Genomic DNA, 72,089 nt, shown 5'->3' on the forward strand with positions numbered 1-72,089 from the left:
TGGTCCTACTCTAGGCTAGGTGAGGAAAATTGTGGGTTAACAAAGAAAGTAGGCTACACAAGGCTCAACGGGGTTAAATCCTACAAACAAATGAAATAAGGAAATATGGCAATTTGGCTATGGTGGTTACTACTAACTTCATCTTGAATATGTGTTATGCAATTCAACAACATGTTTTGAATGAAATTGGCATGAGTTCTAGTATTTGGAACTAAATGATGAAACGCCTTCTAAGTAGTAACCAAGCAAAGAAAAATGAGATCATGCAACGACTTTAGAAAACAAGAATGCACAGATTTTAACTCTCCAAATAAACGTTTAGGCTCAAGTCTCACAAGGTTGTAGCATTAGTTTGAGTTCCTTCCTTCAAGCATGTTTACAAAAATTTGATGCGTGATTTATACGCACACAAATTAAACCCTCTTTTCGTCAAATTGTAGTATATGTATAAGTAGGGATCGTTCTAGACCGGGGATTAGGAGGGATTGTTAACCACTTGGATTTGACTCAAAAACGTAAAATAACAATATGAAACACTATACTAGACTCAAAGAATGCAAAACTAAACTTTAAAACATTAAAACAAACAAAAAGACTCAAACATCACCCAAAACACTCAAAACTGCCTTAAAATCACTTTCTGGGCAGTTTTGAGCACTTTGGTGAATTTGGACGAATTTATGTAACAAATTTAATCAAAACACTTAGAAGCATAAACTAAGACACTTTCTAACTAAATTGGACAATAAAGTAAAGGGGGATTTAGATTTATACGAAAATTGAAATAACAAAACAAGTTAATAAACTAAACAGATTGTAAAACGAATTTGATGGAATGGAATGAATGGATGATAGAATGGCTAAGGGGTTCATCTCCATACATGTTATACTTGCATAATAAAATGATTTCCAATTGCATTTCAATAAACTATGATACTCAACACCCCAAGTTAACCGTGATGCACTAATTAACCTTCAAATTTTCCTAACGTTATTGAATTGGATGATGCATGCGACAATTCAAAACATTCCCCACAAGTCCTCAACATGAATGCATAGAAGAGGTACAAGCAAGAATCATTACGCTCTATGAAAATTATAAGTGTTGACGAGGCATTCGTTACTATGGATTGCATGAAACTTATGCCAAGAATTCATTTAACGCGATTGTTTATAAGCAACCTCCACTACTTGTGAATATAAGTTCATAACGATTAGGTGAAACTAACTTATATTCTAGCGTCATATTCATGCATGAAAATTAAGTGTGCACTCTCAATGAACATACATAAATAAAAGAAACACCTAAACATTCCAACAACTCAAACTTGAATTGTATGAACGTTTAAGCCCTCTTATCATCCATTCCTCATTCGTACAAAACAAAGAGCATTGAAATTAAACATTGAAATCAAAGAAACACCTAAACATTCCAACAACTCAAACTTGAATTGTATGAACGTTTAGGCACTCTTCTCTTCCTCTTCGTTGTGGCACAAGGTCTAAGGTGAGTTTGATGGTGTGAATGGTTTGGGGAGTGGTGGAAATGGAAGGATGGTGTTTGGATTGTAAGGGAGAGCACGGCACAAGGGAGTTTGATGGTCTACATTTCTGCAATGGATGAGTGTTTATGGAAGAGTGTATGAATGAGTATTTATAGGTGAAATGGGGGGAACATGACAGCTAGGTTGCATGTGCACATGTTGGTTGAATGATTATGAGTGCATGTGGCTGAAATAGCATGTGGAATGGCTGGAAATGCAAGGAGAAGGCATGTGCACGGTTTTGGGAGAGAATGGGAGTGCAAGTGGCTGAAATGTTAGAGGAACAAGTGCATGTGGCTGCATTGTGGTGCAATGATGGAGGAACAATCTGAAAATGCAAGGTATGGCTGGAATGATTGTGTTTGTTTGAATGTGCATGTGATTAAATTAAAGGATGCAAAGTAAATAAATAATGAATGCATGTGTTGAATTATGAAGATGCATGTGCAATGAAGTGGAATGACAATCTGAAATGGGATAGGTACCCACGGCAATGATGATTTCTGGTGGTGTTTGGGTGTATGTTTGAATGGTGCATGTGTTGATTAAAGGGGGAATGCAAAGGAAAAGCTAGAAATGCATGTGGAGTGGCTGCAAGGTGAATGAATAATGAAATGGGAAAGCATGTGCAAGGTTTTGGTGTGAATGATTGAATGTGCATGTGGCTGCAATGGAGGAGGAATCCTTCAATTTCGTCCGTCCTCTTGGCTCCAAGCATATGATATCCATTCCAATCTCTAATTTGCTCCAAAAGGCTCCAAAAGGCATCCTTTTGCATACTTTGCCCTTAGAACCTGAAAACACACAAAAGAAGCATAAAGGACTAAAATAACTAAAGAAACATAACGTAAATGCACGAGAACAAGCCATTTAAGTCGCATGAATATGCTCCTATCAGCGTCGTTCAGATATCGAAGAGACGTTTGTCGACAAGGGTAAAAGAACAGTACCACCACTTGCTATTGAGAAATCCCTATATATGTCCACCTTCATCTCTTATGGCAAGGCAGACCTGAAGAAAATGCCCAACTCTTCCTCACCTCTGAGGGCGCACTCCCAGCAAAGCCTTTCGAAATACTCAATTTTTTCTTCTTCCCCAAAGATGATACCAGATGCCTGGAGTATAGATGACCCAGGAGGAAACGGTAGATTGAAGCATGTGCTGATTCATTCACTGCTTCTTCAAAAGCAAAGGTATCTCATATCATCAAGGTCAAAAGCAAAAGTATCTCATATCATGCTCTTTCCCTGTCTTTTTCTTTGTCCTTGTTCTTACTCGCATGGCAAAGTGAAAGAAGCAATCAGCCGGCACTTGGAATCAGTCTTCCGATCTGGAGCCGACTGCCTGGAATCTATTCCTGGTTGCTTACCTAGCGTTGCTCTCGAGTAGTCATCTTCAGCGGTTGATACACTTCCAGAGAAGGGACCACGTCTGCAAAGATTGAACAAAGAAACAGATAAAAGGGGTAAGCTCAGACCTTCGGGGGAGAACAAAAGAATCCTGCTGCCCAGTTCAAGAGTAGCACAAAGGAAAATCAACGAGTGGAGGAGACCAAAAGAATCCTCCAGCCCAGTTCAAGAGTAGCCTGTGGAAAATCAACGATGGGAGAAAACCAGTTCAAGATTAAGCCTGTGGAATCACCAAGATCAACCCATGCAATCACCAAGGAGAAGAGGGAATTTACACTCCATAACCAGATTTGCGTCCCTAAACTCTTCTCTTTGTTAGTTACATTCTGCCATGTTTAGTATGTTTAAGTGTTGTTTGTGTGTTTACTTATGTTTTGTGTGAATCTATGCTTAAAACATTGAGGACAATGTTTGATTTAAGTGTGGGGGGGGTAACTAAGTATATTTAATACAAATTCGTGGGATTTTATCACCCATAACTTCAAATGTTGTTCCTTGCTGTTTTAAGGTGTTTTTAAGTTGTTTGAGAATGTTTTAGTTTTTTTTTTTTTTTTTTTTTTATAACTCCGAAAAGCAAATAAAAATTTGAAAAACATGTTTTGAAAAACCTAAAAAGAGTGTTTTGAGTCGTTTTTGTGTGTTTGTGTCTTAGGGTACCTTCCAACACAATGATAAGGATTTGGTTTGTAATTGCATGACTGTTAAAAAGAGTTATAAACATAGAGAAAAGTTTGATTTACTCTTGGTATATGCTTGGTTATGGTTATAACTTATGAATTCACATGTAATCAAAAGAAAAATTAGTTTTTGTAACATGCTTGAAGGAAGAAACTCAAACTAACGCTACAACCCTGAGAGAGTGGTTTTTAGGCAGATTTGAGTGTGTTTGTGTTGTTTTGAGTCTTTTGGTTTGTCTTAGTGTTTTAAAGTTTAGTTTTGCATTCTTTGAGTCTAGTATAGTGTTTCATATTGTTATTTTACGTTTTTGAGTCAAATCCAAGTGGTTAACAATCCCTCCTAATCCCCGGTCTAGAACGATCCCTACTTATACATATACTACAATTTGACGAAAAGAGGGTTTAATTTGTGTGCGTATAAATCTCGCATCAGGCACACGGCTATTTGGTTTTTATGGTGGTCACTACACAACTTCATCTTGAATATGTGTTATGCAATTCAATAACATGCTTTGAATGAAATGGGCATGAGTTCTAGCATTTGGAACTAAGTGATGAAACGCCTTCTAAGTAGTAACCAAGCAAAGAATAATGAGATCATGCAACGACTTTAGAAAACAATAACGCACAGATTTTAACTCTCCAAATAACGTTTAGGCTCAAGTCTCACAGGGATGTAGCGTTTGTTAAGTTTCTTCCTTCAAGCATGTTACAAAAACTAATTTTTTCTTTTGTGATTACATGTGAATTCGTAAACTATAACTACAAACAAGCATAAACCAAAGAGTATATCAAACGTCCATCCATGTTTGTAACTTTCTTTAACCATCATGCAATTAAAACCAAATCCTCATCATTGTGTTGGAAGGTGACCTACGACACAAACAAACACACAAAACAACTCTTTTTGGGTTTTTCAAAACAAATTTTCAAATTTTTAGGGGATTTTCGGATTTTTAAGTCCACACACACTAAAACACTCTAAAATGGCTTAAAAACACTTAAAAACAGCAAGGAACAACATTGGAAGTTATGGGTGATAAAATCCCACGAATTTGCATCAACAACATTAGTTACCCCCCACACTTAAATCAAACATTGTCCTCAATGTTTCAAGCATAGACTCACACAATTAACAAACAAACAAACAAAACAACAACTAAACAACCTAACATGGCAGAAACGAAATAGCAACAAAGAGAAGAGTTTAGAAACGCAAATCTGGAATTGGAGTGCTTTCTAGGTCTTCCTTTGTTGAATGCATGGGTTGCCTCCCAAGTAGCGCTTGCTTTAACGTCGTACAGCCGGATGAAGAACCCAATCACTCCAGATTGGAGCCCACGGCACCCAAGGGGGTGTCATCCACGATGTGCTCCACAAAGTTCTCATAATAGGGCTTCAAACGATGCCCGTTCACCTTAAATTCCTGTCCCGTTTTCAAGCTTTGGATTTGGACTGCACCATGAACAAAAACATTAGTAATAACAAACGGTCCAATCCAGTTGGAACGTAACTTACCGGGAAACAAACGTAAACGGGAATTGAACAATAGCACTTTCTGCCCAATGGAGAAGGATTTCCCACGGATCATGTTGTCATGGAAAGCTTTGGTTTTTTGCTTGTAAATGCTTGCATTCTCGTACGCCTCGTGCCGTATTTCATCAAGCTCATTCAATTGGAATTTCCTATGACTTCCCGCTTCATCTAAGTGCATGTTGAACTTCTTGACGGCCCAAAGAGCTTTATACTCCAACTCCACAGGAAGATGGCACGTCTTGCCATAGACAAGTCGAAAAGGGGACATCCCAATGGGGGTTATGTATGCCGTACGATACGCCCAAAGTGCATCATCCAACCGTAAACTCCAATCCTTTCTTGTTGGCCCAACGGTCTTTTCTAGGATTTGCTTGATCTCTCGGTTGAAAACCTCGGCTTGGCCATTTGTTTGAGGATGGTAAGGTGTAGAAACCTTATGGTTGACACTGTATTTCCTCAATAATGCCTCAATGGTCCGGTTGCAAAAATGGGACCCTCCATCACTAATGATCAATCGTGGCATGCCAAACCTTGCAAAAATGTTAGTTCTAATAAAATCTGCAACCACTTTAGAATCATTAGTCCGGGTGGCTTTTGCTTCCACCCACTTCGACACATAATCAACTGCAAGCAAAATATACATAAAACCATATGATGACGGAAATGGACCCATGAAGTCAATACCCCAAACATCAAAAATTTCAACATTTAGGATAGAAACCTGCGGCATTTGGTCCTTTGCACTAATACCACCCATTCTTTGGCATTTATCACATGTTAAGCAAAACGTTCTAGCATCCTTAAAAATACTAGGCCAATAAAATCCACATTGTAACACTTTGAGGGCCGTGCGTTGTGTGCCAAAGTGCCCTCCACATGCATATGTATGACAAAAACTCAAAATTGAATGACATTCAGAATCATGCACACAACGACGTATAATCTGATCGGGACAAAATTTCCATAAGTATGGATCATCCCACACATAAAACCGTGCATCATGCCTAAGTTTGTCACGTTGGTGCCTATTGAACTCACTTGGAATACGTTTTGACACCAAAAAATTAACTATATCGGCATACCAAGGTGTACTAACCTTTATGGACAGCAATTGTTCATCGGGGAATGTCTTTGCAATGGGTAGGGACTCCTCATTATGCACCATTCGGCTTAGGTGGTCAGCCACCATGTTCTCCACGCCCTTCTTATCCCGAATCTCAATGTCAAACTCTTGTAGAAGCAACATCCATCGAATTAGTCTAGGCTTGGCCTCCTTTTTTTGTGAGCAAATACTTGAGAGCTGCATGATCAGTAAAAATAATAACTTTAGTACCAAGTAAGTAGGATCGGAACTTATCTAATGCAAATACCACAGCAAGTAATTCTTTTTCAGTGGTTGAGTAATTTAATTGAGCAGCATTTTGTGTCCTGGATGCATAATAAATAACATGAGGTTGTTTGTTCTTTCACTGCCCCAAAACAGCACCAAGTGCATAGTCCAAAGCATTGCACATCAACTCGAATGGAAGGCTCCAATCCGGAGGTGTGATAATGGGAGCCGAAGTGAGAGCCTCCTTGAGGTGGTTGAATGCTTTCTCACACGCCTCGTTGAACTCGAAAACCACCTCCTTTTGAAGCAATCGGCATAGTGGCTGCGCAATCTTGGAGAAATCCTTTATGAAGCGCCTATAAAAACCTGCATGACCAAGAAACGAACGAACCTCTCTAACCGAAGTTGGAGAGGGTAAGTGACGAACAAGGTCTACCTTAGATTTATCTACTTCAATACCTTTTTCAGAAATAATATGTCCTAAAACAATACCTTGCTTAACCATGAAGTGACATTTCTCCCAATTTAACACAAGGTTTGTTTCAACACAACGATTCAAAATCACACTAAGATTATTCAAACAACCATCAAATGAGTTACCAAAAACACTGAAATCATCCATAAAAACCTCAATAATTTTCTCAACATAATCTGAAAATATGCTCATCATGCATCTTTGAAATGTGGCAGGCGCATTACATAAACCAAATGGCATGCGACGATAAGCAAATGTACCAAAGGGGCATGTAAAAGTAGTCTTTTCTTGATCATCCGGGGCAATAACAATTTGATTATAACCCGAATATCCATCAAGAAAACAATAAAATGAATGACCCGTTAACCTCTCAAGCATTTGATCTAGGAATGGTAATGGAAAGTGGTCCTTCCTCGTGGTGGCGTTTATCGTCCTATAATCAGTGCGTACGCACCAACCGGTTTGGATTCGGGTGGGCACAAGCTCATTCTCCGCATTTTCTACCACCGTCACTCCAGATTTCTTGGGCACACATTGGATAGGTGAAACCCAACGACTATCGGAGATGGGGTAAATCACTCCACAATCAAGGAGTTTGATTATCTCCTTCTTCACTACTTCCATCATCAGAGGGTTAAGACGGCGTTGAGCTTCTCTAGTTGGTTTGGCCCCCTCCTCAAGAAATATGTGATGCATACATGTGGCTGATAGGAGTATTTTTATGCGACTTAATTGGCTTGTTCTCATGCATTTATGTTGTTTTTCCTTAGTTAGTTTAAGTGTTTAAAGTCATTTTCGTGCACTTTCGGGTTTTAGTGTCAAAGTATGCAAAAAGAAGCAATTTGGAGCATTCTAGAGCATTTTTGGGCCAAGATTGGATAGTGCAAGCATGGAGGCATGAGGATGGACGAATTTGAAGGCTTGAATTCAGTTAGGGAGCTGCAAGGGGGCCTAAAAAAACCTTATTTCTAGAAGGCTTTATCTATTCACACATGGTGCCTAATTTCTAGCTTGTCTCCTAGCCGTCCTAGCTTGTCTCCTAGCCGTCCTAGCTTGTCACTAGCCGTCCTAGCTTGTCTCCTAGCCGTCCTAGCTTGTCACTAGTCGTCCTACCTTGTCTACTAGCCGTCCTAGCCGTCACTAGCCGTCCTACCTTGTCTCCTAGCCGTCCTAACTTGTCTCCTAGCCGTCCTAGCTTGTCACTAGCCGTCCTACCTTGTCTACTAGCCGTCCTAGCTTGTCACTAGCCATCCTACCTTGTCTCCTAGCCGTCACTAGCCGTCCTACCTTGTCTCCTAGCCGTCACTAGCCGTCCTACTGATAGGAGCATATTCATGCGACTTAAATGGCTTGTTCTCGTGTATTTACGTTATGTTTCTTTAGTTATTTTAGTCCTTTAAGCTATTTTCGTGTGTTTGTAGGTCCAAAGGGCTAAATGAGCAAAAAGATGCATTTTGGAGACTTTTGGAGCACTTTTGGGCTAAGGATGGATAGCTTATGCTTGGCGCCAAAGTGTTGGACGAAATTGAAGACCTAATTGAAGACCAAAGTGTTGGAACTTTGTTCCCTTTAGTTTTAGGACATTTAAACCTTTCCAATTCCCTTATGTCGTGCATCTCCACCTTTCTCCCAAAACCATACACATGCATTCATTATTCATTCCCTCACATGCTCCCATTACTTATCATAATCACATATCATATCACTTATCATTCACCACTTATCATTCATCACTTATCATTCACCACTTATCACTTATCATATCATTCACCACTTATCATTCATCAAACACATGCATTCACATGTTTTCACAATCTGCCATCATTCCAACCAAAACCGTGCACATGCTATCACCATGCATTCACATGCACTTGTTCCTCCATCATTCCATCCTTTAAAACATTGCACATGCACTTTAATCATTCAACACATGCATTCACTTCATCATTGCAGCCACACATTCACCCACATGCTATCCCATTTCAGATTGCATTTCATTCATTTCACATGCATTCCATCCTTTAATTCACTCACACACACTCATAATCATTCACATTTTGCAATCACATGCACTTCCTTTAATTAATTCATCCTAGCTGTCAAAGCACATGTACACTCACCCTAATCATTCACATAGCTTTAATTCACATGCAAACACATTGCATTACCATTCACCACAGAAAAACACCATCATTGCCGAGCCTAATTCCCTTTGCATCCATTCCACATGCATTCACTTCATCATTGCAGCCACATTTCCACTCACATCCATTTAATTCACACACTTTCACATGCATCTTGGCAGATTTCACATGCACACACAAGCATTAGCACATGCAACCTAGCTGTCATGTTCCCCCCATTTCACCTATAAATACTCATTCATTCATTCTCATTGAAGCACAATTCATTTCACAACAGAAATTGGTCCCTTGGGGCCGTGCCCTTCACAAAGTCCATCCATTCCATTCATACACTTCATCCATTGCAGAAATGTAGACCATCAAACCACCCCCTTTGTGCCGTGAGTCTCCCTTAGAATCCAAACACCATCCTTCCATTTCCACCACACTCTTCCATATCTCCACCACTCCCCAAACCATTCACACCATCAAACTCACCTTAGACCTTGTGCCACAACGAAGAGGAAGAGAAGAGTGCCTAAACGTTCATACAATTCAAGTTTGAGTTGTGGGAATGTTTAGGTGTTTCTTTGATTTCAATGTTTAATTTCAATGCTCTTTGTTTTGTACGAATGAGGAATGGATGATAAGAGGGCCTAAACGTTCATACAATTCAAGTTTGAGTTGTTGGAATGTTTAGGTGTTTCTTTGATTCTCTTTGTTTTGTACCATGAGGAACTAAACCCCCCTTGGTTAGGGGGTGATTCGAATATATGTTTATGCTTGCATTTTGATTTGAATACTTCTAATTGCGTTTCATAAGTTGTGGATTCAATTCATTTAACTGTTTGATTGATAACTTATTTATGTATGTTCATTGAGAGTGCACACTTAATTTTCAGGCATGAATATGACGCTAGAATATAAGTGAGTTTCACCTAATCGTTATGAACTTATATTCACAACTAGTGGAGGTTGCTTATAAACAATCGCGTTAAATGAATTCTTGGCATAAGTTTCATGCAATCCATAGTAACGAATGCCTCGTCAACACTTATAATTTTCATAGAGCGTAATGATTCTTGCTTGTACCTCTTCTATGCATTCATGTTGAGGACTTGTGGGGAATGTTTTGAATTGTCGCATGCATCATCCAATTCAATAACGTTAGGAAGATTTGAAGGTTAATTAGTGCATCACGGTTAACTTGGGGTGTTGAGTATCATAGTTTATTGAAATGCAATTGGAAATCGTTTTATTATGCAAGTATAACATGTATGGAGATGAACCCCTTAGCTAGCCTTCATTCCATTCATTCTATCACGTTCACATTTACATTTTGCTTTAATTTACAATCTGTACATTTTAGTTTAATTTCGTATAAACCTAAATCCCCCTTTACTTTAATGTCAAATTAGTTAGAAATACATTTAGTTTGTGTTTATAAGTGTTTTGTTTCATTTTGTTTCCCAAATTCGTCCAAAGTACTCAAGGTGCTCAAAACTGCCCAGAAAGTGTTTTTAAGGCAGTTTCGAGTGCTTTGGGTACTGTTTGAGTCTTTTGGTTTGTTTTAGTGTTTTAAAGTTTAGTTTTACATTCTTTGGGTCTAGTTTAGTGTTTTATATTACGTTTTTACGTTTGTGATTCAATTTGTTACATAAATTCGTCCAAAGTGCTCTCGCATCACCTACCTTGTCTCCTAGCCGTCCTATCTTGTCTCCTATCTTGTCGAAGCTACACACATATATCCTTTAAGTGTTTCATGTATAGAATTTCTGGTACAAAAAACCTTTTGGTTTCAACTAAGTTCAAAACCTTTCCTAGCCCTATAAATAAGGCTTTGCAGCAAGGCACTTGGGGGATCACTCATTCACCCAATTTTCGTCCATTCATCTAGCCACACCACTCTACACATCCTAAAATCCTAGAAACACAATTCCAGCCAAACACTACACCTTGCTGTGCCTATCCTCCATCCAATTCCATAATCCCTGATCCTAAAACACATCCCAACCATCCCATCCACCTTTGTGCCGTAGCAAGGAGAAAGAAGGAAAGACTCTTGGATGCTCAAGCTTCGTCGTTGGTGCATTCTAGGTGTAATTCGTTTTATGATTTCAATGTTTAATTTATTTTCCTTTCATTTTGCTATGAACATGAGTGGCTAAACCCCTATTGGTTAGGGGTGATTTCGAAGCCATAACTATGTGTGCAAGTTGATTTGATAAATTCCAGTTATGAGTTCTTGAATCGTGAATGCAATTGGCTTAACTGTGCGAGTAATAACGTATTTGTGTATGTTAATTAGGGGTCGACACTTAATTGGCTTGCATGAATATGATGCTAGAATATAAGTTTGTTTCACATAATTGTCACACACTTATATTCACAAGTAGTGAAGGTTGCTAGTCACAATCGCGTTAAGTTCAATTCCTAGCATAAGTGTCATGATGTCATAGTCACAAGTGCTTTGTCAATGCTTATAGTTTTCATTGAACGTAATGATCTTTGATTGTATCTTTATTATGATGTCATGTAAGGAACTTTTGAAGAATACTTTGGGTTGTCGTATGATGTCATCCAATTCAATAACACAAGGAAAACTTGAGAATTAACTAGTGATGTCACGGTTAATTTGGGGCATTGTCATTCATAATTCTATGAAGGAATAACTGGAAATCGAGTCATTTGCATACTTGTCATGTGTGGAGAAAGAACCCCTAACTAGTCCATCATCCATTAAAAACCCCAAAAACGTTTCAAAATCAGTTTTACTTTGCAATCTGTTTTCTCAACTTTAATTTCGTCCAAATCAAATCCCCCTTTACTTTGAAGTCTCAATTTAGTTAGAAATTGTTTTGGTTCATGTTTTTAAGTGTTTTGAGTCAAGTTTTCAACCAATTTCGTCCAAATTAGTGTAGGTGCTCAAAACTGCCCAGAAAGTGGTTTTTAGGCAGTTTTGAGTCTTCTAGTTGCTGTTTTGAGTTTTTGTTTTGTTTTAGTGTTTTAACTTTGGTTTTTCATTCTTTGAGTCCAAATTAGTGTTTTTAACTTTGTTTTGGAGTTCTTAGGTCAGTTTTCAAGAGTTTAGCAATCCCTCCTAATCCCCGGTTTTGAACGATCCCTACTTACATACTTTGCTACAATTGTCAGAAGAGGGTTTAATTTGTGTGCTTAATATATTTTGCATCAGTGGCAGGACTAATACCTTTTATATCGGCCAAGGTCCAACCTAGGGCAGATTTGAACTCCTTCAAAACACGCACTAGTTTATCTTCTTCTTGTGCCGTGAGTGATGAAGAAATAATGGCCGGTAAGGTCTCCTCTTCCCCCAATAAAATGTACTTCAAATGGCTTGGTAATGGTTTGAGATCAAGGGTGGGTGCCTGAACTATAGATGGAAGCAACTTATTAGTCGAAATGGGAATTGACTCAAATTTAGAAAACTTACCCTCGTGCTTAGGTAATGACTCAAGGGCAGCAACCAACTCAAGGCATTCCTCACTAGGAGGCACGGCATGAAGTAGAGAGTGTGTGTCGTGGGCTAGCATCAATCCCCCTTTCACGGTTTTGAGTTCCCTGCTTCGTGTAATGACATTTTCTAGTGCATCGACGTTCAAATCTTCAAAGTGTCCCTGCGCCAACGAGTCAACTATATCAATGGAGAAACATGAATGATCCTCACTAGGATACTTAATAGAATCAGAAAGACTAAAATTAACAACTTCCCCATCAAATTCCATGGACAACGTTCCATTAAACACGTCAATCTTTGTCCGAGCCGTCTTCATGAATGGCCGTCCAAGTAGGATTGGCAACGTAGGGGCATGGTCAGATTCATCCATCTCAAGCACATAGAAATCCGCTGGAAAGATTAAATGATTAACCTGCACTAACACATCTTCCAAAACTCCCTTTGGATAAGCATTAGATCTATCGGCCAATTGTATAATTACACCATCATTTTTCAATACTCCTAAGTTCATAGATGCATAAATTGAATATGGCATGACATTTATAGAAGCACCTAGATCTAGCATGGCAGATTCAAAACGAGTATTACCTATCACACAAGGAATTGTAAAACTACCCGGATCTTTGCATTTGGGGGGTAGTTTGCGTTGCAAGATGGCGGAGACATTTTGATAGGAGCATATTCATGCGACTTAAATGGCTTGTTCTCGTGCATTTACGTTATGTTTCTTTAGTTATTTTAGTCCTTTATGCTTCTTTTGTGTGTTTTCAGGTTCTAAGGGCAAAGTATGCAAAAGGATGCCTTTTGGAGCCTTTTGGAGCAAATTAGAGATTGGAATGGATATCATATGCTTGGAGCCAAGAGGATGGACGAAATTGAAGGATTCCTCCTCCATTGCAGCCACATGCACATTCAATCATTCACACCAAAACCTTGCACATGCTTTCCCATTTCATTATTCATTCACCTTGCAGCCACTCCACATGCATTTCTAGCTTTTCCTTTGCATTCCCCCTTTAATCAACACATGCATCCACTCACCAAGAAATCATTCATTCCACATGCACCCAAAACACCACCAGAAATCATCATTGCCGTGGGTACCTATCCCATTTCAGATTGTCATTCCACTTCATTGCACATGCATCTTCATAATTCAACACATGCATTCATTATTTATTTACTTTGCATCCTTTAATTTAATCACATGCACATTCAAACAAACACAATCATTCCAGCCATACCTTGCATTTTCAGATTGTTCCTCCATCATTGCACCACAATGCAGCCACATGCACTTGTTCCACTAACATTTCAGCCACTTGCACTCCCATTCTCTCCCAAAACCGTGCACATGCCTTCTCCTTGCATTTCCAGCCATTCCACATGCTATTTCAGCCACATGCACTCATAATCATTCAACCAACATGTGCACATGCAACCTAGCTGTCATGTTCCCCCCATTTCACCTATAAATACTCATTCATTCACACTCATTCAGACACAATTCATTTCACAACAGAAATTGGTCCCTTGGGGCCGTGCCCTTCACAAAGTCCATCCATTCCATTCATAAATCCTTCCACATTTCAGAATGTAGACATCAAAACTCTTTTGTGCCGTGCCCTCCCTTAGAATCCAAACACCATCCTTCCATATTCCACCACTCCTCTTCCATTCCTCCACCACTCCCCAAACCATTCACACCATCAAACTATCCCTAGACCTTGTGCTACAACGAAGAGGAAGAGAAGAGTGCCTAAACGTTCATACAATTCAAGTTTGAGTTGTTGGAATGTTTAGGTGTTTCTTTGATTTCAATGTTTAATTTCAATGCTCTTTGTTTTGTACGAATGAGGAATGGAAGATAAGAGGGCCTAAACGTTCATACAATTCAAGTTTGAGTTGTTGGAATGTTTAGGTGTTTCTTTGATTCTCTTTGTTTTGTACCATGAGGAACTAAACCCCCCTTGGTTAGGGGGTGATTCGAATATATGTTTATGCTTGCATTTTGATTTGAATACTTCTAATTGCGTTTCATAAGTTGTGGATTCAATTTGTTTAACCGTTTGATTGATAACTTATTTATGTATGTTTATTGAGAATGCGCGCTTAATTTTCATGCATGAATATGACGCTAGAATATAAGTAAGTTTCACCTAATCGTTATGAACTTATATTCACAAGTAGTGGAGGTTGCTTATAAACAATCGCGTTAAACAAATTCTTGGCATAAGTTTCATGCAATCCATAGTAACGAATGCCTCGTCAACACTTATAATTTTCATAGAGCGTAATGATTCTTGCTTGTATCTCTTCTATGCATTCATGTTGAGGACTTGTGGGGAATGTTTTGATTGTTGTATGCGCTAACCCATCCAATTCAATAACGTTAGGAAGATTTGAAGGTTAATTAGTGCATCACGGTTAACCCGGGGTGTTGAGTTTCATGGTTTATTGAAATGCAATTGGAAATCATTTTATTATGCAAGTATAACATGTATGGAGATGAACCCCTTAGCCATTCTATCATCCATTCATTCCATTCCATCAAATTCGTTTTACAATCTGTTTAGTTTATTAACTTGTTTTGTTATTTCAATTTTCGTATAAATCTAAATCCCCCTTTACTTTAATGTCCAATTTAGTTAGAAATCAATTTAGTTTGTGCTTTTAAGTGTTTTGATTCATTTTATTTCCCAATTTCGTCCAGATTCACCAAAGTGCTCAAAACTGCCCAGAAAGTGATTTTAAGGCAGTTTTGAGTGTTTTGGGTGATGTTTGAGTCTTTTGGTTTGTTTTAATGTTTTAAGTGTTTAGTTTTACATTCTTTGAGTTAGTTTAGTGTTTTATATTGTGTTTTTACGTTCTTGAGTCAAGTTATTACTTAATTTCGTCCAAATTTGTGTTTGTGCTCAAATCTGCCCAGAAAGTGGTTTTTAGGCAGATTTGAGTGTTTTGGGTGATGTTTGAGTCTTTTGGTTTGTTTTAATGTTTTAAAGTTTAGCTTTGCATTCTTTGAGTCTAGTATAGTGTTTCATATTGTTATTTTACGTTTTTGAGTCAAATCCAAGTGGTTAACAATCCCTCCTAATCCCCGGTCTAGAACGATCCCTACTTATACATATACTACAATTTGACGAAAAGAGGGTTTAATTTGTGTGGAGTCACTATGATCAAAGCCTCAATGCAATTACCAAGGAGAAGAGGGAATTTACACTCCATAACCAGATTTGCGTCCCTAAACTCTTCTCTTTGTTAATTACATTCTGCCATGTTTAGTATGTTTAAATTGCTTTTTGTGTGTTTACTTATGCTTAAAACATTGAGGACAATGTTTGATTTAAGTGTGGGGGGGGGTAACTAAGTATATTTAATGCAAATTCGTGGGATTTTATCACCCATAACTTCAAATGTTGTTCCTTGCTGTTTTAAGGTGTTTTTAAGTTGTTTTAGAGTGTTTTAGTATGTTTTGTTTTTATAACTCCGAAAATCACATAAAAATTTGAAAAACATGTTTTAAAAAGCCTAAAAAGAGTGTTTTGAGTCGTTTTTGTGTGTTTGTGTCTTAGGGTACCTTCCAACACAATGATAAGGATTTGGTTTGTAATTGCATGACGGTTAAAAAGAGTTATAAACATAGAGAAAAGTTTGATTTACTCTTGGTATATGCTTGGATATGGTTATAATGTATGACTTCACATGCAATCATAAAAGAAAAATTCGTTTTTGTAACATGCTTGAAGGAAGGAACTCAAACAAACGCTACATCCTTGTGAGACTCGAGCCATTACTTTCTTTGGAGAGTTATTTTCTGTGATTCTTTGTTTTCTAAAGTTGTTGCATGATCTCATTATTTCTTGCTTGGTTGCTACTTAGAATGCAATTGTATCATGATAGAACTAAATGCTAGAACTTATATCCGTTTCATTCAAAGCATGACATTGAGTTGCATAACATATATCAAGATGAAGTTGTGTAGTTGCCACCATAGCCAAATAGCCTTACTTCCCATATTTCGTATATATTAGTTTTAACCTCGTTGAGCCTCGTTTAGCCTATTTTCTTTGCTAACCACATCACCCCTTACCTAGCCTAGAGTAGGACTTTCCTATACCCTTGTTCTTGAAGTATAGTGAGCATGACTTAAATGAATTCCTTTTGATTAATATGTTGCAGAAAATAAGTGTGGGGGAAGGGATTTTTGTGTGTATGTATGTGCCTAAGTCTTAAAGGAGGCGCGGGAAAAAGAAAAAAAATGTGAGAAAAAGAAGAAGAAAAGAAAGAAAAAGAGTGAGAATAAGTGAGAATGGACTCACAAGTGTGATTGTTGAAGAAAGGGCCCAAAAAGTTTGAATATGGCCCTAAGTTTTGTGTGATTTCCCCTTGGGTGTTCAAAGTTGACTTCTGCGTTCTAAAGGGAATTCTAAGTGCCTAATTCAATACTTTGCTCACTATTGCTTAAAGAACATTTGTTTTCCCTATCCTTTCTTTGTTAGCCAAACACCTTTAGCCCCGTTTCAACCCTTATGCTTCTATCTTGATCGTTATGTGTTCAATAATGTGGAGTTTGGAATTGATATGAGCTTATGGAATCACTGGTTCTCGTTCTAAGTAGTAGCATTTCATTCATGAGATCATATATATACATGTTAATAATTCCAGAAAATGCTTTCCTTGTTATAACATATGTGAGTGTTCGTCTACATGTTTACATCAATCTTCTCACATATACCTAGTGTAGGGTGTGTAGTCAGAAAATCTGTGTGAAAAACGAGTGCATATCTTGTAAGGATTTGAGCAAATTCTCTAAGGCATGTTACTACATTCAAAACATAGTTTTAAATGCTTAATTGTGAAATAATATGTGGTGACTATGAGTAAGAATGTACTTAAGTGTGAAGATGACAAAAATCTATGGGACTAATGATTTTTAACTTGTCATGTGCATTGGAAATCCGTGAGACGATTGTTGGAATGTGTAGGTTGTGTTTTGTTCGTTTTGTCTAGTTTCGTGTTCTTTTGTTGTTTTGTTTTGCTCGAGGACTAGCAAAAGATAAGTGTGGGGGTATTTGATAGGAGCATATTCATGCGACTTAAATGGCTTGTTCTCGTGCATTTACGTTATGTTTCTTTAGTTATTTTAGTCCTTTATGCTTCTTTTGTGTGTTTTCAGGTTCTAAGGGCAAAGTATGCAAAAGGATGCCTTTTGGAGCAAATTAGAGATTGGAATGGATATCATATGCTTGGAGCCAAGAGGATGGACGAAATTGAAGGATTCCTCCTCCATTGCAGCCACATGCACATTCAATCATTCACACCAAAACCTTGCACATGCTTTCCCATTTCATTATTCATTCACCTTGCAGCCACTCCACATGCATTTCTAGCTTTTCCTTTGCATTCCCCCTTTAATCAACACATGCATCCACTCACCAAGAAATCATTCATTCCACATGCACCCAAAACACCACCAGAAATCATCATTGCCGTGGGTACCTGATGCGTAAATTATACGCACACAAATTAAACCCTCTTTTTGTCAAATTGTAGTATAAGTATAAGTAGGGATCGTTCTGGACCGGGGATTAGGAGGGATTGTTAATCACTTGGATTTGACTCAAAAACGTAAAAACACAATATAAAACACTATACTAGACTCAAAGAATGCAAAACTAAACTTTAAAACACTAAAACAAACCAAAAGACTCAAACATCACCCAAAACACTCAAAACTGCCTTAAAAACACTTTCTGGGCAGTTTTGAGCACTTTGGTGAATTTGGACGAATTTGTGTAACAAATTGAATCAAAACTCTTATAAACACAAACTAAGACACTTTCTAACTAAATTGGACAATAAAGTAAAGGGGGATTGAGTTTTGGACGAAAATAAACTAAATGCACAGATTGTAAGTAAAAGCAAAATGTAAATGTGAAAGTGTGATAGAATTGAATGGAATGAAGGCTAGCTAAGGGGTTCATCTCCATACATGTTATACTTGCATAATAAAACGATTTCCAATTGCATTTCAATAAATCATTAATTCTCAACACTCCAAGTTAACCGTGATGCACTAATTAACCTTCAAATCTTCCTAACGTTATTGAATTGGATGATTGCATACGACAACCCAAAACATTCCCCACAAGTCCCCTACATGATTGCATAATAGAGATACAAGCAAGAATCATTACGCTCTATGAAAATTATAAGTGTTGACGGGGCATTCGTTACTATGATTGCATGAAACTTATGCCAAGAATTCGTTTAACGCGATTGTTTATAAGCAACCTCCACTACTTGTGAATATAAGTTCGTAACTATTAGGTGAAACTCACTTATATTCTAGCGTCATATTCATGCATGAAAATTAAGCGCGCATTCTCAATAAACATACATAAATAAGTTATCAATCAAACGGTTAAACAAATTGAATCCACAACTTATGAAACGCAATTAGAAGTAATCAAATCAAAATGCAAGCATAAACATATATTTCGAATTCCCCCCTAGCCAAGGGGGGTTTAGTTGAATTTAAACATTGGAATCAAAGAAACACCTAAACATTCCAACAACTCAAACTTGAATTGTATGAACGTTTAGGCACTCTTCTCTTCCATTCCTCATACGTACAAAACAAAGAGTATTGAAATTAAACATTGAAATCAAAGAAACACCTAAACATTCCAACAACTCAAACTTGAATTGTATGAACGTTTAGGCACTCTTCTCTTCCTCTTCGTTGTAGCACAAGGTCTAAGGATAGTTTGATGGTGTGAATGGTTTGGGGAGTGGTTGGAGTGGCTGCAATGGAGGAGAAAAGTGTTTTGGTGGCTGCAATGAGGGTGTGGAGAGGTTTTGACGAATTTCTGGAATATGGAAGAGTGTATGAATGAAATGTGTATGCAATGGATGCTTATTTATAGGTGAAATGGGGGGAACATGACAGCTAGGAGGGAATGTGGCTGCATGTTTGAATGATTAAAGGATGCATGTGGGTTGGAATTGCATGTGCAATGAATATGTGGCTGCATGTGCAAGGGGACAATCTGAAAATGCATGTGAAAGCATGTGTTGGCTGCAATGATGAAATGGATGGGAGTGCATGTGGCTTAATTAATTAAAGGGAGTGCATGTGCAATGTTTTAAAGGATGGAATGCATGTGAATATGATGGAAATCTGATGGTAGATGGAATGGGATGTTTTGCATGTGAATTAAAGAGTAAATGCATGTGAATTAAAGAGTGAATGCATGTGCAATGACAGCTAGGTTGAATATGCATGTGGAATGGCTGATTTATTTGAAGATGCATGTGCAATGAAGTGGAATGACAGCTAGGTTATGATGATGAATGCATGTGGCTGATTTAATTGAATAGGAAAGCATGTGGATTTAATGGTTTAAAGGGTGAATGCATGTGGATGCATGTGTTGATGAATGGGATTAGGAAAGGTTTAAATGTCCTAAAACTAAAGGGAACAAGGTTCCAACACTTTGGTCTTCAATTAGGTCTTCAATTTCGTCCAACACTTTGGCTCCAAGCATAAGCTATCCATCCTTAGTCCAAAAGTGCTCCAAAAGTCTCCAAAATGCATCTTTTTGCTCCTTTAGCCCTTTGGACCTACAAACACACGAAAATAGCTTAAAGTACTAAAATAACTAAAGAAACATAACGTAAATGCACGAGAACAAGCCATTTAAGTCGCATGAATATGCTCCTATCAAATACCCCCACACTTATCTTTTGCTAGTCCTCGAGCAAAACAAAACAAAAGAAACCAAAAACAAAACAAAACGAACAAAACACAACCTATACCTTCCAACAATCGTCTCAGGGATTTCCAATGCACATGACAAGTTAAAAATCATTATTCCCACAGATTTTAGCCATCTTTACACTTAAGTACATTTTTAATCATAGTCACCACATACTAGTTCACAATTAAGCATTTAAAACCATGTTTTGAATGTAGTAACATGCCTTAGAGAATTCCCTCAATTCCTTACTAGATGTACTCTCGTTTTTCACACAGATTTTCTAACTTCACACCCTACACTAGTTATATGTGAGAAGATTGATGTAAACATGAAAACGAACACTCACATATATGTATCATAAAGAGAGCAATTTCTGGAGTTAATAAGCATGTTTAGGTATGATCTCATGAATGGAATGCTACTACTTAGAAGCGAGAACCAGTGACACCATAAGCTTATACCAAGTTCAAACTCCACAAATTGAAACACATAACAATCAAGATAGAAGTCAAAGGGTTGTAACGAGGCTAGGCTATTGGCTAACAATGAAAGGTGAAGGATAAGCAAACATTCTTAAAGCAATAGTGAGCAAAGTATTGAATTAGGTACTTAGAATTCCCTTTAGAACGCAGAAGTCAACTTTGAACACCCAAGGGGAAGTCACAAAACTTAGGGCCATATTCAACTTTTTGGGCCCTTTCTTCAACAATCACACTTGTGAGTCCATTCTCACTTATTTTCACTCTTTTTCTTTCTTTTCTTCTTCTTTTTCTCACATTTTTTTTTCTTTTTCCCGTGCCTCCTTTAAGACTTAGGCACATACATACACACAAAAATCCCTTCCCCCACACTTATTTTCTGCAACATATTAATCAAAAGGAATTCATTATCCGTCATGCTTACTATGCTTCAAGAACAAGGGTACAGATGGTCCTAATCTAGGCTAGGTGAGGATGATATGGGTTAACAAAGAACATGGGCTAAACAAGGCTCAACGGGGTTAAAACTTACAACATATACGAAATATGGGAAGTAAGGCTATTTGGCTATGGTGGCAACTACACAACTTCATCTTGATATATGTTATGCAATTCAATGTCATGCTTTGAATGAAACGGATATAAGTTCTAGCATTTAGTTCTATCATGATACAATTGCATTCTAAGTAGCAACCAAGCAAGGATAATGAGATCATGCAACAACTTTAGAAAACAAAGAATCATAGAAAATAACTCTCCAAAGAAAGTAATGGCTCGAGTCTCACAGGGATGTAGCGTTATTATGAGTTTCTTCCTTCAAGCATGTTACAAAAACAAATTTTTCTTTTATAATTGCATGTGAAGTCATACATTATAACCATAACCAAGCATATACCAAGAGTAAATCAAACTTTCATCCATGTTTATAACTCTCTTTAACAGTCATGCAATTACAAACCAAATCCTTATCATTGTGTTGGAAGGTACCCTAAGACACAAACACACAAAAACGACTCAAAACACTCTTTTTAGGCTTTTCGAAACATGTTTTTCAAATTTTTATGTGATTTTCGGAGTTATAAAACAAAACATACTAAAAAACTCTAAAACAACTTAAAAACACCTTAAAACAGCAAGGAACAACATTTGAAGTAATGGGTGATAAAATCCCACGAATTTGCATTAACAACATTAGTTACCCCCCCACACTTAAATCAAACATTGTCCTCAATGTTTTAAGCATAGATTTAAACAAAGCATAAGTAAACACACAAAAAGCATTTAAACATACTAAACATGGCAGAATGTAATTAACAAAGAGAAGAGTTTAGGGACGCAAATCTGGTTATGGAGTGTAAATTCCCTCTTCTCCTTGGTAATTGCATTGAGGCTTTGATCATAGTGACTCCACAGGCTTACTCTTGAACTGGTTTCCGCCCATCATTGATTTTCCTTTGTGCTACTGTTGAACTGGGCAGCAGGATTCTTTTGGTCTCCTCCACTTGTTGATTTTCCTTTGTGCTACTGGGCTGGAGGATTCTTTTGGTCTTCCCCGAAGGTCTGAGCTTACCCCTTTGGTCTGTTTCTTTGTTCAATCTTTCCAATTCGTATTGAAAAGGGTTGGAGGATAACTCAGCCTAAGTTTGTCTCCACATGCTTCAATGTATCATTTTCACTTGCCTTACTCGCTCCCCTTTGCAGAAGTGGTCCCTTCTCTGGAAGTGTATCAACCGTTGAAGATGACTACTCGAGAGCAACGCTAGGTAAGCAACCAGGAATATATTCCAGGCAGTTGGCTCCAGATCGAAAGACTGACTCCAAGTGCCGGCTGATTGCTTCTTTCACTTTGCCATGCGAGTAAGAACAAGGACAAAGAAAAAGACAGGGAAAGAGCATGATATGAGATACTTTTGCTTTTGACCTTGATGATATGAGATACCTTTGCTTTTGAAGAAGCGGTGAATGAATCAGCACATGTATTTGTTGTGCTGCTTCCTCCTGGGTCATCTGTACTCCAGGCATCTGGTATCATCTTTGGGGAAGAAGAAAGAATAGAGTATTTCGAAAGGCTTTGCTGGGAGTGCGCCCTCAGAGGTGAGGAAAAGTTGGGCATTTTCTTCAGGTCTGCCTTGCCATAAAAGATGAAGGTCGACATATATAAAGATAATAACAAGTGGTGGTACCATTCTTTTACCCTTGTCGACAGACGTTTTGATCCCGCAAATCCGGCTTTTTGAAATAGTGGCGCCTCTTCGATCTTTGAAGACGCCTCTTCGATTTCTGAGCAGGCGCCCCTTCGATTTCTGAACGACGCCCCTTCGCTTTCTGAATGACACGTGGTAGTGCAGATGCGGCTCCTTTTGACAAAGCTGCACGCGTTTTCTGAAAAGCAGAGAAAGCGTCACCGAACTTTGCGCTTGTCGGCTAAAGAGGTGTAGTTGCGATGATGGCCTCCACGTGTTTTCAGCTTTGTCAGATATCTTTTGACAAAGTTGAACGCGTCTTCTGAAAAGTCGAGAAAGCGTCGCCTAAATTACGCCGGAAAATCCGGCTCTTTGAATCGGTGGACGCGTCGCCTTGGCTTTTTATAGAGCTATCAATCACCCCAACACACACACTCTGAAGATTTCCCATTCTTGAAACTCGACTCCGGCCCTTTGTGATTTAACTCCATTCACCCCTTCTCTTTGAACACCTTAGAAAAATGACTAACCCATCGAACCTTAGCTTAGATTTGAGTCTCAGCAGCGATCCGGTTGCGCCCCGTCCAGGTAATGTATGGCGCCCTTCTTTTTTATCTTCTAACGGTCCTCTTACAGGTGAAGACTCCGTGATTCAGGACGCCAAAACAGCTACGATAGTAGCTAGGAACCTCCTCACTCCAAAGGATAGTAGGCTGCTTTCTGGACGGTCCGATGAGTTGGCCGTTCAAGAATCCCTCGCTCTTAGTGTTCAGTGTGCGAGCTCTGTGTCCAACATGGGCCAACGCCTGCTTGCCCGCTCCCGTCAGGTGGAATCATTGATGGCAGAGGTGGAAAGTCTTAAGCAAGAGATCCAGCAGCTTAAGTACGAGAATAGAAGTTTGCATGTGCTTGCAAATAACTATTCGTCGAGCATGAAGAGGAAGCTTGATGAGCTGCAAGAATCTGAGGGTCGAATTCAAAGTGACCGTCAAAGGTTTGCGGCTTATCTCCAGAGGCACCTTTTTCCTGGGTCATCCAGCGCTTGGCCAAGTATTGAGGCCTGGAATGCTCTAGCTCCGATGCCTCCCGCTCCGATGCCTTCCGCTCCTATGTCTTCCGCTCCTACGCCTTCCGCTTCAAGAGTATTGCCACGTAGTGGGGCTTCAAGCAAACAACCTTTGTGAAAGTTACATTCTTTTATTTTTCTTTTTTCTTTTTTCTTTTTTTTTTTTTTTTTTTTTCTTTTTTTTTTTTTTTTTCTGAATCAATCGGCATGGAATTTATCTTTGAATGGGCGGTGATACTTGAAATGATCCGGTAATAGTTTAAATTCAAGATTGGGTGCCTGAATCATTAACAACATGTTAGTATAAAAGAAAATTGAAATTCGGGGAGGCGGCTTACCTGTGTGCTCCGAAATGAACTCCAGAATAAACACCCCTTCGAAAGTTATGACCTGTCCCGTGTCATAAAATCCAACTTCTTTGGGACTTGTGGTTTCAAATATGTCCTCTTTGATGCCTTCTACATCTTCTCCAGCCACTACCTTCTCTTGAATCATTCTTCTTGGTGTACAAAGTCCTTTGAAGAATTCAACACCATCTAAAACTTGCTGTGTTGCACCAAGAATTGGAATAGCATTTTGCACCTTTGGGAAGGCTTCCACGATGTCCTTTTTACTCTCTTCTTGGTTGGGAATCAAAAACCTGCTAGGAAAAGGGACATTGGGTGGAATAACATCAGAATAACATGGAATTTGGACGTCCTTACTTGTGGTGGGTGGTTTAGAGGGCTTAGGGGGCTGCGGCAAGGGTTGGTCTACCCTTTCCGTGTGCATGTCTTCTTCCTCCTCCTCAATTAGCAGCTCCTCATCCACTTCTAGGCTATGTTTGGACATTTTTAGGTCAGCTCCAACCTCCATAGCACTTCCCAAAGTGATAGCATTATGGATTTCAAAATCTTCCTTCGAGTTTTCAATAGTTGAGTTGGAGAGTTCACTTTGCTCTTGAATTTGTTTCATGAACTCCATAATCTGCCCAAATTGCTTGTCCAATTTACCCAACTTCTTGTCTTGATTTTGTTCGTCCTGGGTCAAAGAGGTTAGTAATTGAAAATTTTTATCATTATCCATGGACATACTTGAACTTGATTGGAATTGTTGTGGGGGAGGTTGTGGTGGCTGCATAGGTGTTGTATTGAACTCCTCATATGGTTGCCAATATGCTTCTTGTTGAGCCTCCTTGGCTTGATTTTGTGACCCCTGCACCAAAGAATTTATTTCATTAAGAATTTGATTATAATCTATTGGCGAACTTGAATTTAATTGAGCATATTGCATATGAAGTTGTGGTGGCTGCATAGGTCTTGAATAGAACTCCTCATATGGTTGCCAATATGCTTCACGTTGAACTTGTTGATCTTCCCACCATATAGAGTTTGAATGATCCCTCCAATCTCTTTGTGGACATTGATTGGCTTGAAATCCTTGCCTATATGAAGCACCAAATGTAGGGACACTCTGCATTGTGGTCCTTTCGGCATACGGCGACAATTGAGAAGTAAGATTTGCCAATTGAGCTTGAATGCTAGCAAAATCCATATCTTACTTCTCTAGTACCTAAAATCAAAGAAAGAGAACTAAATCAAATATCAAAAGTAACAACAAACAAAGAAAACAACACTAAGTTAGAAACTAAAACGAAAACAACTAAACCAAAAAAAAAAAAAGAACCAAGGGATTAGCAAAGTTGCTAATCCCCGGCAACGGCGCCAAAATTTGATGCGTAAATTATACGCACACAAATTAAACCCTCTTTTTGTCAAATTGTAGTATAAGTATAAGTAGGGATCGTTCTGGACCGGGGATTAGGAGGGATTGTTAATCACTTGGATTTGACTCAAAAACGTAAAAACACAATATAAAACACTATACTAGACTCAAAGAATGCAAAACTAAACTTTAAAACACTAAAACAAACCAAAAGACTCAAACATCACCCAAAACACTCAAAACTGCCTTAAAAACACTTTCTGGGCAGTTTTGAGCACTTTGGTGAATTTGGACGAATTTGTGTAACAAATTGAATCAAAACTCTTATAAACACAAACTAAGACACTTTCTAACTAAATTGGACAATAAAGTAAAGGGGGATTGAGTTTTGGACGAAAATAAACTAAATGCACAGATTGTAAGTAAAAGCAAAATGTAAATGTGAAAGTGTGATAGAATTGAATGGAATGAAGGCTAGCTAAGGGGTTCATCTCCATACATGTTATACTTGCATAATAAAACGATTTCCAATTGCATTTCAATAAATCATTAATTCTCAACACTCCAAGTTAACCGTGATGCACTAATTAACCTTCAAATCTTCCTAACGTTATTGAATTGGATGATTGCATACGACAACCCAAAACATTCCCCACAAGTCCCCTACATGATTGCATAATAGAGATACAAGCAAGAATCATTACGCTCTATGAAAATTATAAGTGTTGACGGGGCATTCGTTACTATGATTGCATGAAACTTATGCCAAGAATTCGTTTAACGCGATTGTTTATAAGCAACCTCCACTACTTGTGAATATAAGTTCGTAACTATTAGGTGAAACTCACTTATATTCTAGCGTCATATTCATGCATGAAAATTAAGCGCGCATTCTCAATAAACATACATAAATAAGTTATCAATCAAACGGTTAAACAAATTGAATCCACAACTTATGAAACGCAATTAGAAGTAATCAAATCAAAATGCAAGCATAAACATATATTTCGAATTCCCCCCTAGCCAAGGGGGGTTTAGTTGAATTTAAACATTGGAATCAAAGAAACACCTAAACATTCCAACAACTCAAACTTGAATTGTATGAACGTTTAGGCACTCTTCTCTTCCATTCCTCATACGTACAAAACAAAGAGTATTGAAATTAAACATTGAAATCAAAGAAACACCTAAACATTCCAACAACTCAAACTTGAATTGTATGAACGTTTAGGCACTCTTCTCTTCCTCTTCGTTGTAGCACAAGGTCTAAGGATAGTTTGATGGTGTGAATGGTTTGGGGAGTGGTTGGAGTGGCTGCAATGGAGGAGAAAAGTGTTTTGGTGGCTGCAATGAGGGTGTGGAGAGGTTTTGACGAATTTCTGGAATATGGAAGAGTGTATGAATGAAATGTGTATGCAATGGATGCTTATTTATAGGTGAAATGGGGGGAACATGACAGCTAGGAGGGAATGTGGCTGCATGTTTGAATGATTAAAGGATGCATGTGGGTTGGAATTGCATGTGCAATGAATATGTGGCTGCATGTGCAAGGGGACAATCTGAAAATGCATGTGAAAGCATGTGTTGGCTGCAATGATGAAATGGATGGGAGTGCATGTGGCTTAATTAATTAAAGGGAGTGCATGTGCAATGTTTTAAAGGATGGAATGCATGTGAATATGATGGAAATCTGATGGTAGATGGAATGGGATGTTTTGCATGTGAATTAAAGAGTAAATGCATGTGAATTAAAGAGTGAATGCATGTGCAATGACAGCTAGGTTGAATATGCATGTGGAATGGCTGATTTATTTGAAGATGCATGTGCAATGAAGTGGAATGACAGCTAGGTTATGATGATGAATGCATGTGGCTGATTTAATTGAATAGGAAAGCATGTGGATTTAATGGTTTAAAGGGTGAATGCATGTGGATGCATGTGTTGATGAATGGGATTAGGAAAGGTTTAAATGTCCTAAAACTAAAGGGAACAAGGTTCCAACACTTTGGTCTTCAATTAGGTCTTCAATTTCGTCCAACACTTTGGCTCCAAGCATAAGCTATCCATCCTTAGTCCAAAAGTGCTCCAAAAGTCTCCAAAATGCATCTTTTTGCTCCTTTAGCCCTTTGGACCTACAAACACACGAAAATAGCTTAAAGTACTAAAATAACTAAAGAAACATAACGTAAATGCACGAGAACAAGCCATTTAAGTCGCATGAATATGCTCCTATCAGTACCTATCCCATTTCAGATTGTCATTCCACTTCATTGCACATGCATCTTCATAATTCAACACATGCATTCATTATTTATTTACTTTGCATCCTTTAATTTAATCACATGCACATTCAAACAAACACAATCATTCCAGCCATACCTTGCATTTTCAGATTGTTCCTCCATCATTGCACCACAATGCAGCCACATGCACTTGTTCCTCTAACATTTCAGCCACTTGCACTCCCATTCTCTCCCAAAACCGTGCACATGCCTTCTCCTTGCATTTCCAGCCATTCCACATGCTATTTCAGCCACATGCACTCATAATCATTCAACCAACATGTGCACATGCAACCTAGCTGTCATGTTCCCCCCATTTCACCTATAAATACTCATTCATTCACACTCATTCAGACACAATTCATTTCACAACAGAAATTGGTCCCTTGGGGCCGTGCCCTTCACAAAGTCCATCCATTCCATTCATAAATCCTTCCACATTTCAGAATGTAGACATCAAAACTCTTTTGTGCCGTGCCCTCCCTTAGAATCCAAACACCATCCTTCCATATTCCACCACTCCTCTTCCATTCCTCCACCACTCCCCAAACCATTCACACCATCAAACTATCCCTAGACCTTGTGCTACAACGAAGAGGAAGAGAAGAGTGCCTAAACGTTCATACAATTCAAGTTTGAGTTGTTGGAATGTTTAGGTGTTTCTTTGATTTCAATGTTTAATTTCAATGCTCTTTGTTTTGTACGAATGAGGAATGGAAGATAAGAGGGCCTAAACGTTCATACAATTCAAGTTTGAGTTGTTGGAATGTTTAGGTGTTTCTTTGATTCTCTTTGTTTTGTACCATGAGGAACTAAACCCCCCTTGGTTAGGGGGTGATTCGAATATATGTTTATGCTTGCATTTTGATTTGAATACTTCTAATTGCGTTTCATAAGTTGTGGATTCAATTTGTTTAACCGTTTGATTGATAACTTATTTATGTATGTTTATTGAGAATGCGCGCTTAATTTTCATGCATGAATATGACGCTAGAATATAAGTAAGTTTCACCTAATCGTTATGAACTTATATTCACAAGTAGTGGAGGTTGCTTATAAACAATCGCGTTAAACAAATTCTTGGCATAAGTTTCATGCAATCCATAGTAACGAATGCCTCGTCAACACTTATAATTTTCTAGAGCGTAATGATTCATTTTATTTCTAGAGCGTAATAATTTTCTAGAGCGTAATGATTTTCTAGAGCGTAATGATTCATTTTATTCCCCCTTTACTTTAATGTCCAATTTAGTTAGAAATCAATTTAGTTTGTGCTTTTAAGTGTTTTGATTCATTTTATTTCCCAATTTCGTCCAGATTCACCAAAGTGCTCAAAACTGCCCAGAAAGTGATTTTAAGGCAGTTTTGAGTGTTTTGGGTGATGTTTGAGTCTTTTGGTTTGTTTTAATGTTTTAAGTGTTTAGTTTTACATTCTTTGAGTTAGTTTAGTGTTTTATATTGTGTTTTTACGTTCTTGAGTCAAGTTATTACTTAATTTCGTCCAAATTTGTGTTTGTGCTCAAATCTGCCCAGAAAGTGGTTTTTAGGCAGATTTGAGTGTTTTGGGTGATGTTTGAGTCTTTTGGTTTGTTTTAATGTTTTAAAGTTTAGCTTTGCATTCTTTGAGTCTAGTATAGTGTTTCATATTGTTATTTTACGTTTTTGAGTCAAATCCAAGTGGTTAACAATCCCTCCTAATCCCCGGTCTAGAACGATCCCTACTTATACATATACTACAATTTGACGAAAAGAGGGTTTAATTTGTGTGCGTATAAATCTCGCATCACATTTTCACCTACCTTTACCACCTCCTTGGTCGACATCCTCTTCCATGTGGTGTAAAGCTCCTTGAGAAACTTGGCGTACCTCGGGACTTGTTTGATTGCATCCAAAAGGGGTATGTTCACTTGAACTTTCTGAAACGTCTCAAGGATGTCCTTCTCGGCTTCTTCTTTCTTCGTTTGCATGAACCTACTAGGAAAAGGCACATTCAAAGGAAAAACATTAGTAGGAACCGAATTTGACACATTCTTACCCTTTTTGGCCGAATTAGACACTTTGAAGTCACTTGAAGCTTGCGGCAAAGGTGTTTCCACCTTTGCCGTGGGTTGGCCTATGTCCTCCTCTTCAATTCTCAGTTTTTCGTCCTCGTTAAGACCTGATGGTGATGGTGTAGGACCTGCCCCGACTTCTTTTCCACTTCTCAAGAGTGTGGCCTTTGCACTTTCGAAGCCTCCTTTGGGGTTTGGAATGGTAGAACTAGGAAGTTGGCCTTGCTCACGAAACTTCCCTACAAAATCTGCAATCTGCCCAATTTGTTTCTCCAATTGCTCCACCCTCTTATCTTGGTTTTGCATGGCTTTGGCTTGGTTTTCTTGCCCTTGAGACAAATTCGTTAGTAACTTAAGAAGTGTATCATTGTCTAAAGTGTTACCTGAACTTGTTTGGGCAGATTGTGGAGGTGGTTGTGTGGGTGCGTATGGCTTGTTGTAGAAGCCCGGGGGTTGTTGCCTAAAGCCTCCTTGTTGTGGTGGTTGTTGGGGCTCCCTCCACTTGAAATTCGGGTGGTCTCTCCAACCGGGATTGTAGGTGTTAGAATACGGATCGTTCCTCGGTTGGTTTTGGCCTTGAAACCCAATTGCATTTGCACTTTCCCATCCACCATTTTCAATGAGTTGTGGGCACTTCTCAGAAGCATGTCCTTGGATAGAACACACTCCGCATACAGTTGGTCCTTGCACCCTCATTCCTTCGGCCATCTGAGACACAATGGAAGTAAGATTAGCTAATTGTGAATGAATGTCGGGTGTGGAACTTACCTCATGTACTTGCTGCCGTGGGGGTCCTCTTTGGCCTACTCCTTCGTATTGTTGAGCGTTCAACGCTCGGTTAGCAATCAAAACCTTGGCATCCCTGGGTGTCTTGTCCACCAATGCTCCACCCGCTGAGGCATCAAGCATTTGACGTTCGATTGGTAGGAGCCCCTCGTAGAAGTATTGTAGAAGCAACTCCTCCTTCATCTGATGCTGTGGACATGAAGCAACAAGAGATTTAAAACGTTCATAATACGTAGGAAATGACTCACCTTCTTCTTGTTGGATTCCACTTATCCTTTTTCGTAAAAGGATGATTCAAGAAGTTGGGAAAAACTTCTCCAGATATGCCCTCTTCATGCTCTCCCATGATGTGACGGTTCCGGGAGCTAAGTCGTACAACCAATCCTTGGCTTTGTCCATTAAAGAGAATGGAAAAGCCTTCATCTTCAATATACTTCCATCGACATTGATGGGAGTCATGCTTGAACATACCACCTCGAATTCCTTCAGGTGCTTGTTCGGATCCTCCATGGACAACCCATGGTACTTCGGAATATGGTGAAGCAAACTTGACTTCAACTCGAACTCATCGGTCTTCCCTTCGGCAAGTGGGGGATATTGGATACACAAGGGTGCGGCATTATCCAATCCCGAGGCCGAAAGCTCCTTGAGTGTCTGGGTGTCCACGGCCATGACTTGTGGTTCTTCAAAGATCCTTGCCATGGGTTCCTCCTCTTCCTCTAGGACTTGTTCTTCGAGGTCAGGTTCCGGGCTTGGAGGATTTGGTTCGTGTTGCTTCCTCTTCCGTCTCAAAGTCCTCTCAAAATCGCTGTCAAAGTCCGAGATATGCTCACGAATCGGTTGAGAACTCCGAGTCATGCACTAGTACCTAAAACAAGAAAAAGAACACAGGGTCAGAATCTTTAACAAAATAACTAAATAAACAGAAAGTAAACAATCCAAGGCATTAGCAAAGTTGCTAATCCCCGGCAACGGCGCCAAAAATTTGATGCGAACTAATTAAGCACACAAATTAAAACCCTCTTGTGACAATTGTAGTAAAGATGCAAGTAGGGATCGTTCTAGACCGGGGATTAGGAGGGATTACTAAATCACTTGGAAACTGACTCAAAAACGTAAAACAAACGTTAAAAACACTAAACTAGACTCAAAGAATGCAAAACTAAACAATAAAACACTAAAACAAATCAAACAACTCAAAACAGCCCCAAAACACTCAAAACTGCCTTAAAAACACTTGCTGGGCAGTTTTGAGCACTTTAACTACTTTGGATGAATTTGTGAAATAAATTGATTCAAAACACTTATAAACACAAACTAAGACACTTTCTAACTAAATTGGACACTAAAGTAAAGGGGGATTGAGGTTTTGACGAAATTAAACTAAATGCACAGATTGTAATTAAGGGCAGAATGTAAATATGAATGTGATGAAAATATGGATGGACTGCTAGCTAGAAGGTTCTTCTCCACACATGTCACACTTGCATACAAGATGATTTTCGGTTGGTCTTTCGATGAATTATGAAACTCAACACTCCGGGTTAATTAGGTCCGCTTAAATTAACCTTCAGATTTCCCTAGAATCATTGAATTGGATGAATATGCATCGCAAACAAATTATTCCTAACAAGTTCTCTATATGAACAGCATGATAAAGATACAAGTTAGAATCATTACGTTCTTTGGAAATCATAAGTGTTGACGAGGCATTCGTTACTATGATAAGCATGAAACTAGTGCCAAGAATTCATTTAACGCGATTGTTTATAAGCAACCTCCACTACTTGTGAATATAAGTTCATAACTATTAGGTGAAATTCACTTATATTCTAGCGTCATATTCATGCATGAAAATTAAGCATGCATTCTCAATAAACATACACAAATAAGTTATCAATCAACTAGTTAAACAAATTGAATCCACAATACATGAAATTCCAACCAAAGGTAATCAAATCATATTACAAGCATAAACATAGTTTCGAATCACCCCCTAGCTAATTAGGGATTTAGCCTCTCATGTTCACAGAAAGAGAAATAAAATTGAGTTTAAACATAACGAACAAAAGATTGATTACACCTAGAACGCACAACGAATCCACTTGAATTTCTGCGCGTCCAAGCTCCTCTTTCTCCTTTCCTTGCTACAGCAGAGATGGTTTAGGGAATTTCTGGATGTTATTTTGGGTTGGGGATGGATTTAGGGAAGTTTGGTGGTGTGGCAAGGGTGGTGGAAGGTGTATGGAGATGTGGAAGGTGGCTGGAATTGATGTGGTGGCTGCGGCAATGGTGGGAAGTGGCTGGAATTGGATGGTTCTTGCGGACTGAAGGTGGGAGAAAAGATGGTGGCTGTGGCAAGATGTGTTTTTTTTGCTGATGGGAGTCACGGCTTAGGGGAAATTAGGGTGAATGATTAGAGAATGAGAAGTGAATGAATAATGCCCTAGGGTTAGGAAAAAGGTGCGGCTGATATGGTTTTGTGAATGAATGGAAAGTTTAAACCTAGGGTGCGGCTGATATGGATTTGGTGGCTGAAAAAAAATATGAAAAGTAATAATGAGAGGTCCCTAAGGCGCGGCTAGGTGGTGGAAAACCTAGGGTTTAAGAAAATCAAACCCTAATTTATTTTGGTTAATTAGAAATAAGTTAAAAGCTTCTAGAATTAAGAAATAAAATCAGAAATTAAAAGGGATGGCTGCAAGGTGCGGCTAGGGTTAGGTTAGGAGAGGGAAATAAGGTTTAAGTGAATGACATTGGACCTAAATGCCCCCCCTTGCACGGCAAGGGAAGGGAAGAAGGATTAAGGCACGGCAAGGGCTATGCAATTGGCCTAGGGCCTTGGTTTTATGTCCTCAAGTGCATACAAGGCCTTCAAAGTGGCTAGAAAATACGGACATTTAAGATTAGGAAAGGTTACCAAAACGGGAAACCTAGGATTAACTTTCCTACTTCAAGTAGGAATCCTTGTTTGAGTAGGAATCCTCGTTTTGGTAGGAATTCATCGTTGGAGTAGGAATTCATCGTTTCTTCAATTCTTCAACTCATTCCTTCCTCTTTTGCTCCAAAAGGCTCCAATTTGCATCTTCTTGCACACTTTGGCCTTATAATCTGAAAATACACAAAAGTGGCCTTAAACACTAAAATAACTAAGTAAACACAACATAAATGCACGAGAACAAGCTAATTAAGTCGCATGAATATGCTCCTATCAGAAGGAACTCAAACTAAAGCTACATCCTTGTGAGACTTGAGCCTATAACGTTCTTTGGAGAGTATAAATCTGTGATTTCTTGTTTTCTAAAGTCGTTGCATGATCTCATCATTCTTTGCTTGGAATGCATTTCATTATAGTTCCAAATACTAGAACTCATGCCCATTTCATTCAAAGCATGATATTGATTGCATAACATACAATAAGATGAAGTTGTTAGTCAAGCCAAAACCAAAAAGCCTATCCCTTTTCACATGTATTGTAGGATTAACCCTTTTGAGCCTTTTCAAGCCTATTTTCTTTGTTAGCCACATTATCCTTACCTAGCCTAGATTAGGACTTCCCATACCCTTGTTCTTAAAGGATAGTGAAGCATGATTTAGAATGAACTCCTTTTGATCAATATATTGCAGAAAATGAGTGTGGGGGAAGATAATAGGGCACGGCCAAAGAAGAAAATAAAAGAAAAAAAAATTCGTGGAAAAATAAAAAGAAAATAGAAAAGTGTAGAAAAGAAAGAAAAAGAGTTGAAAAATAAGTGAGAATGATCTCACAAGTGTTGGTTATTGAAGGAAGGGTCCAAAAGAGTGAATTTGACCCTAATTGTTGCATGAATCTTCCCTTGTGTTTAAAAGTTGATTTCTGCCATTAAAAGTGAGTTTAAGTGTCAATTTCATTACTTTGCTTCCTATTGCTTTAAGAACCTTTGTTTATCCCTTGCCTTTCCTTGTTAGCCATTACCCTTAGCCCCGTTACAACCCTCAACTTCTATCTTGATGTTATGTGTTCAATATGTGGAGTTTGAATTTGGTATGAGCATATGGAATCACTGGTTCTCATTCTAAGTAGTAGCATTCCATCCATGAGATCATATTCATGTCATTGTCGTAAATCCAGAAAATGCTTTCTTTGATATACCATATGTGAGTATTAGAATTCATATTTACATCAATCTTCTCACATATACCTAGTGTAGGGTGTGGAGTTAGAAAATCTGTGTGAAAATTGAGTGCATTCTAGTAAGGAATTGAGGGAATTCTCTAAGGCATGTTACTACATTCAAAATGTTGTTTTAATTGATTAAATGTGAACTAATAAGTGGTAACTATGATTAAGTGTTTGTTGAAGTGTAAAGTAAGCTAAATGTCGTGGGAATGACTTTCTATATTGTGTCATGTTCGTTTGAAATCCCTGAGATACATGTTGGAAGGTTTAGAATGTGTTTTGGTTTGTTTTTAGTTTCTTTCGTTTTGTTTTGCTCGAGGACTAGTAAAAGCTAAGTGTGGGGGAATTTGATAGGAGCATATTTAGGCGACTTACTTAGCTTGTTTTCGTGCATTTATATTGTTAATTCATAGTTGTTTTAGTAGTTTAAGCCATTTTCGTGTGCTTTTAGGTTCATATGGCTAAGGAAGCAAAAAGATGCATTTTGGAGCATTTTGGAGCAAAATTGGAATTGGAATGGATAGCTTATGTTTGGAGCAAAAGGAATGGACGAAATTGAAGACCTAATGAAGTTAGGATTCCTAATCACAAGGGGATTCCTAATCAAATGAGGAATCCTAGTCAAAGAAGGTTTCCTACTTGAAGTAGGAAAGTTAAGCCAAGGTTTCCTATTTTGGTTTAATCTTTCCTAATCCTTAAAGACTCCATATTTCAGCAAGATCAAAGGATCCTATCTATTCTAGGTCACAAAATCAACATTCCTTGCAACCTTAGGACAATGCCGTGTGTTTCCTTGTGACTCCCTTCCTTGCCGTGCAAAGAAGGGCTTTGTTCCCCATTTTGAACACTTAAATACCTTCCTTTCTCATACCTATTTCAGCCATAACTCACATACCCTTTTATATTCCTAAATCCTTGCCTAAATTCAGAAATAAAAGACATTCCCTTTCTCTCTAACCTTGGCCGCAAGTCACATTCCTATTTCTTTCAATTTCTGATTTTGTGTTTCCTATTCTTCAAAGATTTAGAATTAATTCCTTTCCTAAACCAAGTAATAAAGCCTTTAGGTCTTTTCTTCCTTATATATATATTCTTGTGCCGCACCCTTAGGAAGCTAATCCCCCCTTCTAGACAACCAACCTTTATTCACAAACACATCCAACTTTGCCGCAGCTTTCCATCCAAATTTCCACCATCCCTCGACTTCCAAACCTTCGTCCAAACCACCCTAGACCACCACTAAGCCTTGCCGCACCACCATACGTCCATAAACCCACCTTAAACCCAGAAACTCATCCAAAAACTCACCTTAGCACTTGTGCCGTGACCTAGCTAGGAAGAGGAGAAAGAAGACGAAGCCTTGGACGTTTATGCATTCGAGTTGGAGTGTTGGAACGCTTCTAGGTGTAATCTATCTTTTGTTTTCAATGTTTAATTCTAATTGCCTTTGTTTCGTTATGAACATGAGAGGCTAAACTCGTTTTAGCCTAGGGATGCTTTAAAGCCATGATTATATTTATAATATGAGTTGATAAATTCCAGTTGTGATTTCATAAATTGTGAATGCAATTTACTTAACCGTTTGATGGATAACTTATTCTTGTATGTTGATTAGGGAGGCCTACTTAATTCGCATGTGATAGGAGCATATTTAGGCGACTTACTTAGCTTGTTTTCGTGCATCTATGTTGTTAATTCATAGTTGTTATAGTAGTTTAAGCCATTTTCGTGTGTTTTTAGGTTCATATGGCTAAGGAAGCAAAAAGATGCATTTTGGAGCATTTTGGAGCAAAATTGGGCTTGGAATGGATAGCATATGCTTGGAGCCAAAGTGTTGGACGAATTTGAAAGCCTTGTATGCACTTTGGACATAAAACAAAGGGCCTAGCCCAATCAAACAATCCTTTGAGCCATGCAAAACCTCTAGCCCAATCAACAACCCTTAGCCACATGCATTTCCACCTTCCTACTTCATCATTTCATCATTGCACCACCATTCACACACACATGCACTTACTCTTTCATCATTGCACCACCATTCACACACACATGCACTTACTCTTTCATCATTGCACCACCAATTCAACACATGCATTTCCACCTTCCTACTTCATCATTTCATCATTGCACCACCATTCACACACACATGCACTTACTCTTTCATCATTGCACCACAAATTCAACACATGCATTCACACACCAACAACCTAGCTCTTTTTCCATCATTATTTCATTCACATGCACTCTCAATCATAACAACCACATTCACTCTTAAACAATCACCCACATATTCTCCCATTCCCCCTATAAAAACCCATGCATTCATACACAAAAATCACATCTCATTTTCATACACAACACATCACAAACACATCCAATCTTCCCTCATTGTCGTGAGCTACCATTCCCTTATAATCCAAACACCACTCCTCATCCATTTCCATAATTCCCCAATCCATTCAACACACCAACAACATCCCTTAGACCTTGTGCTACGACGAAGAGGAAGATAAGAGGGCCTAAACGTTCTTACAATTCAAGTTTGAGTTGTTGGAATGTTTAGGTGTTTCTTTGATTCTCCTTGTTTTGTACCATGAGGAACTTCCTCTCGGCTTCATTCCATTAGATACACTCTCCCATTTCTTAAAGGATTTCGACATCAGTTTTGCTTCAAGGGTTCTTTCTTCTTAATCCTATGTTCACTCATGTTATATATTTTTATGTCAAACCTTTTGTAAACATGAAGTGTAACTAATCTCTCTCTAGGGATTCGATGTAGCCTTGCAAGATTGCCATGTAGTTAATTCGGAATTCTCATTTAATCTATCTATTTCTTGTTTCATTCTCCGATTTAATTGTGACTTAGTGTGTTGATTTTAATGCTTGATCATCATTTGAATTAACCACAGGTTGTTTAGCCAAGATTAAAGCACACATCATGCATAATCTTGGTAGATATGTGAATGAATGAAGGGAATGTTTTGCAAACATCCTGCCGAGTGTTCCCTTTGGTTTTGTGAAAGTTTCTTGTGCACTACATAGTCTTGATTAGGAACCAAAGTTGCACATCACAATTAGGCTCATGATTAGAGACATTTGATCAAATCCACACATCATATGGCTGATCATATCTAAGTGAAACAAACCCAAGAAATAAGTAGAGGGATGAGTATAATCTGACTTAACAAGCATGGACTTGGCTTAGTGATAGAAGCATATTTAGGCGACTTACTTAGCTTGTTTTCGTGCATTTATATTGTTAATTCATAGTTGTTTTAGTCGTTTAAGCCATTTTCGTGTGTTTTTAGGTTCATATGGCTAAGGAAGCAAAAAGATGCATTTTGGAGCATTTTGGAGCAAAATTGGACTTGGAATGGATAGCTTATGTTTGGAGCAAAAGGAATGGACGAAATTGAAGGATTCCTAATCCATTGCAGCCACATGCATTCACATGCATAAATCAGCCACATGCATCTCCCATCACCATATCAGATTTCCATCATATTCACATGCATTCCATCCTTTAAAACATTGCACATGCACTCCCTTTAATTAATTAAGCCACATGCACTCCCATCCATTTCATCATTGCAGCCAACACATGCTTTCACATGCATTTTCAGATTGTCCCCTTGCACATGCAGCCACATATTCATTGCACATGCATTTCCAACCCACATGCATCCTTTAATCATTCAAACATGCAGCCACATTCCCTCCTAGCTGTCATGGTCCCCCCATTTCACCTATAAATAAGCATTCATTCTCATTCATTCTAATACACTCTTCCATATTCCAGAAATTCGTCAAAACCTCTCCACACCCTCATTGCAGCCACCAAAACACTTTTCTCCTCCATTGCAGCCACTCCAACCACTCCCCAAACCATTCACACCATCAAACTATCCTTAGACCTTGTGCTACAACGAAGAGGAAGAGAAGAGTGCCTAAACGTTCATACAATTCAAGTTTGAGTTGTTGGAATGTTTAGGTGTTTCTTTGATTTCAATGTTTAATTTCAATGCTCTTTGTTTTGTACGTATGAGGAATGGAAGAGAAGAGTGCCTAAACGTTCATACAATTCAAGTTTGAGTTGTTGGAATGTTTAGGTGTTTCTTTGATTCCAATGTTTAAATTCAACTAAACCCCCCTTGGCTAGGGGGGGATTCGAAATATATGTTTATGCTTGCATTTTGATTTGATTACTTCTAATTGCGTTTCATAAGTTGTGGATTCAATTCGTTTAACCGTTTGATTGATAACTTATTTATGTATGTTTATTGAGAATGCGCGCTTAATTTTCATGCATGAATATGACGCTAGAATATAAGTGAGTTTCACCTAATAGTTACGAACTTATATTCGCAAGTAGTGGAGGTTGCTTATAAACAATCGCGTTAAACAAATTCTTGGCATAAGTTTCATGCAATCATAGTAACGAATGCCTCGTCAACACTTATAATTTTCATAGAGCGTAATGATTCTTGCTTGTACCTCTTCTATGCATTCATGTTGAGGACTTGTGGGGAATGTTTTGAATTGTCGCATGCATCATCCAATTCAATAACGTTAGGAAGATTTGAAGGTTAATTAGTGCATCACGGTTAACTTGGGGTGTTGAGTTTCATGGTTTATTGAAATGCAATTGGAAATCATTTTATTATGCAAGTATAACATGTATGGAGATGAACCCCTTAGCCATTCTATCATCCATTCATTCCATTCCATCAAATTCGTTTTACAATCTGTTTAGTTTATTAACTTGTTTTGTTATTTCAATTTTCGTATAAATCTAAATCCCCCTTTACTTTAATGTCCAATTTAGTTAGAAATCAATTTAGTTTGTGCTTTTAAGTGTTTTGATTCATTTTATTTCCCAATTTTGTCCAGATTCACCAAAGTGCTCAAAACTGCCCAGAAAGTGATTTTAAGGCAGTTTTGAGTGTTTTGGGTGATGTTTGAGTCTTTTGGTTTGTTTTAATGTTTTAAGTGTTTAGTTTTACATTCTTTGAGTTAGTTTAGTGTTTTATATTGTGTTTTTACGTTCTTGAGTCAAGTTATTCCTTAATTTCGTCCAAATTTGTGTTTGTGCTCAAATCTGCCCAGAAAGTGGTTTTTAGGCAGATTTGAGTGTGTTTGTGTTGTTTTGAGTCTTTTGGTTTGTCTTAGTGTTTTAAAGTTTAGCTTTGCATTCTTTGAGTCTAGTATAGTGTTTCATATTGTTATTTTACGTTTTTGAGTCAAATCCAAGTGGTTAACAATCCCTCCTAATCCCCGGTCTAGAACGATCCTTACTTATACATATACTACAATTGATAAAAAGAGGGTTTAATTTGTGTGCGTATAAATCACGCATCAAATTTTGGCGCCGTTGCCGGGGATTAGCAAATTTGCTAATCTCTTGGATTGTTCGTTTCTGTTATGTATTTTAGTTTTAGTTTTTGATTTGTGTTTTGTTTGTTAAAATCAAGTACTAGAGAAGAACAACATGGCACTTGATAATGCTTCTCTTTTGTCACAGCTCATGGAAAGGTCCCAAATGCAACGCGTTGATATATTTGATCTTCAATCAAGGAATAATGTGTTTTCCAATACTTACAATTCGGATTGGAGTGATCATTCAACTTCTATGTGGTGGGAACCTCAACATGTTCAACAAGAAGGATATTGGCAGCCACCTCATATTCAATATGCCCAACCAAACTCAAGTTCGTCAATAGATTATAATCAAAAGCTTAATGAATTAATTTGTTTGGTGCAGGGATCACAAAATCAAGTCAAGGAGGGCCAAAATCAAGACAAAAGGTTGGACCACTTGGAAGAGCAAATAGGGCAGATCGCGGAGTTCGTAGGACAGTTTCAAGACCAAGGCGAACTCCCTAGTTCAACCATTGCAAATCCGAAGGGAGAATTTGAACTTGCCAAGGAAATCATATTGAGCAGTGACGAGGAGGTTGGAACGGACCCTCAACCATCAAAATCAAATCACAAGGAAGAGGAATACACCCAAACCACGGCAAGAGTGGAAACACCTTTGCCGGAGGCACCTATTGCTCCTACGCCATCTAATTCAAGTAAGGTTGTTCCAATTAGTTCTAACCCCGTTCCAACTAATAATCCTATTCCTTGCAGGTTCATGAATTCCAAGGAAGAAGAAAGTGAAAAAGACACCTCGGAAGCCCTTCCAAAGGTGAAAAGTAGAGAATGTCATGAATTCATCAAAGAGGACGTTCTTGAAACCATCACATGCAATCTGGCCAAGTCCAATATCCCTGAAACTTTCAAAGGAGTGGTGTTTGTCATTGAGTTCTTGTCGGACAAAACAAGTAAGTTATCTTTTCCAAATTCCATTACATTTTATACTAACTTACTGTTTTTTATGAATCAGGCACCTACACTAGAATTCAAACCAATGCCGGTTCACTTCAAGTATCACCCTCCATTCAAGGACAAATTCCATGCCGTTTGATTTTATTTATGTCATAAAAAAAAAAAAAAAAAAAAAAAAAAAAAGATACTAAACATGGAGAAAGGTGGAGCTTCACAAAGGTTGTTTACGTGAAGCCCCACTACGAGGCGTCGAAGCGGAAGGCATCGAAGCGGAAGGCATCGGAGCGGAAGGCATCGGAGCGGAAGGCATCGGAGCGGAAGGCATCGGAGCGGAAGGCATCGGAGCGGAAGGCATTGGAGCGGAAGGCATCGGAGCGGGAGGCATCGGAGCTAGAGCATTCCAGGCCTCAATACTTGGCCAAGCGCTGGATGAGCCAGGAAAAAGGTGCCTCTGGAGGAAAGACGAAAACCTTTGACGGTCACTGTGAATCCGACCTTCAGACTCTTGCAGCTCATCAAGCTTCCTCTTCATGCCCGTCGAATAGTTGTTTGCAAGCACATGCAAACTTCTATTCTCGTACTTAAGCTGCTGGATCTCTTGCTTAAGACTTTCCACTTCTGCCATCAATGATTCCACCTGACGGGAGCGGGCAAGCAGGCGTTGGCCCATGTTGGACACAGAACTCGCACACTGAACACTAAGTGCGAGGGACTCTTGAACGGCCAACTCATCGGACCGTCCTGACAGCAGCCTACTATCTTTTGGAGTGAGGAGGTTCCTAGCTACTATTGTAGCTGTTGTGGCGTCCTGCATCACGGAGTCTTCACCTGTGAGAGGACCGTTAGAAGAAAAGAAAGAAGGGCGCCATACGTTACCTTGACGCGGTGCGCCCGTATCACTGCTAAGGCTCAATTCCAAGCTAAGGTTCGATGAGTTTGCCATTTTTTTTAAAGGTGTTCAAAGAGAATGGATGGAGTTAAATTTCAAAGGGCCGGAGCCGATTTTCAAGAATGGGAAGTCTTCAGAGTGTGTTTGTTGTGGTGATCGATAGCTCAATAAAAAGCCAAGGCGACGCGTCCATCGATTCAAAAAGCCGGAATTTCCGGCGTAATTTTGGCGACGCTTTCTCGGCTTTTCAGAAGGCGCGTTCAACTTTGTCAAAAGATTTCTTCTTTTCAGACAACACGTGGAGGCCATCACCGCAACTACACATCTTTAGCCGACAAGCGCAAAGTTCGGCAACGCTTTCTCTGCTTTTCAGAAAACGCGTGCAGCTTTGTCAAAAGGAGCCGCATCCGCACTACCACGTGTCGTTCAGAAAGCAAAGGGGCGTCGTTCAGAAATCGAAGGGGCGCCTGCTCAGAAATCGAAGAGGCGTCGTTCTGATATCGAAGAGACATTTGTCGACAAGGGTAAAAGAATAGTACCACCATTTGATATTATCTCTATATATGTCGACCTTCGTCTTTTATGGCAAGGTAAACCTGAAGAACCATGCCCAACTCTCTCTCACCTCTGAGGGCGCACTCCCAGCAAAGCCTTTCGAAATACTCAATTTTTTCTTCTTCCCCAAAGATGATACCAAATGCCTGGAGTACAGATGACCCAGGAGGAAACGGCGGATTGAAGTGTGCTGATTCATTCACCACTTCTTCAAAAGCAAAGGTATCTCATATCATCAAGGTCAAAAGCAAAAGTATCTCATATCATGCTCTTTCCCTGTCTTTTTCTTTGTCCTTGTTCTTACTCGCATGGCAAAGTAAAAGAAGCAATCAGCCGGCACTTGGAGTCAGTCTTCCGATCTGGAGCCAACTGCCTAGAATCTATTCCTGATTGCTTACCTAGCTTGCTCTCGAGTAGTCATCTTCAACGGAGCAAGTAAGGCAAGTGAAAATGATACATTGAAGCATGTGGAGACAAGCAACAACTGCATATGCTGAGCTATCCTCTAACCCTCTTCAATACGAATTGGAAAGATTGAACAAAGAAACAGATAAAAGGAGGAAGCTCAGACCTAGCTCAGACCTTCGGGGGAGACCCAAAAGAATCATGCTGCCCAGTTCAAGAGTAGCACAAAGGAAAATCAATGATGGGCGGAAACCAGTTCAAGAGTAAGCCTGTGGAATCATAAAGATCAAAGCCTCAATGCAATCACCAAGGAGAAGAGGGAATTTACACTCCATAACCAGATTTGCGTCCCTAAACTCTTCTCTTTGTTAATTACATTCTGCCATGTTTAGTATGTTTAGTTGCTTTTTGTGTGTTTACTTATGTTTTGTGTGAATCTATGCTTAAAACATTGAGGACAATGTTTGATTTAAGTGTGGGGGGGGTAACTAAGTATTTTTGATGCAAATTCGTGGGATTTTATCACCCATAACTTCAAATGTTGTTCCTTGCTGTTTTAAGGTGTTTTTAAGTTATTTTAGAGTGTTTTAGTATGTTTTGTTTTTATAACTCCGAAAATCACATAAAAATTTGAAAAACATGTTTTAAAAAAAGCCTAAAAAGAGTGTTTTGAGTCGTTTTTGTGTGTTTGTGTCTTAGGGTACCTTCCAACACAATGATAAGGATTTGGTTTGTAATTGCATGACGGTTAAAAAGAGTTATAAACATAGAGAAAAGTTTGATTTAGTCTTGGTATATGCTTGGTTATGGTTATAATGTATGACTTCACATGCAATCATAAAAGAAAAATTCGTTTTTGTAACATGCTTGAAGGAAGGAACTCAAACAAACGCTACAACCCTGTGAAACTCGAGCCATTACCTTCTTTGGAGAGTTATAATCTGTGATTCTTTGTTTTCTAAAGTTGTTGCATGATCTCATTATTCCTTGCTTGGTTGCTACTTAGAATGCAATTGTATCATGATAGAACTAAATGCTAGAACTTATATCCGTTTCATTCAAAGCATGATATTGAATTGCTTAACATATATCAAGATGAAGTTGTGTAGTTGCCACCATAGCCAAATAGCCTTACTTCCCATATTTCGTATATGTTGTAAGTTTTACCCCCGTTGAGCCTTGTTTAGCCTTTATTCTTTGTTTACCCACATTATCCTCACCTAGCCTAGTGTAGGACAGTCCACACCCTTGTTCTTAAATGATAGTGAGCATGACTAAAATGAATTCCTTTTGAGTACATTATGAAAGAAAATGAGTGTGGGGGAGAGAATGTTTTGTTCTTAAGTGTCTATGTATGTTTTGAGAGGCAAAAGAAAAGAAAAAATTGTGAAAAACATATAAAAAAAAAGAAAAACAGAAAAGAAAAGAAAGAAAGAAAGAAAAAGGAAAAAAGAGCTTGTTCCCCCTTGTTGTTCAAAAGTTGAGTTTTCATTCAAAAGTGAATTCTAAGTTAATTCAAATGCTTTGCTCGCTATTTCTTTAAGAACCTTTGTTTTCCATATCCCTTCTTTGTTAGCCAAACACCTTCAGCCCCATTTCAACCCTTATGCTTCTATCTTGATCGTTATGTGTTCAATAATGTGGAGTTTGGAATTGATATGAGCTTATGGAATCACTGGTTCTCATCCTAAGTAGTAGCATTCCATTCATGAGATCATATTCATGTCATTATCATAAATCCAGAAAATGCTTTCCTTGTTAAAACATATGTGAGTGTTCGTCTACATGTTTACATCAATCTTCTCACATATACCTAGTGTAGGGAGTGTAGTCAGAAAATCTGTGTGAAAAACGAGAGTACATCTAGTGAGGAATTGAGGGAATTCTCTAAAGGCATGTTACTACATTCAAATCATGGTTTTAAATGCTTAATTGTGAACTAGTATGTGGTGACTATGAGTAAGAATGTACTTAAGTGTAAAGATGGCTAAAATCTGTGGGAATAATGATTTTTAACTTGTCATGTGCATTGGAAATCCCTGAGACGATTGTTGGAAGATATAGATTGTGTTTTGTTCGTTTTGTTTTGTTTTTGGTTTCTTTTGTTTTGTTTTGCTCGAGGACTAGCAAAAGCTAAGTGTGGGGGAATTTGATAGAAGCATATTTAGGCGACTTACTTAGCTTGTTTTCGTGCATTTATATTGTTAATTCATAGTTGTTTTAGTCGTTTAAGCCATTTTCGTGTGTTTTTAGGTTCATATGGCTAAGGAAGCAAAAAGATGCATTTTGGAGCATTTTGGAGCAAAATTGGACTTGGAATGGATAGCTTATGTTTGGAGCAAAAGGAATGGACGAAATTGAAGGATTCCTAATCCATTGCAGCCACATGCATTCACATGCATAAATCAGCCACATGCATCTCCCATCACCATATCAGATTTCCATCATATTCACATGCATTCCATCCTTTAAAACATTGCACATGCACTCCCTTTAATTAATTAAGCCACATGCACTCCCATCCATTTCATCATTGCAGCCAACACATGCTTTCACATGCATTTTCAGATTGTCCCCTTGCACATGCAGCCACATATTCATTGCACATGCATTTCCAACCCACATGCATCCTTTAATCATTCAAACATGCAGCCACATTCCCTCCTAGCTGTCATGGTCCCCCCATTTCACCTATAAATAAGCATTCATTCTCATTCATTCTAATACACTCTTCCATATTCCAGAAATTCGTCAAAACCTCTCCACACCCTCATTGCAGCCACCAAAACACTTTTCTCCTCCATTGCAGCCACTCCAACCACTCCCCAAACCATTCACACCATCAAACTATCCTTAGACCTTGTGCTACAACGAAGAGGAAGAGAAGAGTGCCTAAACGTTCATACAATTCAAGTTTGAGTTGTTGGAATGTTTAGGTGTTTCTTTGATTTCAATGTTTAATTTCAATGCTCTTTGTTTTGTACGTATGAGGAATGGAAGAGAAGAGTGCCTAAACGTTCATACAATTCAAGTTTGAGTTGTTGGAATGTTTAGGTGTTTCTTTGATTCCAATGTTTAAATTCAACTAAACCCCCCTTGGCTAGGGGGGGATTCGAAATATATGTTTATGCTTGCATTTTGATTTGATTACTTCTAATTGCGTTTCATAAGTTGTGGATTCAATTCGTTTAACCGTTTGATTGATAACTTATTTATGTATGTTTATTGAGAATGCGCGCTTAATTTTCATGCATGAATATGACGCTAGAATATAAGTGAGTTTCACCTAATAGTTACGAACTTATATTCGCAAGTAGTGGAGGTTGCTTATAAACAATCGCGTTAAACAAATTCTTGGCATAAGTTTCATGCAATCATAGTAACGAATGCCTCGTCAACACTTATAATTTTCATAGAGCGTAATGATTCTTGCTTGTACCTCTTCTATGCATTCATGTTGAGGACTTGTGGGGAATGTTTTGAATTGTCGCATGCATCATCCAATTCAATAACGTTAGGAAGATTTGAAGGTTAATTAGTGCATCACGGTTAACTTGGGGTGTTGAGTTTCATGGTTTATTGAAATGCAATTGGAAATCATTTTATTATGCAAGTATAACATGTATGGAGATGAACCCCTTAGCCATTCTATCATCCATTCATTCCATTCCATCAAATTCGTTTTACAATCTGTTTAGTTTATTAACTTGTTTTGTTATTTCAATTTTCGTATAAATCTAAATCCCCCTTTACTTTAATGTCCAATTTAGTTAGAAATCAATTTAGTTTGTGCTTTTAAGTGTTTTGATTCATTTTATTTCCCAATTTTGTCCAGATTCACCAAAGTGCTCAAAACTGCCCAGAAAGTGATTTTAAGGCAGTTTTGAGTGTTTTGGGTGATGTTTGAGTCTTTTGGTTTGTTTTAATGTTTTAAGTGTTTAGTTTTACATTCTTTGAGTTAGTTTAGTGTTTTATATTGTGTTTTTACGTTCTTGAGTCAAGTTATTCCTTAATTTCGTCCAAATTTGTGTTTGTGCTCAAATCTGCCCAGAAAGTGGTTTTTAGGCAGATTTGAGTGTGTTTGTGTTGTTTTGAGTCTTTTGGTTTGTCTTAGTGTTTTAAAGTTTAGCTTTGCATTCTTTGAGTCTAGTATAGTGTTTCATATTGTTATTTTACGTTTTTGAGTCAAATCCAAGTGGTTAACAATCCCTCCTAATCCCCGGTCTAGAACGATCCTTACTTATACATATACTACAATTGATAAAAAGAGGGTTTAATTTGTGTGCGTATAAATCACGCATCACTTAGCAATGGTGAAATCGAATCTCTAGCTTCATCTCCATTTGTGCTATCTCTTTTTATTAGCTGTTGATTCATTCATTTTGTGTTTACTTCATTTCCTTATGCTTTAATTTACAATCTGTCATTTAGTTTAATCAAAACCTAAATCCCCCTTTACCTTATTTTTCAATTTAGTTAGAAATCAATTTAGTTTACCCTTTAAAGCATTTTGAGTCTTTGGTTTGTCTTAGTGTTTTAAAGTTTAGTTTTGCATTCTTTGAGTCTAGTATAGTGTTTTAGATTGTGTTTTTAGCGTTTTTGAGTCAAATCCAAGTGATTAACAATCCCTCCTAATCCCCGGTCCAGAACGATCCCTACTTACATACTTACTACAATTGTCAAAAAGAGGGTTTAATTTGCGTGCGTATAATTCTCGCATCAAATTTTGGCGCCGTTGCCGGGGATTAGAAAATTTGCTAATCCCTTGGATTGTTTTATTTTCGTTTGATCTTTTTATTTTATTCCAGATTCTTAATCTTGTTTTGTTTCTTGTTTTAGGTACTAGTTTATGACTCGGATTTTTCATCCGATTCGTGAACATATCCTGGAGTGATTGGGTTCTTCGTCCGGCTGCAAGACGTAAAAGAAAGCGCTACTTTGGAGGCAACCCAATGCACTGAATAAAGCAAAGCATGTTCATAATAAAATAAAAAATAAAAAAAAATAAAAAAAATATATATATAGAATAAAAATAAACATGGCAAAAAGATGGAGCCTTCACAAAGGATGTTTACGTGAAGCCCCACAACGAGGCGTCAAAGCAGAAGGCGTCGGATCAGAAGGCGTCGGAGCAGAAGGCATCGAAGCGGGAGGCATCGAAGCAGGAGGCATCGAAGCGGGAGGCATCGGAGCTAGAGCATTCCAGGCCTCAATACTTGGCCAAACGCTGGATGACCCAGGAAAAAGGTGCCTCTGGAGATAAGCCGCAAGCCTTTGACAGTCACTGTGAATTCGACCCTCAAATTCTTGCAGCTCATCAAGCTTCCTCTTCATGCCCGACGAATAGTTATTTGCAAGCACATGCAAACTTCTATTCTCGTACTTAAGCTGCTGGATCTCTTGTTTAAGACTTTCCACCTCTGCCATCAATGATTCCACCTGACGGGAGCGGGCAAGCAGGCGTTGGCCCATGTTGGACACAGAACTCGCACACTGAACACTAAGTGCGAGGGACTCTTGAACGACCAACTCATCGGACCGTCCTGACAGCAGCCTACTATCTTTTGGAGTGAGGAGGTTCCTAGCTACTATTGTAGCTGTTGTGGCGTCCTGCATCACGGAGTCTTCACCTGTAAGAAGACCGTTAGAAGATAAGAAAGAAGGGCGCCATACGTTACCTTGACGCGGCGCGCCCGTATCACTGCTAAGGCTCAATTCCAAGCTAAGGTTCGATGGGTTTGCCGTTTTTCAAAAGTGTTCAAAGAGAAGGGATGGAGTTAAATTTCAAAGGGCCGGAGTCGATTTTCAAGAATGGGAAATCTTCAGTGTGTGTTTGTTGGCGGTGATCGATACCTCTATAAAAAGCCAAGGCGACGCGTCCACTGATGCGAGATTTATACGCACACAAATTAAACCCTCTTTTTGTCGATTTGTAGTATAAGTATAAGTAGGGATCGTTCTGGACCGGGGATTAGGAGGGATTGTTAATCACTTGGATTTGACTCAAAAACGTAAAATAACAATATGAAACACTATACTAGACTCAAAGAATGCAAAACTAAACTTTAAAACACTAAGACAAACCAAAAGACTCAAACATCACCCAAAACACTCAAAACTGCCTTAAAATCACTTTCTGGGCAGTTTTGAGCACTTTGGTGAATTTGGACGAAATTATGTAACAAAATGAATCAAAACACTTATAAACATAAACTAAAACACTTTCTACTAAATTAGACAATAAAGTAAAGGGGGATTGAGTTTTATACGAAATTAAATAAAATGTACAGATTCGAATTAAGACAGATAGTATATATGAATGTGATGAAATGGAATGAATGGATGGATGCTAGCCAAGGGGTTCATCTCCATACATGTTATACTTGCATACTAAATGATTTCCAATTGCATTTCAATAAACCATGAATTCTCAACACCCCAAGTTAACCGTGATGCACTAATTAACCTTCAAATCTTCCTAACGTTATTGAATTGGATGATGCATGCGACAATTCAAAACATTCCCCACAAGTCCTCAACATGAATGCATAGAAGAGGTACAAGCAAGAATCATTACGCTCTATAAAAATTATAAGTGTTGACGAGGCATTCGTTACTATGAATGCATGAAACTCTTGCCAAGAATTCGTTTAACGCGATTGTTTATAAGCAACCTCCACTACTTATGAATATAAGTTCGTAACTATTAGGTGAAACTCACTTATATTCTAGCGTCATATTCATGCATGAAAATTAAGCGTGCACTCTCAATAAACATACATAAATAAGTTATCAATAAAACGGTTAAACAAATTGAATCACAACTTATGAAACGCAATTAGAAGTAATCAAATCAAAATGCAAGCATAAACATATATTTCAAATTACCCCCTAGCCAAGGGGGGTTTAGTTCCTTATGATACAAAACAAAGAGAATCAAAGAAACACCTAAACATTCCAACAACTCAAACTTGAATTGTATGAACGTTTAGGCACTCTTCTCTTCCATTCCTCATACGTACAAAACAAAGAGAATTAAAATGAAACATTGAAATCAAAGAAACACCTAAACATTCCAACAACTCAAACTTGAATTGTATGAACGTTTAGGCACTCTTATCTTCCTCTTCGTTGTAGCACAAGGTCTAAGGATAGTTTGATGGTGTGAATGGTTTGGGTAGTAGTGGAGGAATGGAAGGATGGTGTTTGGATTTGTAGGGAAGACTCACGGCACAAAGGGGGTGGTTTGATGGTCTACATTTCTGCAATGGATGAGTTTATGGAAGAGTGTTTGGAATGGGTGAATTTCTGGCACAAAGGCCTTATTTCTGTGGTGAATGGATTGTGTATGAATGAGAATGAATGAATGAGTATTTATAGGTGAAATGGGGGGAACATGACAGCTAGGAACTTGGTGGAAATCTGAAATGGTGATGGGAGATGCATGTGGCTGTTTGTGCATGTGATTAAAGGGTGGAAATGCATGTGCTTTGACAGAAATGAAAGGGAATGCACGGTTTTGGTTGATTTCTGGTGGTTGTGAGGTGGAAATCTAGGTGGAAATGCATGTGGATTAAAGCTATGTGAATGATTAAGGTGAATGTGCATGAGTGCATGTGAAATCTGCCAAGATGCATGTGTTATGAAGTGGATTTTCTGCAAATGCAAGGTGAATGTGCATGTGATTAAATTAAAAGATGGAATGCATGTGAATGACAGCTAGATATGTTGATGAATGCATGTGACTTGTTTGTGGTGAGTGAATGCATGTGCAAAGCTTTTTGGGAGAAAGGTGGATGAATGTACATGTGACTTAGGTTGTGAAATCTGATGGAATGATGAAGTGGCTGAAATGATGAAAGAATGAGGGTATGCACGGCACAAGGGAAGTGTTGGGTGATGGATGCATGTGGGTTAATTAATTAAGTGTATGATATGATAAGTGATTGATAAGATAAGTGAATGATATGATAAGTGGTTGATAAGATAAGTGGTGAATGATATGTGGTGAATGATATGTGATAAGTGATAAGTGATAAGTGATAAGTGATGATGATAAGTGGTTATGATAAGTGATAAGTGGTGATGATAAGTAATGGAAGCATGTGAGGGAATGAATAATGAATGCATGTGATAAGGGAATTGGAAAGGTTTAAATGTCCTAAAACTAAAGGGAACAAGGTTCCAACACTTTGGTCTTCAATTTCGTCCAACATTTTGGCGCCAAGCATAAGCTATCCATCCTTAGCCCAAAAGTGCTCCAAAAGTCTCCAAAATGCATCTTTTTGCTCCTTTAGCCCTTTGGACCTACAAACACACGAAAATAGCTTAAAGGACTAAAATAACTAAAGAAACATAACGTAAATGCACGAGAACAAGCCATTTAAGTCGCATAAATATGCTCCTATCAAATACCCCCACACTTATCTTTTGCTAGTCCTCGAGCAAAACAAAACAACAAAAGAACACGAAACTAGACAAAACGAACAAAACACAACCTACACCTTCCAACAATCGTCTCACGGATTTCCAATGCTCATGACAAGTTAAAAATCATTATTCCCACAGATTTTAGCCATCTTTACACTTAAGTACATTCTTAATCATAGTCACCATATACAAGTTCACAATTAAGCATTTAAAACACATTTCGAATGTAGTAACATGCCTTAGAGAATTTCCTCAATTCTTTACTAGAATGCACTCTATTTTCACACAGATTTTCTGACTACACACCCTACACTAGTTATATGTGAGAGATTGATGTAAACATGAAAGACTAGCATCTCACATATGTTATAACAAAGAAAGCATTTTCTGGAGTTAATAAGTATGTTTAGATATGATCTCAAGAATGGAATGCTCCTACTTAGATGCGAGAACCAGTGACACCATAAGCTCATATCAATTCCAAACTCCACATTATTGAACACATAACGATCAAGATAGAAGCATACGGGTTGAAACGGTGCTAAAGGTGTTTGGCTAACAAAGAAAGGATAGGGAAAACAAACGTTCTTTAAGTAATAGTGAGCAAAGTATTGAATTAGGCACTTAGAATTCCCTTTAGAACGCAGAAGTCAACTTTGAACACCCAAGGGGAAGTCACACAAAACTTAGGGCCATATTCAGACTTTTTGGGCCCTTTCTTCAACAATCACACTTGTGAGTCCATTCTCACTTATTTTCACTCTTTTTCTTTCTTTTCTTCTTCTTTTTCTCACATTTTTTTTTTCTTTTTCCCGTGCCTCCTTTAAGACTTAGGCACATACATACACACAAAAATCCCGTCCCCCACACTTATTTTCTTTCATAATGTACTCAAAAGGAATTCATTTAAGTCATGCTCACTATCTTTTAAGAACAAGGGTGTGGACAGTCCTAAACTAGGCTAGGTTAGGATAATGTGGGTTTACAAAGAAAATAGGCTAAACGAGGCTCAACGGGGTTAAAACTAATATATACGAAATATGGGAAGTAAGGCTATTTGGCTAGGTGGCAACAACACAACTTCATCTTGATATATATTATGCAATTCAATGTCATGCTTTGAATGAAACGGATATAAGTTCTAGCATTTAGTTCTATCATGATACAATTGCATTCTAAGTAGCAACCAAGCAAGGAATAATGAGATCATGCAACAACTTTAGAAAACAAAGAATCACAGAAAATAACTCTCCAAAGAAGGTAATGGCTCGAGTCTCACAGGGTTGTAGCGTTTGTTTGAGTTCCTTCCTTCAAGCATGTTACAAAAACGAATTTTTCTTTTATGATTGCATGTGAAGTCATACATTATAACCATATCCAAGCATATACCAAGAGTAAATCAAACTTTTCTCTATGTTTATAACTCTTTCTAACCGTCATGCAATTATAAACCAAATCCTTATCATTGTGTTGGAAGGTACCCTAAGACACAAACACACAAAAACAACTCAAAACACTCTTTTTAGGCTTTTTTAAAACATGTTTTTCAAATTTTTATGGTATTTTCGGAGTTATAAAAACAAAACATACTAAAACACTCTAAAACAACTTAAAAACACCTTAAAACGGCAAGGAACAACATTTGAAGTTATGGGTGATAAAATCGCACGAATTTGCATTAACAACATTAGTTACCCCCCCCCCACACTTAAATCAAACATTGTCCTCAATGTTTTAAGCATATGGTTCACACAAAACATAAGTAAACACACAAAAAGCAATTTAAACATACTAAACATGGCAGAATGTAATTAACAAAGAGAAGAGTTTAGGGACGCAAATCTGGTTATGGAGTGTAAATTCCATCTTCTCCTTGGTAATTGCATTGAGGCTTTGATCATAGTGACTCCACAGGCTTACTCTTGAACTGGTTTCCGCCCATCATTGATTTTCCTTTGTGCTACTCTTGAACTGGGCAGCAGGATTCTTTTGGTCTTCCCCGAAGGTCTGAGCTTACTCCTTTGGTCTGTTTCTTTGTTCAATCTGTCCAATTCGTATTGAAAAGGGTTGGAGGATAACTCAGCCTATGTTTGTCTCCACATGCTTCAATGTATCATTTTCACTTGCCTTACTCGCTCCCCTTTGCAGAAGTGGTCCCTTCTCCGGAAGTGTATCAACCGTTGAAGATGACTACTCGAGAGCAACGCTAGGTAAGCAATCAGGAATAGATTCCAGGCAGTTGGCTCCAGATCGGAAGACTGACTCCAAGTGCCGGCTGATTGCTTCTTTTACTTTGCCATGCGAGTAAGAACAAGGACAAAGAAAAAGACAGGGAAAGAGCATGATATGAGATACTTTTGCTTTTGACCTTGATGATATGAGATACCTTTGCTTTTTGAAGAAGCGGTGAATGAATCAGCACACTTCAATCCGCCGTTTCCTCCTGGGTCATCTGTACTCCAGGCATCTGGTATCATCTTTGGGGAAGACGAAAGAATTGAGTATTTCGAAAGGCTTTGCTGGGAGTGCGCCCTCAGAGGTGAGGGAGAGTTGGGCATTTTATTCAGGTTTGCCTTGCCATAAAAGACGAAAGTCGACATATATAGAGATAATATCAAGTGGTGGTACTGTTCTTTTACCCTTGTCGACAAATGTCTCTTCGATATCAGAACGACGCCTCTTCGATTTCTGAGCAGGCGCCCCTTCAATTTCTGAACGACGCCCCTTCGCTTTCTGAACGACACGTGGTAGTGCAGATGCGGCTCCTCTTGACAAAGCTGCACACGTTTTCTGAAAAGCAGAGAAAGCGTCGCCGAACTTTGCGCTTGTCGGCTAAAGACGTGTAGTTGCGATGATGGCCTCCACGTGTTTTCAGCTTTGTCAGAAATCTTTTGACAAAGTTGAACGCGTTTTCTGAAAAGCCGAGAAAGCGTCGCCAAAATTACGCCGGAAATTCCGGCTTTTTGAATCGGTGGACGCAAAAAGATGCATTTTGGAGCATTTTCGTGTGTTTTTAGGTTCATATGGCTAAGGAAGCAAAAAGATGCATTTTGGAGCATTTTGGAGCAAAATTGGGCTTGGAATGGATAGCATATGCTTGGAGCCAAAGTGTTGGACGAATTTGAAAGCCTTGTATGCACTTTGGACATAAAACAAAGGGCCTAGCCCAATCAAACAATCCTTTGAGCCATGCAAAACCTCTAGCCCAATCAACAACCCTTAGCCACATGCATTCACATGCATCACAACCCCAAAACCATCAAGAAACACCATTCACACACACATGCACTTACTCTTTCATCATTGCACCACCATTCACACACACATGCACTTAATCCTTCATCATTACACCACCTTCTCCATCTTTATTCCACATGCATTCATCATAATTCACCCTAGCTACCACCATTCACACACACATGCACTTACTCTTTCATCATTGCACCACCAATTCAACACATGCATTTCCACCTTCCTACTTCATCATTTCATCCACATGCACTCTCAATCATAACAACCACATTCACTCTTAAACAATCACCCACATATTCTCCCATTCCCCCTATAAAAACCCATGCATTCATACACAAAAATATCATCTCATTTTCATACACAGCACATCACAAACACATCCAATCTTCCCTCATTGTCGTGAGCTACCATTCCCTTATAATCCAAACACCACTCCTCATCCATTTCCATAATTCCCCAATCCATTCAACACACCAACAACATCCCTTAGACCTTGTGCTACGACGAAGAGGAAGATAAGAGGGCCTAAACGTTCATACAATTCAAGTTTGAGTTGTTGGAATGTTTAGGTGTTTCTTTGATTCTCTTTGTTTTGTACCATGAGGAACTTCCTCTCGGCTTCATTCCATTAGATACACTCTCCCATTTCTTAAAGGATTTCGACATCAGTTTTGCTTCAAGGGTTCTTTCTTCTTAATCCTATGTTCACTCATGTTATATATTTTTATGTCAAACCTTTTGTAAACATGAAGTGTAACTAATCTCTCTCTAGGGATTCGATGTAGCCTTGCAAGATTGCCATGTAGTTAATTCGGAATTCTCATTTAATCTATCTATTTCTTGTTTCATTCTCCGATTTAATTGTGACTTAGTGTGTTGATTTTAATGCTTGATCATCATTTGAATTAACCACAGGTTGTTTAGCCAAGATTAAAGCACACATCATGCATAATCTTGGTAGATATGTGAATGAATGAAGGGAATGTTTTGCAAACATCCTGCCGAGTGTTCCCTTTGGTTTTGTGAAAGTTTCTTGTGCACTACATAGTCTTGATTAGGAACCAAAGTTGCACATCACAATTAGGCTCATGATTAGAGACATTTGATCAAATCCACACATCATATGGCTGATCATATCTAAGTGAAACAAACCCAAGAAATAAGTAGAGGGATGAGTATAATCTGACTTAACAAGCATGGACTTGGCTTAGCAATGGTGAAATCGAATCTCTAGCTTCATCTCCATTTGTGCTATCTCTTTTTATTAGCTGTTGATTCATTCATTTTGTGTTTACTTCATTTCCTTATGCTTTAATTTACAATCTGTCATTTAGTTTAATCAAAACCTAAATCCCCCTTTACCTTATTGTTCAATTTAGTTAGAAATCAATTTAGTTTATGCTTTAAAGCATTTTGAGTCTTTGGTTTGTCTTAGTGTTTTAAAGTTTAGTTTTGCATTCTTTGAGTCTAGTATAGTGTTTTAGATTGTGTTTTTAGCGTTTTTGAGTCAAATCCAAGTGATTAACAATCCCTCCTAATCCCCGGTCCAGAACGATCCCTACTTACATACTTACTACAATTGTCAAAAAGAGGGTTTAATTTGTGTGCGTATAATTCTCGCATCAAATTTTGGCGCCGTTGCCGGGGATTAGAAAATTTGCTAATCCCTTGGATTGTTTTATTTTCGTTTGATCTTTTTATTTTTTTTTTATTCCAGATTCTTAATCTTGTTTTGTTTCTTGTTTTAGGTACTAGTTTATGACTCGGAGTTTTCATCCGATTCGTGAACATATCCTGGAGTGATTGGGTTCTTCGTCCGGCTGCAAGACGTAAAAGAAAGCGCTACTTGGGAGGCAACCCAATGCACTGAATAAAGCAAAGCATGTTCATAATAAAAAAAAAAAAAAAATATAGAATAAAAATAAACATGGCAAAAAGATGGAGCCTTCACAAAGGATGTTTACGTGAAGCCCCACTGCGAGGCGTCGGAGCAGAAGGCGTCGGATCAGAAGGCGTCGGAGCAGAAGGCATCGAAGCGGGAGGCATCGAAGCAGGAGGCATCGAAGCGGGAGGCATCGGAGCTAGAGCATTCCAGGCCTCAATACTTGGCCAAACGCTGGATGACCCAGGAAAAAGGTGCCTCTGGAGATAAGCCGCAAGCCTTTGACGGTCACTGTGAATTCGACCCTCAGATTCTTGCAGCTCATCAAGCTTCCTCTTCATGCCCGACGAATAGTTATTTGCAAGCACATGCAAACTTCTATTCTCGTACTTAAGCTGCTGGATCTCTTGCTTAAGACTTTCCACCTCTGCCATCAATGATTCCACCTGACGGGAGCGGGCAAGCAGGCGTTGGCCCATGTTGGACACAGAACTCGCACAATGAACACTAAGTGCGAGGGACTCTTGAACGGCCAACTCATCGGACCGTCCTGACAGCAGCCTACTATCTTTTGGAGTGAGGAGGTTCCTAGCTACTATTGTAGCTGTTGTGGCGTCCTGCATCACGGAGTCTTCACCTGTAAGAAGACCGTTAGAAGATAAGAAAGAAGGGTGCCATACGTTACCTTGACGCGGCGCGCCCGTATCACTGCTAAGGCTCAATTCCAAGCTAAGGTTCGATGGGTTTGCCATTTTTCAAAAGTGTTCAAAGAGAGTGGATGGAGTTAAATTTCGAAGGGCCGGAGACGATTTTCAAGAATGGGAAATCTTCAGAGTGTGTATGTTGGCGGTGATCGATAGCTCTATAAAAAGCCAAGGCGACGCGTCCACCGATTCAAAGAGCCGGATTTTCCGGCGTAAGTTAGGCGACGCTCCCTCGGCTTTTCAGCAAACGCGTTCAGCTTTGTCAAAAGATTTCTGACAAAGCTGAAAACACGTGGAGGCCATCATCGCAACTACACATCTTTAGCCGACAAGCGCAAAGTTCGGCGACGCGTGCAGCTTTGTCAAAAGGAGCCGCATCTGCACTACCACGTGTCATTCAGAAAGTGAAGGGGCGTCGTTCAGAAATCGAAGGGGCGCCTGCTCAGAAATCGAAGAGGCGGCTTCAAAGATCGAAGAGGCGCCACTATTTCAAAAAGCCGGATTTGCGGGATCAAAACGTCTGTCGACAAGGGTAAAAGAATAGTACCACCACTTGTTATTATCTATATATATGTCGACATTCATCTTTTATGGCAAGGCAGACCTGAAGAAAATGCCCAACTCTTCCTCACCTCTGAGGGCGCACTCCCAGCAAAGCCTTTCGAAATACTCAATTCTTTCTTCTTCCCCAAAGATGGTACCAGATGCCTGGAGTACAGATGACCCAGGAGGAAACAGCACAACAAATACATGTGCTGATTCATTCACCGCTTCTTCAAAAGCAAAGGTATCTCATATCATCAAGGTCAAAAGCAAAAGTATCTCATATCATGCTCTTTCCCTGTCTTTTTCTTTGTCCTTGTTCTTACTCGCATGGCAAAGTGAAAGAAGCAATCAGCCGGCACTTGGAGTCAGTCTTCCGATCTGGTTCCGACTGCCTGGAATCTATTCCTGGTTGCTGATAGGAGCATATTCATGCGACTTAAATGGCTTGTTCTCGTGCATTTACGTTATGTTTCTTTAGTTATTTTAGTACTTTAAGCTATTTTCGTGTGTTTGTAGGTCCAAAGGGCTAAAGGAGCAAAAAGATGCATTTTGGAGACTTTTGGAGCACTTTTGGGCTAAGGATGGATAGCTTATGCTTGGAGCCAAAGTGTTGGACGAAATTGAAGACGTAATTGAAGACCAAAGTGTTGGAACCTTGTTCTCTTTAGTTTTAGGACATTTAAACCTTTCCTAATCCCAATCATGCCATGCATAACACACATCCATTCTAACACATTGTCGTTGCACATGCATTTCCTTCATTAGTTAACCCACATGCTCTCATTACTTATCACCACATATCATATCACTTATCACTTATCACTTATCATCATCACTTATCACTTATCACTTATCATCACCACTTACCACTTATCACTTAACATGCACCCATCACCTAACACAACACCTTTAATTCACATGCATACCTATTCTTTAAATCAGCCACATGCATTCATATTCACCATCATTGCCGTGCACATTCCTTCTCATTTCCACCTTTCATTTCAGCCGCATGTCTTCATCATTGCAGCCACCATTCACTCTTTAATCCACATGCATTCACACACACTTCACACAAACAGCAATCACATGCAAACACATGCATTTCCAACCCCAAACACTCATTGCCGTGAGTTCCCATTGCATTTCCAGCTTTGCACATGCATTCACTCACCACAAACAAGTCACATGCATTCATCAACATATCTAGCTGTCATTCACATGCATTTCATTCATCATTTCCACCCCCACATGTCCCTTTAATCATTCAAACATACACCCATTCACCATCAGAAAATCCACTTCATTGCACATGCATTTCCTTCATCATTTCACAACCTAATTCACATGCAAACACAATCTGCCATCATTCACAGAAAACACCATCATTGCCGTGACTTTCCCATCCAAATGCACCACAAATCAGCACATGCACCACCAATTCAATCAACACATGCTTTCACATACATTTTCAGATTGCATTCCCTTGCATTCCAACCAAAACCGTGCACATGCACTTGTTCCTCCATTAAATCAGCCACATGCATCTTCCATCACCATTTCAGCTTTCCACCTAGTTCCTAGCTGTCATGTTCCCCCATTTCACCTATAAATAAGCATGCATTGCATTCATAATTCATTCATTCATTCTTCCATTTCAGAAATTCACCCATTTCCCACATCAAAACTGCCCTTTGGCCGTGAGTTCCCTATAATCCAAACACCACCAGAAATTCATCCATTCACACCATCAAACTCACCTTAGACCTTGTGCCACAACGAAGAGGAAGAGAAGAGTGCCTAAACGTTCATACAATTCAAGTTTGAGTTGTTGGAATGTTTAGGTGTTTCTTTGATTTTCTTTGTTTAATTTCAATGCTCTTTGTTTTGTACGAATGAGGAATGGATGATAAGAGGGCTTAAACGTTCATACAATTCAAGTTTGAGTTGTTGGAATGTTTAGGTGTTTCTTTGATTCTCTTTGTTTTGTACCATGAGGAACTAAACCCCCCTTGGTTAGGGGGTGATTCGAATATATGTTTATGCTTGCATTTTGATTTGAATACTTCTAATTGCGTTTCATAAGTTGTGGATTCAATTCGTTTAACTGTTTGATTGATAACTTATTTATGTATGTTCATTGAGAGTGCACACTTAATTTTCATGCATGAATATGACGCTAGAATATAAGTGAGTTTCACCTAATCGTTATGAACTTATATTCACAAGTAGTGGAGGTTGCTTATAAACAATCGCGTTAAATGAATTCTTGGCATAAGTTTCATGCAATCCATAGTAACGAATGCCTCGTCAACACTTATAATTTTCATAGAGCGTAATGATTCTTGCTTGTACCTCTTCTATGCATTCATGTTGAGGACTTGTGGGGAATGTTTTGAATTGTCGCATGCATCATCCAATTCAATAACGTTAGGAAGATTTGAAGGTTAATTAGTGCATCACGGTTAACTTGGGGTGTTGAGTATCATAGTTTATTGAAATGCAATTGGAAATCATTTTATTATGAAAGTATAACATGTATGGAGATGAACCCCTTAGCCATTCTATCATCCATTCATTCCATTCCATCAAATTCGTTTTACAATCTGTTTAGTTTATTAACTTGTTTTGTTATTTCAATTCTCGTCAATTTAAAACCCCCCTTTACTTTCTTGTTCTTTAGTGTTTAGAATTTGTTTAGTTTATGTTTTAAAGTGTTTTGATTCAATTTTATTTCCCAATTTCGTCCAAATTCACCAAAGTGCTCAAAACTGCCCAGAAAGTGATTTTAAGGCAGTTTTGAGTGTTTTGGGTGATGTTTGAGTCTTTTGGTTTGTTTTAATGTTTTAAAGTTTAGCTTTGCATTCTTTTAGTCTAGTATAGTGTTTCATATTGTTATTTTACATTTTTGAGTCAAATCCAAGTGGTTAACAATCCCTCCTAATCCCCGGTCTAGAACGATCCCTACTTATACATATACTACAATTTGACGAAAAGAGGGTTTAATTTGTGTGCGTATAAATCACGCATCAAATTTTGGCGCCGTTGCCGGGGATTAGCAAATTTGCTAATCTCTTGGATTGTTCGTTTCTGTTATGTATTTTAGTTTTTGTTTTTGATTTGTGTTTTGTTTGTTGAATTCAAATACTAGAAAAGAACAACATGGCACTTGACAATGCTTCTCTTTTGTCACAGCTCATGGAAAGGTCCCAATTGCAACGCGTTGATATATTTGATCTTCAATCAAGGAATAACGTGTTTTCCAATACTTACAATTCGGATTGGAGTGATCATTCAACTTCTATGTGGTGGGAACCTCAACATGTTCAACAAGAAGGATATTGGCAGCCACCTCATATTCAATATGCCCAACCAAACTCAAGTTCGTCAATAGATTATAATCAAAAGCTTAATGAATTAATTTGTTTGGTGCAGGGATCACAAAATCAAGTCAAGGAGGGCCTAAATCAAGACAAAAGGTTGGACCACTTGGAAGAGCAAATAGGGCAGATCGCGGAGTTCGTAGGACAGTTTCAAGACCAAGGCGAACTCCCTAGTTCAACCATTGCAAATCCGAAGGGAGAATTTGAACTTGCCAAGGAAATCATATTGAGCAGTGACGAGGAGGTTGGAACGGACCCTCAACCATCAAAATCAAATCACAAGGAAGAGGAATACACCCAACCCACGGCAAGAGTGGAAACACCTTTGCCGGAGGCGCCTATTGCTCCTACGCCATCTAATTCAAGTAAGGTTGTTCCAATTAGTTCTAACCCCGTTCCAACTAATATTCCTATTCCTTGCAGGTTCATGAATTCCAAGGAAGAAGAAAGTGAAAAAGACACCTCGGAAGCCCTTCCAAAGGTGAAAAGTAGAGAATGTCATGAATTCATCAAAGAGGACGTTCTTGAAACCATCACATGCAATCTGGCCAAGTCCAATATCCTTGAAACTTTCAAAGGAGTGGTGTTTGTCATTGAGTTCTTGTCGGACAAAACAAGTAAGTTATCTTTTCCAAATTCCATTACATTTTATACTAACTTACTGTTTTTTATGAATCAGGCACCTACACTAGAATTCAAACCAATGCCGGTTCACTTCAAGTATCACCCTCCATTCAAGGACAAATTCCATGCCGTTTGATTTTATTTATGCATTTAAAAAAAAAAAAAAAAAAAAAAAAAAAAAAAAAATACTAAACATGGAGAAAGGTGGAGCTTCACAAAGGTTGTTTACGTGAAGCCCCACTACGAGGCGTCGAAGCGGAAGGCGTCGAAGCGGAAGGCATCGGAGCGGAAGGCATCGGAGCGGAAGGCATCGGAGCGGGAGGCATCGGAGCTAGAGCATTCCAGGCCTCAATACTTGGCCAAGCGCTGGATGAGCCAGGAAAAAGGTGCCTCTGGAGGAAAGACGAAAACCTTTGACGGTCACTGTGAATCCGTCCTTCAGACTCTTGCAGCTCATCAAGCTTCCTCTTCATGCCCGTCGAATAGTTGTTGGCAAGCACATGCAAACTTCTATTCTCGTACTTAAGCTGCTGGATCTCTTGCTTAAGACTTTCCACTTCTGCCATCAATGATTCCACCTGACGGGAGCGGGCAAGCAGGCGTTGGCCCATGTTGGACACAGAACTCGCACACTGAACACTAAGTGCGAGGGACTCTTGAACGGCTAACTCATCGGACCGTCCTGACAGCAGCCTACTATCTTTTGGAGTGAGGAGGTTCCTAGCTACTATTGTAGCTGTTGTGGCGTCCTGCATCACGGAGTCTTCACCTGTAAGAAGACCGTTAGAAGATAAGAAAGAAGGGCGCCATACGTTACCTTGACGCGGCGCGCCCGTATCACTGCTAAGGCTCAATTCCAAGCTAAGGTTCGATGAGTTTGCCATTTTTCAAAAGTGTTCAAAGAGAAGGGATGGAGTTAAATTTCAAAGGACCGGAGTCGATTTTCAAGAATGGGAAATCTTCAGAGTGTGTTTGTTGGCGGTGATCGGTACCTCTATAAAAAGCCAAGGCGACGCGTCCACCGATTCAAAAAGCCGGAATTACCGGCGTAATTTTGGCGACGCTTTCTCAGCTTTTCAGAAGACGCGTTCAACTTTGTCAAAAGATTTCTTCTTTTCAGACAACACGTGGAGGCCATCATCGCAACTACACGTCTTTAGCCCACAAGCGCAAAGTTCGGCGACGCTTTCTCTGCTTTTCAGAAAACGCGTGCAGCTTTGTCAAAAGGAGCCGCATCTGCACTACTACGTGTCGTTCAGAGATCGAAGGGCGCTACTACGTGTCGTTCAGAGATCGAAGGGCGCTCGTTCAGAAAGCAAAGGGGCGTCGTTCAGAAATCGAAGGGGCGCCTGCTCAGAAATCGAAGAGGCGTCGTTCTGATATCGAAGAGACATTTGTCGACAAGGGTAAAAGAATAGTACCACCATTTGATATTATCTCTATATATGTCGACCTTCGTCTTTTATGGCAAGGCAAACCTGAAGAACCATGCCCAACTCTCTCTCACCTCTGAGGGCGCACTCCCAGCAAAGCCTTTCGAAATACTCAATTCTTTCTTCTTCCCCAAAGATGATACCAGATGCCTGGAGTACAGATGACCCAGGAGGAAACGGCGGATTGAAGTGTGCTGATTCATTCAACGCTTCTTCAAAAGCAAAGGTATCTCATATCATCAAGGTCAAAAGCAAAAGTATCTCATATCATGCTCTTTCCCTGTCTTTTTCTTTGTCCTTGTTCTTACTCGCATGGCAAAGTGAAAGAAGCAATCGGCCGGCACTTGGAATCAGTCTTTCGATCTGGAGCCAACTGCCTGGAATCTATTCCTGGTTGCTTACCTAGCGTTGCTCTCGAGTAGTCATCTTCAACGGTTGATACACTTCCAGAGAAGGGACCACTTCTGCAAAGGGGAGCGAGTAAGGCAAGTGAAAATGATACATTGAAGCATGTGGAGACAAACTTAGGCTGAGTTATCCTCCAACCCTTTTCAATACGAATTGGAAAGATTGAACAAAGAAACAGACCAAAGGGGTAAGCTCAGACCTTCGGGGAAGACCAAAAGAATCCTCCAGCCCAGTAGCACAAAGGAAAATCAACAAGTGGAGGAGACCAAAAGAATCCTGTTGCCCAGTTCAACAGTAGCACAAAGGAAAATCAATGATGGGCGGAAACCAGTTCAAGAGTAAGCCTGTGGAGTCACTATGATCAAAGCCTCAATGCAATTACCAAGGAGAAGAGGGAATTTACACTCCATAACCAGATTTGCGTCCCTAAACTCTTCTCTTTGTTAATTACATTCTGCCATGTTTAGTATGTTTAAATGCTTTTTGTGTGTTTACTTATGCTTTGTTTAAATCTATGCTTAAAACATTGAGGACAATGTTTGATTTAAGTGTGGGGGGGTAACTAATGTTGTTAATGCAAATTCGTGGGATTTTATCACCCATTACTTCAAATGTTGTTCCTTGCTGTTTTAAGATGTTTTTAAGTTGTTTTAGAGTGTTTTAGTATGTTTTGTTTTTATAACTCCGAAAATACCATAAAAATTTGAAAAAATTGTTTTGAAAAGCCTAAAAAGAGTGTTTTGAGTCGTTTTTGTGTGTTTGTGTCTTAGGGTACCTTCCAACACAATGCATGGATTTGGTTTGTAATTGCATGACTGTTAAAAAGAGTTATAAACATAGAGAAAAGTTTGATTTACTCTTGGTATATGCTTAGTTATGGTTATAATGTATGACTTCACATGCAATCATAAAAGAAAATTCGTTTTTGTAACATGCTTGAAGGAAGGAACTCAAACAAACGCTACAACCCTGTGAGACTCGAGCCATTACCTTCTTTGGAGAGTTATTTTCTGTGATTCTTTGTTTTCTAAAGTTGTTGCATGATCTCATTATTCCTTGCTTGGTTGCTACTTAGAATGCAATTGTATCAAGATAGAACTAAATGCTAGAACTTATATCCGTTTCATTCAAAGCATGACATTGAATTGCATAACATATATCAAGATGAAGTTGTGTAGTTGCCACCATAGCCAAATAGCCTTACTTCCCATATTTCGTATATATTAGTTTTAACGCTGTTGAGCCTCGTTTAGCCTATTTTCTTTGCTAACCACATCATGATAGGAGCATATTTAGGCGACTTACTTAGCTTGTTTTCGTGCATTTATATTGTTAATTCATAGTTGTTTTAGTTGTTTAAGCCATTTTCGTGTGTTTTTAGGTTCATATGGCTAAGGAAGCAAAAAGATGCATTTTGGAGCATTTTGGAGCAAAATTGGACTTGGAATGGATAGCTTATGTTTGGAGCAAAAGGAAGGGCTTTGTGACCTGATTTGCAAGCTGTGAAAACAAGAAAAAAACGCTCAAAACACATGCCATATGTGGAAATACCATTTACATCAGATTTGAGCCATTTAACTTACCTTAAATACTTACCTTGTTTGTCATCCTCTCAGCCATATTTTAAAGTAATGAAAACCTGATTTGGAGGTGGAAAATGAGGAAACAAAGTTCAAAACAAATGCCATTCTCTTTGAATCAGATTCTAGCCTTTTATACATACTTCATTCCAGCCACTCCACATGCATTTCCAACCCACATGCACCTTTAATCATTCAACCATGCAGCCACACATTCACCCACATGCATTTCCACCCACATGCTCTCCCAATTCATCATTGCAGCCACATATCCATCCCACTTCATCATTTCAGTCACCAAAACACCCACATGCATTCCTAATCACCCTTCCACACAACTTGCCTTCATTCATTCAGAAAATACATCCCTTGCCGTGGCTTTCCACCATTCCACACCATCATTTCAGCACATGCACTTCCCCCTTTCTTTAATCCATTGCAGCCACATGCAATTCCCACTCCAGATTTTCAGCCATCCCAATTCATCATTGCACATCAACATATTTCAGCACACTCCACATGCATTTCCACAATCACATTCACTTCATCATTGCACCACAAATCAGCCACACATTCACCCACATGCACCCTTTCATTTCTGTCAAAGCACATGCACTCCCACCCTTTAATCACATGCACAAATCAGCCACATGCATCTCCCATCACCATTTCAGATTTCCACCAAGTTCCTAGCTGTCATGTTCCCCCCATTTCACCTATAAATAAGCATCCATTGCATTCATTCTCATTCACTCTTCCATATTCAGAAAACCATCTCATATACACATCCATTCACGCCAGAAATTCATGCTCTCTCTCTAACACAGCCATACTTCACCATTCTTCATATTTTCTGCCCAAAAACACTCCTTGCCTTCCCCTACATCCATCCCTACCCTAAACACATCATTCTACATCATCCATAACCCCCAAAACTCACCAAAACCCCTTGTGCTGCAGCAACTAAAGGAGAAGAGGCCTAAACGTTCATACAATTCAAGATTGAGTTGTTGGGATTTTTAGGTGTTCTTCGTTCTTGTTTTCAATGTTTACCTTGTTATTACTATCTAAGTTTGTTGTAATCATGAGTGGCTAAACCCCTAATTAGTTAGGGGAAAATTTGAAGCCATGAACATGTTTGAAATATGAATTGATTTCTTCCAATTGTGATTTGTTAAGTTATGATTGCAATTCAATTATCATGTTTATTAAAAACTTGTTTTTGTATGTTGATTAGGGATGCATACTTAGTCTTCATGCATAAACTCGATGCTAGTTTATAAACGAGTTTCACCTAATCGTCACAAGTTTATAAACATGAGTAGTGAAGGTTGTTAGTCACAACCGCGTTAATTGAATTCTTGGCAAGAGTATCATGCATTCATAGTTACAATTGCCTCGTCAACACTTATAATTCTCATAGAGCATAATGATCTCTCATTGTATCTCTTCTATGCATTCATGTTGAGAACCATTGGAGAATGATTTGAATTGTCGAATGCATCATCCAATTCAATAACATAAGGAAAATTTGAGAGTTAATTAGTGCATCACGGTTAACTTGGGGTGTTGAGCATCATAGATAATGAAAAGCAATTGGAGAATCGATTCATATATAAATGTGTCATGTGTGGAGAATGGACCTCTAACTAATCCATCCATCATCTTGTTTCTCAAATCTGTTTATACAATCTGCCTAGTTTATTAACTTGTTTTATTTAATTTAATTTCGTCAAAACCTTAATCCCCCTTTACTTTAGTGTCCAACTTAGTTAGAAAGTGTCTTAGTTTGTGTTTTTAAGTGTTTTGATTCAATTTGTTACACAAATTCGTCCAAATTCACCAAAGTGTCCAAAACTGCCCAGAAAGTGTTTTTAAGGCAGTTTTGAGTGTTTTGGGTGATGTTTGAGTCTTTTGGTTTGTTTTAGTGTTTTAAAGTTTAGTTTTGCATTCTTTGAGTCTAGTAAGTGTTTTATATTGTGTTCTTACGTTTTTGAGTCAATTTCACATTAATTAGCATCCCTAGTTAATCCCCGGTCTAGAACGATCCCTATTTGCTCATTTACTACAATTGTCATCCATAGGGTTTAATTTGTGTGTTTAACTATTTTCGCATCACATCACCCCTTACCTAGCCTAGAGTAGGACCATCCGTATCCTTGTTCTTGAAGTATAGTGAGCATGACTTAATTGAATTCCTTTTGAGTTACATTTTGCAAGAAAATGAGTGTGGGGGAGGGAAAGTTTGCTCTTAAGTTTGTATGTTTTGAGAGTCAAAAGAAAAGAAAAAAAAATTGTGAAAAACATATGAGAACCAAAAAGAAGAAGAAAAGAAAGAAAAAGAATGAAAATAAGTGAGAATGGACTCACAAGTGTGATTGTTGAAGAAAGGGCCCAAAAAGTTTGAATATGGCCCTAAGTTTTGTGTGACTTCCCCTTGGGTGTTCAAAGTTGACTTCTGCGTTCTAAAGGGAATTCTAAGTGCCTAATTCAATACTTTGCTCACTATTGCTTAAAGAACGTTTGTTTTCCCTATCCTTTCATTGTTAGCCAACTCCCCAAGCCCCGTTACAACCTTTGACTTCTATCTTGATCGTTATGTGTTCAATAATGTGGAGTTTGGAATTGATATGAGCTTATGGAATCACTGGTTCTCGTTCTAAGTAGTAGCATTCCATTCATGAGATCATATTCATGTCATTGTCGTAAATCCAGAAAATGCTTTCTTTGATATAACATATGTGAGTGTTAGAATTCATATTTACATCAATCTTCTCACATATAACTAGTGTAGGGTGTGTAGTCAGAAAATCTGTGTAAAAAACGAGTGCATATCTTGTAAGGATTTGAGCAATTTCTCTAAGGCATGTTACTACATTCAAAACATGGTTTTAAATGCTTAATTGTGAAATAGTATGTGGTGACTATGATTAAGAATGTATTCAAGTGTGAAGATGACTAAAATCTATGGGACTAATGATTTTTAACTTGTCATGTGCATTGGAAATCCGTGAGACGATTGTTGGAAGGTGTAGGTGGTGTTTTGTTCGTTTTGTCTAGTTTCGTGTTCTTTTGTTGTTTTGTTTTGCTCGAGGACTAGCAAAAGATAAGTGTGGGGGTATTTGATAGGAGCATATTCATGCGACTTAAATGGCTTGTTCTCGTGCATTTACGTTATGTTTCTTTAGTTATTTTAGTACTTTAAGCTATTTTCGTGTGTTTGTAGGTCCAAAGGGCTAAAGGAGCAAAAAGATGCATTTTGGAGACTTTTGGAGCACTTTTGGGCTAAGGATGGATAGCTTATGCTTGGAGCCAAAGTGTTGGACGAAATTGAAGACGTAATTGAAGACCAAAGTGTTGGAACCTTGTTCTCTTTAGTTTTAGGACATTTAAACCTTTCCTAATCCCAATCATGCCATGCATAACACACATCCATTCTAACACATTGTCGTTGCACATGCATTTCCTTCATTAGTTAACCCACATGCTCTCATTACTTATCACCACATATCATATCACTTATCACTTATCACTTATCATCATCACTTATCACTTATCACTTATCATCACCACTTACCACTTATCACTTAACATGCACCCATCACCTAACACAACACCTTTAATTCACATGCATACCTATTCTTTAAATCAGCCACATGCATTCATATTCACCATCATTGCCGTGCACATTCCTTCTCATTTCCACCTTTCATTTCAGCCGCATGTCTTCATCATTGCAGCCACCATTCACTCTTTAATCCACATGCATTCACACACACTTCACACAAACAGCAATCACATGCAAACACATGCATTTCCAACCCCAAACACTCATTGCCGTGAGTTCCCATTGCATTTCCAGCTTTGCACATGCATTCACTCACCACAAACAAGTCACATGCATTCATCAACATATCTAGCTGTCATTCACATGCATTTCATTCATCATTTCCACCCCCACATGTCCCTTTAATCATTCAAACATACACCCATTCACCATCAGAAAATCCACTTCATTGCACATGCATTTCCTTCATCATTTCACAACCTAATTCACATGCAAACACAATCTGCCATCATTCACAGAAAACACCATCATTGCCGTGACTTTCCCATCCAAATGCACCACAAATCAGCACATGCACCACCAATTCAATCAACACATGCTTTCACATACATTTTCAGATTGCATTCCCTTGCATTCCAACCAAAACCGTGCACATGCACTTGTTCCTCCATTAAATCAGCCACATGCATCTTCCATCACCATTTCAGCTTTCCACCTAGTTCCTAGCTGTCATGTTCCCCCATTTCACCTATAAATAAGCATGCATTGCATTCATAATTCATTCATTCATTCTTCCATTTCAGAAATTCACCCATTTCCCACATCAAAACTGCCCTTTGGCCGTGAGTTCCCTATAATCCAAACACCACCAGAAATTCATCCATTCACACCATCAAACTCACCTTAGACCTTGTGCCACAACGAAGAGGAAGAGAAGAGTGCCTAAACGTTCATACAATTCAAGTTTGAGTTGTTGGAATGTTTAGGTGTTTCTTTGATTTTCTTTGTTTAATTTCAATGCTCTTTGTTTTGTACGAATGAGGAATGGATGATAAGAGGGCTTAAACGTTCATACAATTCAAGTTTGAGTTGTTGGAATGTTTAGGTGTTTCTTTGATTCTCTTTGTTTTGTACCATGAGGAACTAAACCCCCCTTGGTTAGGGGGTGATTCGAATATATGTTTATGCTTGCATTTTGATTTGAATACTTCTAATTGCGTTTCATAAGTTGTGGATTCAATTCGTTTAACTGTTTGATTGATAACTTATTTATGTATGTTCATTGAGAGTGCACACTTAATTTTCATGCATGAATATGACGCTAGAATATAAGTGAGTTTCACCTAATCGTTATGAACTTATATTCACAAGTAGTGGAGGTTGCTTATAAACAATCGCGTTAAATGAATTCTTGGCATAAGTTTCATGCAATCCATAGTAACGAATGCCTCGTCAACACTTATAATTTTCATAGAGCGTAATGATTCTTGCTTGTACCTCTTCTATGCATTCATGTTGAGGACTTGTGGGGAATGTTTTGAATTGTCGCATGCATCATCCAATTCAATAACGTTAGGAAGATTTGAAGGTTAATTAGTGCATCACGGTTAACTTGGGGTGTTGAGTATCATAGTTTATTGAAATGCAATTGGAAATCATTTTATTATGCAAGTATAACATGTATGGAGATGAACCCCTTAGCCATTCTATCATCCATTCATTCCATTCCATCAAATTCGTTTTACAATCTGTTTAGTTTATTAACTTGTTTTGTTATTTCAATTCTCGTCAATTTAAAACCCCCCTTTACTTTCTTGTTCTTTAGTGTTTAGAATTTGTTTAGTTTATGTTTTAAAGTGTTTTGATTCAATTTTATTTCCCAATTTCGTCCAAATTCACCAAAGTGCTCAAAACTGCCCAGAAAGTGATTTTAAGGCAGTTTTGAGTGTTTTGGGTGATGTTTGAGTCTTTTGGTTTGTTTTAATGTTTTAAAGTTTAGCTTTGCATTCTTTGAGTCTAGTATAGTGTTTCATATTGTTATTTTACATTTTTGAGTCAAATCCAAGTGGTTAACAATCCCTCCTAATCCCCGGTCTAGAACGATCCCTACTTATACATATACTACAATTTGACGAAAAGAGGGTTTAATTTGTGTGCGTATAAATCACGCATCAGTTGCTTACCTAGCATTGCTCTCGAGTAGTCATCTTCAACGGTTGATACACTTCCAGAGAAGGGACCACTCCTACAAAGATTGAACAAAGAAACAGATAAAAGGGGTAAGCTCAGACCTTCGGGGAAGACCAAAAGAATCCTGCTGCCCAGTTCAAGATTATGTAGCACAAAGGAAAATCAACGATGGGCGGAAGCCAGTTCAAGAGTAAGCCTGTGGAATCACAAAGATCAAAGCCTCAATGCAATCACCAAGGAGAAGAGGGAATTTACACTCCATAACCAGATTTGCGTCCCTAAACTCTTCTCTTTGTTAATTACATTCTGCCATGTTTAGTATGTTTAAGTGCTTTTTGTGTGTTTACTTATGTTTTGTGAGAATCTATGCTTAAAACATTGAGGACAATGTTTGATTTAAGTGTGGGGGGGGGGGGTAACTAAGTATATTTGATGCAAATTCGTGGGATTTTATCACCCATAACTTCAAATGTTGTTCCTTGCTGTTTTAAGGTGTTTTTAAGTTGTTTTAGAGTGTTTTAGTATGTTTTGTTTTTATAACTCCGAAAATCACATAAAAATTTGAAAAACATGTTTTAAAAAGCCTAAAAAGAGTGTTTTGAGTCATTTTTGTGTGTTTATGTCTTAGGGTACCTTCCAACACAATGACATGGATTTGGTTTGTAATTGCATGACGGTTAAAAAGAGTCATAAACATAGAGAAAAGTTTGATTTACTCTTGGTATATGCTTGGTTATGGTTATAATGTATGACTTCACATGCAATCATAAAAGAAAAATTCGTTTTTGTGACATGCTTGAAGGAAGGAACTCAAACAAACGCTACAACCCTGTGAGACTCGAGCCATTACCTTCTTTGGAGAGTTA

The sequence above is a fragment of the Pyrus communis genome, chromosome 10 (genome assembly GCF_963583255.1).
Source record: "Pyrus communis chromosome 10, drPyrComm1.1, whole genome shotgun sequence".
Taxonomy (NCBI): domain Eukaryota; kingdom Viridiplantae; phylum Streptophyta; class Magnoliopsida; order Rosales; family Rosaceae; genus Pyrus; species Pyrus communis.